At 38.5% G+C, this 72,089-nt stretch overlaps 2 protein-coding genes across 2 annotated transcripts in view; both read left to right on the forward strand.

The window, feature by feature from the left end:
* The first annotated feature begins 26,120 nt into the window (after nt 1-26,120).
* Nucleotides 26,121-53,695, forward strand: LOC140668756 (uncharacterized). The gene is made up of 3 exons (XM_072898057.1): nt 26,121-27,050; nt 49,040-49,182; nt 49,492-53,695. Exons 1-3 carry the CDS (start codon nt 26,525-26,527, stop codon nt 51,415-51,417), a joined length of 2,595 nt encoding a protein of 864 aa, XP_072754158.1. The 5' UTR covers nt 26,121-26,524; the 3' UTR covers nt 51,418-53,695.
* A 17,049-nt stretch (nt 53,696-70,744) lies between these two features.
* The window catches only part of LOC140668603 (uncharacterized), a 16,363-nt gene continuing 15,018 nt past the window's right edge, over nt 70,745-72,089 (forward strand). Inside the window, exon 1 of the mRNA XM_072897770.1 lies at nt 70,745-72,089. This exon is cut by the window's right edge and continues 148 nt beyond it. Coding sequence (XP_072753871.1) covers nt 71,301-72,089 — 789 coding nt within the window. The 5' untranslated portion in view covers nt 70,745-71,300.

The raw sequence follows: 72,089 nt of genomic DNA on the forward strand, positions 1-72,089 counted from the left end.
TATTAAATAAAAGAAAATTAAAAAAAATCGATCTGCTCGCTAATTCAATAAATTACATAGATTATAATTGTTGATAAGGAGCAACCGCGCTTAAAAATGCTCCATCGTCGTCCATCGCGTCGACTCCCTCCGAACGCGTGCTGCAGCCTCTGTAAATCCAAGCGGTGTCGTTTCCACATCCTGTTTCACTGTTTTTCACCAAATAATTTCAGCTTCATTCTTCATTTAGCTTGGCACAAACTGCCGCAAACAACCGGCCCTCCCCCGCACGAGAAACGAAGGCTCGCCCAAGTCGCCCGCGCCGCACAGCTGCATTTATATTAAAATACTAAGAAAAACTTCCACCCGTCCACCCCGACCCATCCCGTCGGGGCCCGTCCCACCGTTGGTAGAATCGTTAATTTTCTGCTTCCATTCGCTTCCCGTAAATCCCCGCTACCCCGCCGCAGAGAAAATAATACGCGGAGGAAACGTTGACCATTATTTTCAGAGTTCACAACGCGTTCATTAAAATTATGATTTGAATCTGTGACATAGTGCCTCGTAAGAGATGGGAGTCGTCGTTGAAGGGTCTGATTAAAAACGTTTGGACTGATACCTCCACGATCATTCGATAATTGCATTACAGTCATACGACACATCTTCGGATGTCAATTGCTATGATTAAATAACGTTACAAATATCGTAATTCTTACGATATGATTAATTTGACTTTGATAAATAAATATAATTTATATATCGATAGACTGCAAAAAAAAACTCAATTTTTTCTATTACTTTTCTTATGTAATAACTAGATAAATTATTATATAAGATGTTTCTTATGTTGAAAAATTTTATTTTGAAAAATAATAATCAAAAGATAAATTGTGCTAATCAAGCATAAAATTTGAATAAAAGATCAAGTTCTGTAAAACAATAGCAAAATTATTTAAAAATGTTTACTGTTCATCCGATAAGTTAAATGAATAGATTTCTACAAAAGAGATATAACGAAAGGTTTACTTTCGTGTGTTCACCTTCTCTCGTAAAAAGATTGCGATTGTTTCTGCGATCATCATGCGCGGTGAAACGGAGTTTTCGTGAGATCCAAGCGGATGGATCATTAAGGACGTGCCTTACACGTAAAAGTTTTCCTAGTGGACGAACGGATAAAAAAACATTCCATTTTTTGCCATGCCATTATATAAGAGCTTGTATTCTGTGCTTCCCATGTGTATAGATATATATATATATATATATATTTAATACGTATATTATATAATATACAAATGTAAAATATACGAATAATTCTACGGCGATATATATTTAAATAATATTTTATGCAATAAGAACGTTGCATCGCAATTCAACAAAAAGTACCTCGACTACACTATCTATTTCTATATTTTTTTTTCTTGTTATTATTATTAGCGTTCTATTAAAAGTTCAGTTATTAAAGTCAAACGTGTCCTATTACCCGGCTATTTCTGCGACGCTCCGTACAATCGGGGCGGTAAACCGACAACTCTGGAGGAGAGGGTAGCACGCTACATTATGTTCCATTATCTCACGTTCACTTTTTTACAGAAACGCGTTGGAATGCATAAAACTAGAACGCACAGAGTATCTCACAATCTGAAATTAAAACTTGTCTTTTACATGCAAGCCAACCATAATCTCTCGCCTCTCTACCTCTCTTCTTCTAGTCATTCTCGGATTCTTTTCACCCGATCTCGATGGACACTCGTGTTATTCTGATTGTGATTCGCCTACACATTGCCCGGAAACCTGCTTTATCTACTGTGATGAACCAACAGCAAAAGACGCGACAAAGAAATGACGAAGAAAACGCGTCTTTAACAAGACAACAAGACATGATAAATGATCTGCATGAAGAATATCTCGAGTCTGCAAATCTGATTCGGGAGGTTAGAGAAAAAAAAAACGGTTTCATCATACTTGTTTCTCGTCGAATATGCCGAACATTGACATAAGAAGATACGTGGACGAAGCATATCTGCCATCTTAGGCAAGAGGTGATTGAGATGAGAGGTAAAAGGAGACTACAGGCATATTGAATGAATTTGATTGGACTCGACATTGTTCGGTTTATGGTGTCGTTTGTGTAGTTTTTCACAATTTTTACTAATTGTAAGTAAATATAATTATTAAATATAAATATAAAATTAGATTAACATATTATATATAAAATGTAAATTTAAGTGATAGGCATAAGTTACATAAAATTGTTATCTCATATAAAGGTCAATAAAAAATGCACACAATATTGTCATATTAATTCTTTTTTATTATATGTATGCACACATACAATTATATGATAAAAGCATTTTCAACTAGATGTAATTTTAATTTCTATTAAATTATGTGTATTCATGTTATTAATTTGTAATATATTTTATATATATTTCAGCAAATTTTTATTTAACTATAAGTAAATTTATAAGTAACAGATATAGATAACAAAGTAGAGAGAGAGAGAGAGAGAGAGAGAGAGAGAGAGAGAGAGAGAGAGAGAGAGAGAGATAAAACAGTTTTATAAGAAATTTTTCATATTTATATATATATATATATATATATAATTCCTAATTTTTTATTTACATGTTTCCAAAAGCTGTCACAAATTAATCACAGCCTCTTTTATAAAATCGAATATAAAAAGAGCCAAAATTAACCGAAATACTCCTTCTTCTTTTTTCGCTCAGCTTCCCATTGTAAAAAACTCTATCCATATATTTCTATGTCAACAGCTTCATTCAGTGGACTCAAGTTGGGGAACATTATTACATTTTTCGCTAATACTCGACGTTGATTTGATTCTAAAAGTAAGAGTCAATCACATTCGATTGCTACCAAGCGGTTGAGTCCGCTGAATACGTCCAATGATCCCGAAAAAAATTTCGTCACGTACTAAACGTTTTTATTATCAGTCCGAACTGATTGTTGTAATACTTTGTTGAAAAATTGTTCGAAAAGAAGATTAATAAAGGAAAACAGATTAATTTATAATTTTTCACGAACATAAACAAATTTTTATTTAACTGCGCTATCGCGTCTTAAAAGCCGTCGAGCAAAACGTTAAACTACGCCAATTTGAGCAAGTACAACCGCTAGTAGTATGTAAGTAGTTAACGTAATTACAAGGTATGTGCACATGAGGCTGGCGGACGCGCAAGACTCGCGCGAGGGAAGAGTGATGATGCTACATGCCTGTTGCTCGCTTCTCCGAGAGAGATCTCTTCGAGGACGCACGGTTACTCTAGCTAGGGAAAGAACCTGGAACCACGGACACACGGGGAACCTGTAATGGGAGGAGCCGTGGATTCTTCAAACGGCAGATCGCGCAGCCTGTGCACTTGACTAATCGAACGTCAAACGCTAATAAGCAACCACCGATTGCCGGGGCAATTTCATTCGCCGAGGCGAAAGCAGCTTTGCCACGGTTGCCCTCCGCCTGTTCTCTACGCGCGCGTTTCTTCTTCCTCTCTCGTCTCTCTTTTCTCGCTTTTCTTGCAGAAGCAACATACGAGTTTCAGAGAGATCGGCCGCTTGAATTTCGCGGTGTTTAACGTTGAATCGCGATTTGCTTGTGATTGTTTTATAATGTAAATCGTCGAGAATATTATTGAAAAATTAAAAAGAAATAATGTAATCGCGTACGAAGAGGAAAGATAGATTAAGCGCGAAGCGCGAGATAATTAATTTATATGTTCTTGTAACGAGTACATGTATATTGAGTAAAGAAAGATCTACCATGTTAAACGTGACAACATTTAGAATGAAGGAAAAAAGTAAAAAGGAACATATTGACATTTGCGTACTCAATATCGGGTGTTAACAGATAGGACATTATATTCGAGTAATTATAAATAATAAATGAGAAGAAAATTTGCTTTGTTAACGGACATTACAATGTGGAACAAGTACCGTTCATGCGTAAAGGATACATTTGATTGATGTTCTGATCACCTATTTCATGTTATCTTTTATTCTTGCTTTTTCAAACAACGAACATTCGACACCAACAATCGATGCGTTTTAGATTTTTTATGCGTGTACTTGTGTATTCTGGCGCCATCGCATTTTTTATTTTATTACTTTTTATTAATCACGGTCCCAATCCAATCAAATATATATACATATATAATGCTATTATAATTAATTTATAATATAAAGATATTATAATAGCATTATATATATGCTATTAACTTGACTCTTCAGCTTTTTAAAATTGAAGACGAAAACTTATACGTGCATAAATAATAAAAATTCGATATCTGATTCGAAAATTTGATATAGACATATTATCAAATTATTTAAATTACACTACATATAATACGAAGTATAGAATCACACACATATGCTTAAACGATGTCTGAAATCTTGACATATCGGAATAATTGTGTATTATTAATACACAAACATGAATTTCATAGATTAAGCTTATTGTCAGTTATCTGAACGAAACAGGAAGACAAAACAGCCGTAGAAACCTATCATTCCTAGTGACATCGTAGAACAAACCATTATACTGTCCATTTTTTACCGAACTCATTGTGTCACCGTCGCCGCCGCCGCCGCCGCCGCCGCCGTCGCCGCCATGATTATTATTTATAATTGCGTAATAGGCACGAAAGGTACTGGCGGGAAGAGGGGAAGAGTCCCATCTCGCGGCGCGGAGGATTACAAAAGACCGAACCAGCTGAAGAGTCTCGCATTTGCAAGTAGATTATCATTCTGAGAAGTGCCGGGACTTCCTTCTGCTCCGAAAACAACTGGGCAACGTCTTTGTGCTTGACGTTTGACAAATAAGAAACAGGGTCCAGCCGTATCATTACCCATCCTTCGCGGTGGATTCGACTTCGCTTCGGAGCCCGGGCATCCTCAAAAACTCCTTCGGCGATCTAATAACGTCGAGGACGCACCGCCTCATTAGTCAAGTCCAAGCTCCTCACCCCGGGGCTCACCCTATTACAGGCGCTTGCATGTAACCGTTGCTACGTTACACAAGCCAACCTGGGATATCCTGCCTATGAAAACGCTTCCTTCTCCGTCTCGCTGAAACCGACACGAGAGTCTTCACCTTTCCTTTTTTTTGCGTGCCAATGATCGATCGTTGATACGGACGCTGACAAAATCAGGGTCAGATGTATCTCCCCAGAATTCTCAATAACACTGAGATACACGTGGTAACATATGCATCAAATGAATCATCAATGTATCGCAAAAAAAAAATAACGACAACTTAGCTTAAAATAGAGATACATGAAACAATGATTCATATCAGCGTGTAACTTTTTATATTATTTATTGTTAAAGAAATATTTAATTTGTAAGAAAATTTACACGTACATATTCATCAATTAAGAATTAAGAAACAAAGCAATTATATTCATGAATCGAAGTATATTTAATTTATTCATTGATGCTGATAATTAATTATATATATTAACATATTTTTTATATGCACAATTAATTACATACATCAGATAAATCATCAATGTATCATTAAAAATAACGGCAATTTAGCTTGAAATCAATATCAACGTGCAACTTTTTGTATTATTATAATAAATTCATTTGTGCAGATAATTAATTATAAACACAAGGAAGATATTTTATACATATATAATAAGTATGTATATATTTTTTTTATAATAAATATAATTAATTACACGTTTATAGATGGATAGATAAAATATGTCTAAGTACTTTGACTCTTAATTTTTGCCGGTGCGTACGCGTATGTACGTGTATGCGCGTCGTTCCAATTAATTGTCACATCGCTGCGAAGATACGGGATGTATGTTCACACGGAAGTCCGTCGACACGGCGCGTCAACCGCGATGGTAAAAATCAAATAAGTGGCAATCAACGCGTGTCAGTCCGGCGAACTGACTGCGTCCAGGATGGCCAAATACATACATGGCACGGATCATCTCCTCTTTCGCTCCGCTCTCAATCTAGAAACAGAAAGCGCCCCGGACGACCACGCTACGGAGAAGACCCCGCCGTAGGTGATGGATGGGTCTCGGCTCAAACAGTTTTGTCTATACATGCCCTCGCGCCGTTTCCCCAATTAAACAATTGCATTCACATCCATCCATCCATCCATCCGTCCTCTCTCCGTGAGATCGCGCGGGGTCCGCAACGACGGTCGCGTTTCTTCGTTCCCTTTCCCGCCCCTCTATCCCCCTTTCGCGTCCCTCGTTTCTCCCGCTGACCGTATATACATATTATATGTATATGTACGAAGCGTCGGCCGAAGCTCGTCACCGGAAGATTTCGCCTCGAAGCAATTTACGATCAAATTGCACGTCCACCACACGTAGCGGAGCTGGCGCGAGCGCGAGCTGCAAAACGGCGGATACGTGATGTCTGATCAGAAGTAATTGCGCTCGGCGCAATGGAAGGTATACCCGATGATTTGCATGCTCGCGACGCCAAGCTAAGGCAATTTTTCGCTCTTTCGAGCAGCGCGTTTCCCATCCGGTGAAACGGATTGTACATCCATGAGACTGGTAATCAACGATATCCTGCTTTGGATAATGGTTTCCGGACAAAGAAGAATTATACGTCATGTGTCGAGATGACTGAAAACTCTGAAAATTAATGATATTAAAAGGTTTAATTAAAATCTTCCTTGAGAATTATATCGACAGTCGAAAAAAAAAAAAAAAAAAAAAAAAAACAATTTGATATCGAGAATTTGTTCTTCTCTAGAGAAAAAAAAACTTTCCTTTAGTTTGCAGTACTACATGTTTGAATGTTTTTCAGCGAAATATCTAAAATACGTCGCGAAAGGAACCGGCTTGCTGAATGTAAAGCACACGCGTATAATCCGTATAATCATAATTCAACGTAGCGTTGCGGGTCGCCGGTTTTGCGACCAATGACTGTCGCTGGTTCGTCACGTCTCCCCGTCCATCTCTTGAAATCACGGCTCTCGCGGCCGGAATTTTATGTAAAATCCGATGCGCCTGTTAGTTTATGCGGGCAGCATACATTGGCGGTGGTCCCACGAACGTGCCCTACGTACCAAGCCCCACTCTTTCTCTCCCTTTTTCTTTTGTTTCTACCCTTCCTCCTCCACCTCCTCCTTCAACGACCCCAACGTCGATTCGAACCGTCCTCGATATTTCGGTGCGATCGCTCACGGCGATACCGAGATTTAACGACCCCGCCAAAAGGAGGAGAAAAAAAGACGAGCATAAAAGAGATCGGTGGAATCTTTTTCTCTCTCTCTTCTTTTTTTATTTTCCGCAACGGCGGGGAAAACGCACGTAATGGATGGTATTGAAATTAGAAATTTTTGATACGCCATTCATTTCTTTCTCTCTCTTTCTCTCTCTCTCTCTCGCTTACGACGCCCATGACGATTGATCACGAGGACGTCGCGTCGCGAGAGGAATCGCAATAATGTGTCTCATGGCCGGATCGGTGCCGACGAATTCAATTCAGGCTTCGTGTGTACCGCACGCGAAATGGAAGACACGGAAATGTCAAGGAGGAAGAAAGACGCATCTCGCACACAGACAGCAGAAGGGCACAGCAGCAGACTGTTACGCTGACGTTTGACAACGCCGGCGGCCTCGACCGACCGTTTCTCTCGCTGTCTGTCTCTTTTACGAAGCACCGTTGAAAAATGATTCTCCTCGTTCGCTGCCCCTAAAGCTAAAAGCACGAAAATATTTTTTCGCTCGCTGAAAAGATACGCCTTTCGGCTTGCAAACGTTAAACGTGCCACGAGTATTTTCTCTTCTCCGCGGACACCTTGATTTTACAGATGCTTTATAATATCACACAATCAATATCACAATATTATTTCAATTATTTTAAATACTTTATAATGTTATTTAATATTAATATATTTATATATAATAAAATTTATAAATAAATAAATAAATAAATAAAAATATATATATATATATGTATATATTTTTTTATTTATTTATAAATTTTATTATATATAAATATATTAATATTAAATAATATTATAAAGTATTTAAAATAATTGAAATTCTATTGTAATGTATATATATATATATATATATATATATTAATATGCAACAATATAAATATAATTTCTATGTATATTTTTTTGCAAAACAAGTAAAAATTTAACAGTTTTCGTAACCTTGTTAACAAAACAAATTTGCTATAACTTCTGTGAATATGCATACTCAATTCTTTCAACCGCAGCGTGACCACTGAGCACGTGGTACCCAGGTTTGGGACTGAAATTTGTTCCGCTAGCAAACGCACAGTAGCTTTCCGGACAGAATCCTAAATTCCTATCCACCGTACGAAATTAATGCATTTCCTGGACACGGCATGACTAAGAAGAAAAGGGATCTTATGTAAAGAACGTCGGGCGTGTGGAATTCACCGATTATATGCGACTTTAAACGAAATAAATAATTACAAAAATTATTATTACAACTACATGTATAGAATAACGTAATCGATTATACCTATAATAATTTGTTCAGGATGACATACATATCGTTTATCATATATAGCGAACACAATAAGCACCGATAATAAAAAAAAAAAAAGATAAATTGTCCGATAAATATTCTCCCTTTTAATTTAATGATTTTTAAAAAACAATACTTGAAAACAATAAATGCCTTGCCTTTTTAAATGGAGATGTGAGTTTGAGAAAGCGAGAGAGTAGCTATCATTAATATCTTTATCAATGAAAAATCCGTCATGAAAGAGAGAGAAAGATCTATCAGAAAAATTCGTTCGAAAGAAACGGACGCCGCTTGTGTTGAGAGACAAAGAAGTCGATTAGAGCACGCACGTCGTTGCGGAAGCAAGGTATGGAAAACTTTGGCGCGGTGGGTAAATGAGTCTCGCGGCTAACCCAGAGTATGGAGGAGGTCGGAGGTTGCAGGTTGCCGGGGGTTGTGTCAGTGCAAAGAGAGAGAAAGAGAGAGGGGGTGAAGGTGGGAAGAGATGGGGAAGAGCGAAGGGGCGAGGCGACCACGGGCCGTGGATACGTGAGCAAAGGGGGGTCCTAAAGGGCGAAAGGACCGTCCGACGCAGTATTTCTTGCCCGCTCTGCGCTCTGTATGCTCCCTGGTCAAACGCTGTGTCGCCTTTGGTATTTATCGGGCAAGTTCTCACCTCAAGCTCATTTGTCTTCTCGCTGCGGGGAGTTATCCAGAAGGGCTTCCCGGCCGAGAGGTGAGTCTGTGACGGTGCCCGGCTGAAATGGAGTGACGACGGCCGGAAGGGTGCAGGGTGGGAGGGCGAAGGGGTGGGAGGGAAGCGGAAAGAGATCGTTCCGAGGCTACCAAGGACTCGCTGATCACGCTCTCTCACAGTGGCCGATTCGAAATTCGCGTCGCTTTATAAAGAACTAGTTTTATAAACGACACGCAAAAGTTATTACATATATAGATATAAGTATATTTAAGGTTGCATTACGTTACATTTCCGTATCCAGTTTAGTACGCACAATACTTTGATTGCGTAACGTGCCCCATTTGGCAACAAATTCCTCGCTCGTTTCGCTCGTAATAATTTAGAATTAAGCGTTCGTATAACGAGAGGAATTATATAGAGGTACCAAGGACGCGGTAGGAGCGGGAGCGCGATTTTTCTACAGATTTGGTAATAGAGGGTGTATGTGTATATAACGCGTATATACGATGTTCGCGCGAAGAAAAAAAGATTGCGTAGCACGGCTCGGCGTTATTAATGACACGTTCTCCGGCCGCATAATATTCATTACCACAAATAGTTGATTATGTACGTTGGCTCATATTTTACGAGTGGCCGACAAAGGACGTTGCTACGCTGCGAGGCCATGACGAATTAATCTACTGATTAAAGCAATCCCCCTGACACCAACGGGCGCTACCACACATTTAATACGTCACCGAGAATCAAATTCCGGCCTCCCTTACGGCAATTCCGTCTTCTTTTTGTAACCATCTGCATCGCTCACTTTGAGATCCGAAGAAATTTCTCGTCGAAGATCTCTCGTGTTTATCGTAGCGCGATGTAAGCTAGCTACAACTCCGCGTTATTGAATTAGAGTTGTCATAAAGATGTTTTTAAATCGGATGCAATTAATCGGAGACATTTCGATGTTAATTTTCTTGTATGAAAATTTTACGATGAACATATTACTTGTGCGTGATGATGTAATATCTCGAGTTTTATATAAATTTACAGAAATATAAGAAAGAAATTAAATGATATATCAGACGTTTGAAGATAGAAATTGACACGGAAATCTTTATTATCTCGCAAAGAATGATAGATTTATCTTCAAATACCTCCGTTTCAAGGCATATAATATTCATGAACGGTATGTACTTGAAACGTATTTCTAACGATAGATAAAGAGAGAGAGAGAGAGAGAGAGAGAGAGAGAGAGAGAGAGAGAGAGGGAGAGAGAGAGAGAGAGAGAGAGAGAGAGGGAGAGACGTGTGTTATTAAGACACTGCATAGGATAACTAAATAGGATACACGTAACAGATTCTGTCAATGTTTATAGGCAGCGATATACCATCCATCACCATTTTTCAGTGTATCTGCGATCATCCATCACCAACACTCCGGAATCCTGGGGTGGGCCTGACGCGAGCTGCCCTTTCGGGCTAACAACTTGTTTCTGTTGACACTATCGAATGAGTTACCACTTTCGGATGGTTTTTGTTGACACTATCAAACGCTTTACAGTTTACGAACAATTATGCGTGATTTATCACCGCCGCGTATCACCAGCGCCAATTCAACGCTATCCTTCCGACATTCGCGCGAGACGTATTATGCGATTTTTACAGAGAATACGGTCGAATCAACGTGAATAACGAATCATATACATATAATGACCGAGACTCGAAAGCGTCAATTAAATCTCATTTCAGGATCAGAACTTTCTTTTACGTTGCAGTGTGATAGTATGGTAAACTATCACGCGCCCGTGCATGTAGATCTGAAGATTGGAGACTGTCGGAACAGACGAAATTTCCTTCTGGCGGTTACAAGTGCTGTCCCTATAACTTCGCCATGAGAAACGACGTACACGCGAAGGCGTACTTAGCATCACGAATTGATATCGAAGCCGGACGGGTAACGTGACCTGAAACATCAAAGGATCTCTATGCGCGAGGTACAAATGTATATACCAGGGTAAATTCTGTAAGCCGATTGGTCGACGTTGCCGATCGACATAGCGTGTCATGTGACACGCCTACGAGTCACGCGAATCGTCTTTTGTTCTCATGCTGAATTTCAAATCTCCGAGTTGCTTAACGCGAAAAAAAAAAACTGTCTAACATTCTTTTAAAATTGAATCAATCTATAGCAATCTGCGAAGAATTAATGACACTTGAGTTTATGGGAAGAGAAGGTGTCCCTTCTTACGCAGATAGGATATGGTGCGATGAATTTTGAATACATTAAATGTCGGAGGAAAAGCAAGTCGACCGCCTCGTAATGTCCTCGGAATATTATTCTTTTCGATATCGGTTCTATTATAATTATTCAGAAAATGTTAGATCACTATATTTTTCATTCTAATCACTCGAAAATATATGATTAGATCAATAATTTTCATTATAGAAAACACTTTTTATTTTATTAAGTATTTCAATTTTATAATCTGCCAACATTATTCGTAAGCTGTCCATCGCACTTAACCATTCAACCATATCGCTATCTCTCGATCGAAGACACTGTCTTACTTCTTGCCGACTTGGCTTACAAGTAGTATAATAAACGACAGCCGACTCGTTTTCGCGGTTGCCATGATAGGCCAATAACACCGAATATATACCTACGAAAACAACCCTACAATACGCACTTAATTACATAGCAACCAGGACAGCATATAAACACAGACGAATGCGAATTAGATGTGCAATAACATCCAATAAGAAAAAAGAAAAATATTAAAAATATTGTACATCAGCAAGCAGATAGGAGAATGGATAAATAGTGTTGAAAAGCCTTAATTTTAACCGAGTTAAATTAATGAGATTTTATTTGTATGCGTTTCTAAATATATATTTATACATTTTTATTTTACTATCGATATAACAAATTATTGCTTTTTATCATTATCTATGTTACATAATTTCAGTGTATGAAACTTGTATTATTCGATAAAAGATTGCAAAATATTGTCTCTCAAAAGTTGCATTTCTAACATTAACAACCATACGCGTATTTAAAGTCTCAACGAATTTTCAAAATTCTCGTACATTCAAAAAAATGATCTTGCAACTTGAACAAAAATTTTCTAGGTGTAAAAGATTAACTGAAACAGATAAATTATTAGCAAATACTGTGATACTGCATATATTTTGCACTTAATCAATTTAAATGACAGAGACAAAATTTATATCTGTACTATTAGTATAATTTAGACGGAAAATTTGTCTGTGATGCCTATCTTTAAGGCCTATTGTCAAGGACACAGTTATATTTGTGATTAATATTTGGCAATGGGATCTAAATTTTCTACAAGTATTGCTAGAATATATTGCTGCTATTAATTTTATACGTGACAAACAATATTCTAACAGATACAAAAAGTAGCGATAAATTTTAATTAAGAAATCTATCTACATTAAAAAATATTTTGTTGAGTGTAACGAAATGTTCATCAACATTTATAATTTTATAAAGTTTTAGTGAGAGACTCTCAAATTTTACGAAGGTGAAACAACTTAAGAGAACTGTTCCTTGTAATTATCGTCGTCGCATCTGCTTGTCTGCATTCGCATTTATCGCTGATCGCACGCATCCCTTCGCACCATCCCCGGTCATCATGTCTTGCGAGCGATCGTCTCCAGTAGATGTCTTTATCTCGTATACGCATAAAATCGTCCTAATAACTCTCGACATACGCTTACGCACTCATGGCAAACTGCTCTTCGTAATACGAAACTCGCATGCGATGCGCTTTTTACGAAAATTTACGGACATCTGCTGTCAAATTATATGTAATGCGTGAATAAAAACTCACAATCTAAATAATATCATCTTATGTTATATAGCTACGCCTGCGTTCACCTTTGATCGATTGCATAAGTATTATAACTACATGGCCTGATCTTTTACATGCGTAAGAATTCGATAGAAAATTAAATTGATAGATTTATTTTAAGTTTTTATTTAATTGTCCATCTCTTAGTTCAATAAAAATGGATGTATCTATATTTCATTTTCTGTACCTACCGTTATAATTGACGAACGGTTAATTTGATAATTGTGAAATATTTATACATCTGTATACTAGAGAATTGAGATTACCTCGATCTCTTCTTAAAAATTTGTCGGAGTACGATAGCGGTTTCCGTGACAACCCTTATCCGAGCGGTTAATAGAATAGCTCGTAGTCGCGGCTGCGTCTTCGAAAAGTTAAGCGGACCGCCTCGGGCTGTTCCGCCGTGGCTTTCCGTCCCCGTTTTGCGGCATTCGAATTGCAAATACCAGAATGTTTGCATGTTGTTGTCACCGCATCAGTACCCGGAGGGGAAAAGGTAGAATGCCGCGAGACGGCGACGCTTGGAGGTTGGCGACGCGAGGAGAAGAAGAAGGAGAAGGAGGAGGAGGAGGAGGAAGAACTCCTCAAGAGGAAATGGAGAGGAACCGACTCAAGTCTCAGATAAAGACGAATAAAAATAGGCGAGCAAGCGAAGAGATAGAGGGTGCAGGATGGAGACGGCGTTTCCTGCCTGGGGAACATTAGCGCCCTCAATACTCCCCCCGCCCTCGTTGCTCAGACCGTCCAACCACCCACGTTGGGAAAGGGGGCTACCGCACATTTCCCTGCCCAACTATTCACCTCTCTCGTCCGTATGACAGATATTGTGGGTAAAAATCAAGCAAACACTGAAAGCGCCCGTACAACACGCGTATGTGTGTGGGTTCCTTTCGATCAAGCGGTTTAACATATGTCCGATTCGCCGACCAGTATGTATCGGCCGTTTCGATATATATATATATATATATATATATATATATATATATATATATATTATATACTTATGATTCACCCTTGTTTTATTTAAAATAAGGGAAATAAAGATAAAAATCTTAAAAATAGAAAATGAAAGATATCGAATATTTCGCTAGCGTTCGGTATATCTAGAGAAAACTGAATATTATACGTGTCTCGAGATTCTCACCAACGATATCTCTTAGCGTTATGAGACTTCTCATCTCTTTGGCAATGTACTTTGTTCGCTTCGTATCGTGAGGCTTGATCTCGCGTCAGGCGAAAAGAATGTCGGGATAAAGATCTATTCGTCACAATGCAGATGCTCGCGGCGTAACACGAAACAGTATAAAAACTGCTGATAGACCTCGACCGAGAAAGAAGGAAGGTATAACGGAAATTTCATTTCACTTAAGTTTTCCCAGCTCAATTCAATGCGTTTAACCTTCAATTCAATATCCATAAACTACGAAGGATACTAAGCGTCACGTTCTCAAACATCACAGGCCGCTCGAGGACAAGAAAATCATCAAGCTGTAGGAGAGAAGCCAATAGAAAGAAGAGAGAGCGAGGGACTTGTAGACGTGATTTCGCGATCATCGTACACGATGATTGCGCACGAGGATGCTGGGAGGTAAATGTCGGATCCGACTGTCCCTATTATAGAAGCCATTTCGTTGGCTCCGGACATGGTGGATGGCGCATTACGATAATACAGCCTAATAATAGAGTGCCGAGAGAGAGGTAGAAGCCTGAGAAACTCCGATTGGCCGCCTCGGGCATCGTAATTGCGGCCGTCCGATGATTATTGGTGGCAGAGGGGGCTCGATCACGATCGAGAGTCCGGCGTCTCCGGATCGTCGACTGGCTTGAGACCTTCGGCCTACTCGATCGTGCTCGGCCTTCTCTCCCTCGTGTCTTCCTCTCCTTTCTATCTCTCTGTTTTTCTCTCTATCTCTCTCCGACAGCTTCGACTAAACACACCCATTATGCTGAAAATGCGACTTTGATGATTGGGTTGCGCGGCATCTGAAACGAACGTCGTTCTTCTTTAAATGCGGTTTCCTCAACATGTCGGGCGTCGGTCTATAGATTTTTTTTTTTTTTTTTTCATAATTTGACTCCTGATCGACGTTTACGACTATCGCGAGAGTAGCGAGCCAAGGAGTTTTAGTGCTGAAAAATCTTTTTGATTTTTATCGGATAGCTGTACACATATATGTGCAATTAGTCTCGTGCTTCAAGACAGACCATTAAAACTCATCAAAGTATTTTCCAACTTGTTGACTCGCGATAAAAGATTACTTTTTAATTATTAAAGATCTCCAATGTATAACCTCCGATATGACAAAGTAAAAAAAATAAGAATTCATCTCTGTTTTTTTTTTCTCGTATTACAAAGTTATAAATATAAAAATTTAATATAAGCTTTTTTTAATTTTTAAACCAGATCTCATGTCTTTAATTCGACTAGATTGTTGTGAATAAATTGCGAGACGCTAATGAGAAGAGCTCTGAGATGCATTCTAATGAATCTAAGCAGGTTTTTTGCATTATATGACTTACACGAAGGGTAAGTCACCACCGTACACGGTCGCTTTGCTTCCATTTGTCCGTGGGGCGACTTCTGGCATTTCTACTTTTATTGCGGGTCGCGCGAGCATATGTGTGTTACGGTGGCCTCAACATGTAATTAATTTCAATTATAAAAATATTATTGTCCTTTATAACGCTGGCAGGTGCTTTGTGGTCAAAGGTTAGTTTTTGTCGCTGGACTCCTACGGTAGAAATTTCTTTTGTATCTCTCCCGAAAACCATTGTGATTTCGTTAATTGTCTCGATATATCAAACTATTCGTACGCTTGTAACAATTATCGTTTTCTAATTTTCTAAAAAAAAAAAAAATGAGAAAACGCATACATACGTGCGTTCCGTGTGCGAGGTGTTTCCGGTTGAATGGTATAAATTACGACAATATTGAATGAAAATTATGGTTTCGTTGCCGGCCACGGTTACGAAAGGCTGGAAAGGGATACTTGTGCTCGGCGCGCCTATGCGCCGCGGATATTATTCAAAATTAGCGGGGCAGCGAAAGTCGGAAGTCCCAATTTCGCGGACGAAGACAGTAGTGGAGCCCTGCCAACGCTTTCTCATCGTCATTACTTCGTAAGCCCTCCGCGTGGCCGTAACCGCGGCGGCGCAAGCCCGCCCGCACAAAAGAGCGAGAAACTTAATTAGGGGATTCTTTTATGATCCGATTTAACCGATCACCGGTCTTGTAAAGCGCGGTAGCCTCGCGCGCTGAAACGTCTGACGTGAAATTTCGCACAATGTGTACGGGCAAGTGTATTATCGACTATTAGCAAACGGACAATGGTGTGCCAGGGTTTTTTTTTCCCCCGTTTAACGGAAAAGGCGTTGATCATATATTCCAACGAGTTATACGAATAGAGCGAATAGAGCGCATCGGAGAGAAACGTAATTTACAAATAGGGCTTCTTTCTTGACAAATTGCGGCGAAACCCGCGGTTACGTTGCCCGATGAGAATACGGTATCGTTTAACCTACAGACTGCGGGAGCCTTAAAACAACGAAAAAGAGCCGTCGAGCTATTGGGAGCTCGGGAGCTATTTAAATCTGTTGAATGGAAGAGCGGAGCAACCTTCTCTTTCAGCACGGGGATTCGGCAACAAAGGCGGAGGTTTTACTTTTAAATTTAGTACACGGGACCGAGAGCCTCTTCTCTCCCTCCCTCTTTCCCCTGTCTTCATCCCTGCCGTCCTTCGGTAAATAAAATAGGGATTTAGTTCCACCTTGAGTTTATTCCGAAGTCGTTCACGAGAGAGGAGACGACGGGATAAATCAGCCGCCGGAAGAGTCGCGTGTAATGATCCGCGTGCGATTAACGTAAACCGCGGTTAAAACCAAACCATAATTGGATAAGAAAAATCTGAGCTAACGCGATTCTCTTTCGTAACAGAGTAGCTTCTCACTCACGAGTAAACTATATTGTCTTGCGGATGTTATAGATGACGCTTGTGAATTTTTCAGGACACACTAATAGAAAACCTATCGCGCGACTCGAGGCAGCAACACGGCGTTTCGAACGTGGATTTCGGCGTGGAAAGGTAAGCACAACTTTCGGAAGTGTGCTGGATTGCTCGTGGCACAAATTACCTCTTTAACGGAGGGCTACCTACTTCTCTCCGAGGATCCGGTTCGGGGAGGAAAGATGGAGTGGTCCCAGGAGAAAGAGGGGAAAGGCAAGAGACCGCCGCGGTAAAGAAAGACCCACGTACGACGTGGTGTCGGACTCTGGCCAGGCGTCACGACGCCCCACTGTCTTCCGAAAGACAGTCTGCTACGAGGCGGTCCAAGTGACAAATAGATGTACGTCTTGACCGCACGATTTACTCCTTGCCAGAGGATAAAAGGTTTCTGACAAAATTCCTGCTGCGACAGCGTTACGATCCTATTGTTTCTTCATAAGCAATCGATCCTTCAAATGGTCAACGGGTTATTTTTAGTTGTACGCTTCTTTTGTAGTTCTTTGTTTCTGCATAATTCATAATTTGTTCAAATCTCTCGGTTTAAGATTTTAAGAAGGTTTGTAACTTTTTGTGTGGTCAAAAACATTTGTTTTATTTAAAGGATTATTTTCGGAAGCTATTTCTACATTTTAGTCGAAAATACAGACAACTTTAAGATTTTCTAAAGATGCGCTAGATAAAGGAGAAAATAAGACAAAAAAGTTATTGTTTTCACATTCTGTATCTGCATTGAATATTCTTTGATACGAAAAGTACAAAATATTTATTTTATTTCATTCATTTACCCTCTACATTTATATCACATAGTAAAGTATAATAAATGTATAAATGATGTACGTGAAATAATAACTGAAGCGTAATATAAAAATTATAACAAGAAAAAAATCGATAACACGTACGACAAGTCAGGACTCAAATTGTTTACGTGTGTTCAACAAAATCATAATTAATGATAAATAATTGAATTTTATGTGATACATCTCGTTACCCATATATTTATTCTAAAAATGTTTTTATCCTTATTCACATCTGTAAAATATAAATGTTTCTAATTTTCTAAATAAAGTCAAAATTCTTTTCAAAAAAAAGAAAAAAAAAACAGCAGTTTTCTTTGATCTCTCGATAAGTTTGATGCCCTTTTCTCCCTTTTAACATCAGCATGGGGGAACGGGCGTCTTCTTCCGGGACTTCCGCCGATATCTTTCCACCTACTGCCAGCCTCACTTCCTTATACCCACTCTCATTATCTGGAGGAAATTAAATATGTCATCTGATTCTTAAAGTTAATTGAAGTTTTGGTCCGCCGTGAATGCTTTTTGGTCCGCGACCAATTTCTAATTCATTAAGGTAATGTATTGAGCACGTGCCAAAAGTACTGTAAGCAAAAAAAAAAAATTTGAATACGATAGAATAACAATAATCTGGTTTACTCTATTCATACCTTCTATTAAAAATTAACATGTTTAACGTAATTTATTTATTGCGACATATTCAGTGATTTTAATTATAGATACTTAATATTACAATTATAAACGTAACGATAATATTACGTATATCAAGAAAAAATACAGCGTTCTTATTTTGATCAAAATTTGCCTTTTACCGCACAAAATGTCAGAAATTCGTTTTATATGTATATAAACCGGGATTATACGTCTAAAATCGCATCGTCAAATACGCAGTATTTGTTTGGTGATTTTATTTTTTTAGTTTTAAAAATAAATGGACATGCGAGCCAAACACAGATAACGATTTAGAAGAATGAAACAGATCGTCTATCGCACACGCACGTGATTCACGCTCCGTGCTCACGATGCTTGGTCACAAATATGCAAGTCACCGAGCTCCATAAGAGGGGAAAGAGATGTGATGAGACGCCTAAAGTTGGAACATTGCTCTAGAGGTGTTCGCGAATAATGTGATACACCTAACAGCAAATACGCAGAGCATGTTGTATGAATCTGCTCTGATCGATCAAAAAGAAACGTTATTTTTTTTTCGTAGCCGGCAAAAAAGTAAATTTTATTTCTTTATACCTATAATTCCCTTGAAGATAAAAAAGGAGATACTTCAAATTAAATTAAAATTAATTCTACACTTTGTGAGATCTTACAAAAATTATGACTCACCCGTAAAAATCGGAAATACCACTAATGAGCAGCTGTAATAAGATGTGAATATTTGAAAATATATCCTTTTCTAAATATTCTAAATATTAAATCAAATAATTCTCCTCCACAAATTATTTATTCATCTGACCATTTCATTATAATATTATAAGATAATGTCTGCAATTTTAGACATCATTTTATAGAAAATTTTTTAATCAGTTTTGGAAAAGATTTCAAAAGAAAAATCAATAACAAAAATTCTTATATAACAATATTCTCCTTCTATTATTTACAACATAATAAATATATTTGTATATTTTATACTAATGATTAATTATATTTTCTTGCATTCTATATTTTTTTCTAAAATTTTTATTGCTAATTTTGTAAATAGTCAAAAAATAAATTAAAATATACAACATTATCTTTATAATTCTTATCGTAAATAAATGTCATATAGTTCTCGTGCGAATTTTGTGAATTGATTTTTTTAAATTTTTATTATTATATAATATATTGCGAAAAGTAACATAGATAAATGTTAAATAGTCATAATTAATTATGCTCGATCATCGTCAGACATATAGTCCCATTCGGAAAACCCGCGTCGACCTAATCGCTGCCAATTTATTTAATCGAATAAAGAAGGGCTTGCACTGGAGATCCCAAATTCCTGGTGTGTGCGACATGGTATTCGCATTACGAAAGACCGGGGGTCTGGCTTTCTGACCACCCGAGTAGCAAGTATGTGCAGAGGTTACAGTTAAGGTGGCCTGTTAAGGGCGGAAGGGTTGGTAGAACTCATTCGAGAGGACGAGTGGAATATGAGAGACCGACAAGAGTGGGAGAACAAAAGCGTTGTACTCTTTGCCCAGTAGGCTACGGTCATCTTTTCAAATGTATGCGTGTTATAATTTCTGTGCACTGCTTTTGCTTACTTTACATATATATTGCATATACACACGACACTTTTATTAATACAGGCGTAATTTCCCTAATAGCGCACATGTTCAAAAGATGTTTTTAAGAAATCCATAGAATGTTAAAATATATTTTAATATCCTGTGGATCTCTTATGAACATCTTTTGAACATGTATGCTGATAGGGTTCTACTACGTCTGTTGTCCGAAAATTGCCGTATGAGAGAGAAAGAGAGAGAGAGAGAGAGAGAGAGAGAGAAAGAGAGAGAGAGAGAGAGAGAGATTAAAAACATGAATAATGTTTAATTAAAAAAAAAATAGTACGTTAGAGCAGTGATAGGTTTTACGTAATCAACCTCGATCCGTGTGATATTCTAGAGTAAACATGTATGGTCAGGTGGTTGTGCGAGAAAAGAGGAATACGGAAACGTGAAGAAGGTCTTTGGACATGCGGCATGTCGGTGCGGAGAAAGAGAAGGTTTACGAGAAATGCGGCCACCGCAACACACGCGGTGGCCGAGACCAAACCAAACCAAAGATTAATGTACTACACTTACTGGGGCAATTTGCGCCAAGTGTCGGCTGTAGAACTGGGTATACCACGAGTTCTGGAGGTAGATTTGTTCCATTCGCGCAGGGAACCCTCTCTCTCTCTCTCTCTCTCTCTCTCTCTCTCTCTCTCTCTGTCTCTCTTTTCCCATCCCTGAAAAATAACTCGAAAGGAAAGTTTCGAATCGGAACGGAAAAAAGTAGGGGAATAATAAAACTTCTTACAGACTCTTGTAAATTTCAACGTAATGAATGTAGGCGCGCGATTATTGACTTTCCCTGCGTTTATTAAATCGCTATTGAAAAATTTTTCGATTCAAATCGAAAAAGTCATCCGATATGATCCGCTAATTAAAAAGGAATGAATGATCGTTGTCGTGGAAGCATCCACAGTTTTGCCTGTGTAACACGCGCTGGGGCAGGATATAAGCAAATTAAATATGCATAATTAAAACGAAATAGCGACGGGAGAAACGTCGCTCGTGCGGTTCCGGCTGGCTCGAATCAGAGGGAAGAGGACTTAAGGCAAGGAACATTCTCGTAGCAACATCTGGTCGCTATGAAGTATAAAGAGGCATGCGATATCATCCGCAGTGAATGCTTAATTAAAACCTCAGACTCCTCAGCTACGGAGTTCCCCTTAGTCGCGCGCTAATCGCAAGAACCGCCGTTGCTGTTCAACACGAACCAGCTCACTTTTACGTATATGCTATATCCTTGCGGTGTGACAATCTCTTGTTGACAATCTTCGCTTTACGAATGATTTTCATCCCCGATGATCATTTGACAATCATATCTGCTTCCGTCGCGTGTCGTAATGTGTGAGACATTATCCATCATTGAACAATTATTAATTATTTAATTCACAAGTCACATTTCAGAGAAATTAAACATGTATTCAATGGATTTTTAAATTGTACACACTGTGTACTTTAAGCGAAAACCCGCTTTCTATCGAAGTTTTCTTTGTATAAAACTAAGCAAAATTTTTTTAACAATCTTCAAAGTAACGCGATAATCGATAGTCGAGTTTAAAAAGCAGTAGTGAAAGTAAGCGTTCTATATAGCATTTCCGGTGGCACACTAGCCATCCAACGGGACGGGAGAAAATTTCACTTGGAGCGTCTAACGAGTTCGCTTTTACTCCAGACGACGAAGAAGAAAAAGTTGGAAGAAGAGGGTCGAGTGGGGAGTGGAGTTTTAGGTACGAAAAGCGAGCCTCTCCGTTCCAGTGGAGCAAGGACCCAGCAAAGACCCGTTTCAGTGATCCGGTGAGATTGACAGGTCGAACCCTACTCGTGGACTTGTGTCGGCTGGCATGCTAAAATGGCGATGAAAGATGGTTTACTTTTAATGGCGGATGCGCTACTTTCGTTACGCATTTCTTTTGATAACTAATTAAAACGACTTGTCAAATGATGAACCACAACCTATGTCAATGTGTCAAGTAGCTACAAATGCTCTCTTACGTTAATGTATTTGATCAATTTTCCACGCTATATGATGTCAACACACATATAAGCAATTACGACGCTGCTGTAAACGATTAATATTCAAATTATTACAAAGGCGTAATCCGGCAGGTACACGTTTCCGTGCCACCCGATAGCGCGTATATATGTATATATATATCACGTCTCGTCGCGGGAGAGACAGCAACGTCAATATATATGCAAACGCCAATATAACGATCTATCGGTACGTAAATATACAAAGGGCGAGGACGAGCGTGGGAGAAAAAGCGATGGCACGAGAGAAAAGGGAAAAGGGAGCGGGCGAGAGAGACGCTCGCTCGCGCACGCGAAACAGGAGTGAGAGAGAAGGGAAATTCTGAGCTTAATATAAAACTTCATTTCGCAATCGGCAGCAGCCGGAGAAAACGCCGGAAGATCCGACACGCAGAAATTCCGCAGTCGTCACAAAAAAAGGGGAACTTTGAAACAGAGAGAGAGAGAGAGAGAGAGAGAGAGAGAGAGAGAGAGAGAGAGAGAGAGAGAGAGAGAGAGAGAGAGAGAGAGAGAGAGAGAAAGAAAGAGTCTTATTTTTCCGACATTAAGTTTTTCGCGATTAGGAGGAGCAACAGGGGAAATTGTTCCATATATAACTTTTTATTACTTACTTTTTTAGATAAAATTACAGTACAACGAAATAAAAAAATTATGACGACAACTTTCGCAAATACCACGAGGCATGAAGCGAATCGTTTTGAGATTAATAAAGCGAAACAGAAAATCCGAAAATTATCGTCGCGCAGTTTCCGGAGGAATCCGTTATCGGAAAAACTCCGTCTCTCTTTCTCTTTGCGCGGTGCAAAGAGAGTAAAATAAAGAATCCGCCGAAGAAAGATAGCGCAGAGTCGCTTTTATCGCGCGAAGCGCGAGCAACTGTGTCGATCTGAGGAGAACCCGCCCCCTTTCCCTTCCTTTCTCGAACTTTTCGTTCGTATATTTCGGGCCTTTCTCTTCCTATATATGTTTCCCGGGGGTTGAGACGCCCGGAGGAGGGAAGGGGTCGAGTTTTGCCGAACATCGGTGGCGCGAGCGAGGCGCGCGCGATGAAACTTTTAATAAATGGCAGAGTCGATATGAAGTATAGGACTTTGACATATCGTGTGTCTGTAATGTATAGTTAAATCTGGTGGCAGATGTGGAGGGTGTTCTCTCCGTTCTCTCATTCTCTCTCCGATATCTCTCCCGTTCGCTCGCCCTCTTTCGCTCCCACAGCCTCCTCTTCCAACCTCCCTCTTAACCATCGCCGTCCGCTTTGCGCTTTGGGATAGTCGACTCTCTCTCTCTCTCTCTCTCTCTCTCTCTCTCTCTCTCTCTCCACCCTACGGAAATTTCCTTCTAACCCACTGACGCGCAATTGAATATATCATTAATACGATCTCGGAGAGAAAAGTCTAAAATTAAAGATTAAATTACCTTTTAAGTATAAACAAGAGTCGAACAAATTTTACTTAGTCTTTCTCTTACATTTTGCATTTTCCAATAGATTTTATTAACAATTATTTGTTTCATACTTGCCATTCGAATATTTATTTTAAGTTTTAAACATTATTACAATTCATACTGACTGTCCCAAAATTTTCCGGCCAGACTACAGAAACAAGAAAGAAATTTATGTAAATATAGATGTATAAATATGTTTTATTAAAAGAAAGTAATAAAAGTATAAGATATTGAAGTAATGATAACAAATTTAATGTATTGCTCTTACAATCAGTAGGATACAATAATCTATTTATTCAAGCTGTATTTAATATTTAGTATTTAGTATTTGAAGTCAGCTAAAGTTATTGTTTTATGATGTTTCAACTGTTAGTGTGTTAAGAATATTAATAGTAACATTGATTAAAGTCTTTAAGTTTAAATTAATTAGGAAAATTCCAAACAATTACGCTACATATTAAGAGCAAGTATATTATTATTTATTTTTTATTTCGTGTTTTATTGTAACTTTGTAATACAAATTTATAAGCCTCTACTATACTTTATGTGTGTGTGTAAAACTTTTTTTATTTCTATTTTGACACATAATTTGACCGCAAAATCCTGAGATAGCCTGTACAAAATTAAGAAAACCATGTATAAATCTAAACGTTTATTGTATCTTTAATTCACTCTGTTGCAACGTGATACATAAACGTGCCATTTATTTAGTTTAACGATCTAACATGTTGTTGTAGGTATTCTCACGCTAAAGGGGATCGATTGGAGCGAGTAAACGGCTTTGCTTCATACGGACCGCTCGATGAGGGTAGTGTCACGAATTTTTTTCCTCGGAAGCGACAGTGAACTTTTCAATCAAACTGCCTGTCTAAATGAAAGCTCCTCCACAAAGCGAATCAGGGTAATCTGTCATCAAAACTGTTCCGCGACGAGCCGTCGCAATACCAGTCGGTGCCCCCAGCAACTTCGACCGTTGCAACAACGTTACGGCTGCATTCAAGATCCAATGAACCGATGCAATTCAAATTCTCTCTTGAGGGAGCGTTTTGTATAATATCATATTCACATGATTTAAATGTAAACGTATACAAAGAGACTAAATTGTGGATTGTCATGGGCTAAAATATGCATGAAACTTGTTCGCATATTGACAAATACGCTATTGCATTTTTCTAGATAAATAAATAATTAAATGTAAATGCAAAAAAAAATAGGATATAAGTACTATACCTGTGACAAGATCAAAATAGATGTCAAGAGCTGCGTTTGAGCTGGGACATTCCTGTCATTATTTCGCGGACGAGTTCACGATATCACACGCATCGAGCCGTTAATAAAAGCGAGAGACTGCCGTACCTTGATACGGACCGCTCATCCGGCGAAGGTGGAGGACCGCGTGGCCGAGCACGTGAGAAAGTTCCCCACCACTTGACGTCCGACCGAACGACGCGCTCGCGCGTACCGCCCACAGTTGCGCCGGGTAACCGTGGCCGCCCAAACGGGCCTCGTGCTCCGTTCGCACCGAGAGAGTCGCCCGCCTGCACTCTCACGGCACGGACCTGGTCGTCCGTACCCTCCTGGTTCGTGTGTGCCCTCCGAGCCCTCCAAGGCCACCGTCGTCACGACACAGCAGCCCGCCTACGTCGGCGGAGGGCTGTGCCTCACCGTGCGCGTTACCGCTCCGCTATTGGTCGCCCCGTTCCCGGCGAGCGGTGTCACGTGACCGGGGCCGCCGCCACATTAAAGGACGACTTCCACCTTCGATGCCCAAGTGGACTCCTAGCCACCCCCTCCCGGAACGGGGAAAGAGACAGCAGTAACAACAGAGACACCGGGAACGTCGGGAGAGGCGAAAAAGATCGTAGGGAATTTCGGTCGACTGGAGACACCGCCGTCTCTTTCTACGGGACGTCCTTCGGGTCGCCTCTCCTACCGTGCCTCGCGTCGACGAGTACCTCCACCACGGGGCAACTATCTCGGACCCCCCACCCTCCACCGCGGCCGCGCTATCTCTCGACGTCCTCTCTCTCTCCATCGTCACTTAGCGAGTGTACCGCGGTATCGGTGACTGCTTGCTACGGCGTACCCTAGCCCGCTTGCCTGGGTTTCGGCCGATCGGTACGGCGACGGTAGCCGCGCGATTCGGCACGGCGTTCTCCGTCGATCGGTCGGACTATCGATCAAACGTCGTCGCGACTACGTGTGACAGTGGTGATCTGGTGTCCTGGTTATTTCTTTCTCTATCGTCGAGACCGCGGATCTATGATCTGCCGTACGTCGATCGCGAGTATGCAGTGTCATGTCCGTGTCGTCGTCCGAGAATCCGCTTCTCGTTGTCTCTGGTACCGAGTTTAATGTCGCGCAAGACGAGTTGTATCAGATAGTTTAGAAATCAGCACGGATATATAATTTTAAAGAGATAATGTACAGTAGTGAGTACCATAGTGTGCAGTGAATATGCGGTAAACAATCATTATATATTTAGTTCACCAATCGAATCACGCTCGAGCTGTAACACAAGTAAGTAATAAGTGTTCCCCGATTATGAAAAAGAGCGATGCTGAAGGAGGAAACGCATAAAACAGAAAAGTGATCGGTTCTGTGTTAGAATAGAGAATAAGTAGAATTTTATATCGTATATACGCAATAATAATTATATACGAAAGAAAAGATAATAAAATATTATAAGAATCATGCTCTTTTTAGCGGTTTCGTCTAAATTGTAAACAAATTTCTGCAGTTACTATAACGACGCGACGTTTTAATGCACAGTACATATTCAGAGTTGAAAAATAGACGAAAATTAAACAGTGAAACATTTCTCGAGCGAGTTTCGGTGAATAGTGTGTTCTTCAAGATCCTAAGAGGTCATACTGAAAACGATTTATCTGTAATTAGTAATAATTAGTACTAAAATAGCGTTTGCCATCTTAAAAGATCGAAGCAAACTGCAGGTGCAAATTAGTGCGTTCTATGCGCAGTAAGCAACAAGCGTTGGTACACCTTGAAGAAGATTTGCGCCAATCGCAGTTGTCCAACTCCAGCAATTTGCAGCTCGGCAATCATCTTCAGAATTTGGTCCACGTAAGCAAAGAGCTCTCGACCGTGAAGACGAGGCCGACGACACCCGTCCTGGCGAACGACGGAGGGGGCGGCTTCTGGCTGGCCACAGTGGCCGCGGGGGCGAGTACCCCGGCCGGGCTGCCCCCGCACGGGACCCATCATCCAGCCATGGACCCGACATGCGGATCCACCGAAACCGGCTTTATCAACAGCCAGCCCTCCATGGCCGAATTCATGACGGCATTGCCGCAATTAGCCGGAGACAGCAGCCTACAACACTCACCGGGGACCGGTGGATCCATCAGTCCTGGCGCTCATCATCCCGCATACCATACCATGATGGATCCCCACGGTGTCGCTGACCCCTCGGGTGTCAATGTTCCTGAATATCCTTGGATGAAGGAGAAGAAAACCACTAGGAAAAGTAATCAGCAGGGTAAGTCCTCTCATCGAGGAGATATCATTTTATCTCGTCTCGAGCATTACTTAAGGAAATTAATATTTGAATATAAAAATAAAGAGAAATATCTTTAAAAATCTTAAAATGCTGAATGAAATAAAGCGTATATTAATTATTATTATTATTATATATATTATACACATTTATCAACAATATATGTAATACAAATTATGTCTCTTTTAATATTAATAATCAATAATTAAAAACATATTTCTCACTTTTTAAAAATTTTCATTACAATGAAAGATAAATAGAATATTAATTAATCGACGACTAAGCTGAAATGTTGATTAAAATTATATCGATATCTTTTGAAAAAGTAACCGCGACTTACGCATTACTTTTATCGAGATCCATGTTGAACACGATTAGAAATTTGTCACATATGTAAAGTGACAAACATGAAAGTCAATTAACGGTGGCTTTAGGATTCGGTGCGCCATTTACAATGTTAGGAGTCTATTGGCTTCTCGCCGCTACATTGTGGCTCACCACGGGGTGCCTACTATCCGACGGCTAATGACAGTTCCAAGCCACTCCTTTCCTACTACCGGTGGTGCACATCTGGAATGCATAATAGGCTAAAACCACACATTTCCAAGACATTTGCAAATATTAGAGAGCAAATTGTGACATATTGTCTTTTCGTCGAACAACGACGAACTCAAAGTTCCCGACTAAAATCCTGCTGGAAAACTGCATTTCATAATTCGTACAATTTATTTATATCGTATCTGTGAGTGCCCGTTATTTATAATATATTACATAATTTACAAAATTAATTTTTTCTTATATGAAGAAATGCATATTTCATAATATTATCGTACTCTTTACACGCGTAAAAATTCGCTGAGATTTTGCACAATATGATAAATTCTGCGAATTACCTTTGCTTGAGTCGGAGAGATATCTGCAAGCCATTCTCGTTTCTCCAATAATTTGTGTTGGCTATCGCGAGGCTATCAAAGGCCAATGAATTTATGGAGTGATTCATGGTACAAATTTATCGGTTCTTTTTTTCAATAGCCCTGCAATAGCCAACAAGTTGTCGGGAAACAAGTGCCCGCAAATATTTTTCCGGCTCAAATGTAACAAAGATAACTATCGTGAAATTTTCAATAATCAACTCGTATTTTTTTGTGCGTATAATAAACGCAACAAAATAATCGAAACGCATAGAAAATATATTTTTCACGCCCGTTAATTTTACACGTAAAAATTGCACGACTCTCCGTGCGTCATCAACTCTCGCATGTATATGATAGTACAGAATCTGAAGGGTCGGTTAACTTTATGGGCTACTAGAACCCGCCAAACGTCCGGTAATCCTACGTCTTGGTCCATTTATCTATCCCCGTTTCTCTTTCTTTCTCATGTTGATCTCGCGTCTACAACGGCGATTTAACGTCGCGCCAGCTCCAAAACGCGGTCGGACCGTCCGCAGGACACGTCGGAAGATTAAGTGTTTGGCACGGAGGTTAACCAGCCGCTGGCCAGGCGGTAACACGCGGAATCATCTGTAAATTGAGCCCTGGACTAGCGGGAGAGAGCGTCGGGACGGCCATAACTCACATGGGGTGCCGCCACCGACGCCTCGTACACGTCGGCTCTTTGCTTTCAACTACCGTGTTATCCCTTATCGTGGGCTGCCCCGGTCATCTCTTTGTGATTTGCGAGCCTATCGTACCTCTTTATAATTATATTCTTGGCGCGATGGGAGAGAAAAAAATTACATCTACTGAAACTTAAATCTGATTATTTATGTATGTATGTGTGTAGACAATTTAAATATTTGCGTTTCTTGTAAAATACTACTAAAATGCAATATTTGAAATGCTATTAAATGTAATATTGCAATATAATTATAAAAATTTTTTATTTCAGATTTATATATTGTTTAATTTTTAACATTTATATTTCATCTTGCTGAAATTGTTTTTTTTTTTTTTCTATTATTTCAAGCTGGCATTCGTAAATTTGAATGAATTATAACAGACTGGAATATTAAACTCATTATCCCGTTATTACGATTTTAACTGTCGAACCATACTAGGACGAATTTCAAGAAGGCGTTATCTCCTTCGCTGTGAGAACGCGTCCTACGAAACCTTAAGTAACATCTCGTCTTTCCGCGTATGTGTCACCATACTGCGCGTATTAAATTTCAATCTGTTACATCTACGTGCCCTCCAGCTGAGATGTTTTAGTTCGGGGACGCCGCGGATGGGACGATGAACGAGGACGAGGTCTGATTAGTTGAGTTATTTGCCAGGAGAAGAGGCGCGACACCGATGCTTCCATGCTTCGTCGGTAATTCTTGCTGGATACCTTTTCTACAAAAAAGCCACGAATCTACGAGTGTTTTTCCCGACGCCTTGTTCCAGGCGTCTCATCAGTCACGTCGCTGGGTGCCAAAGCGGAGGCGTCAGCCCAGCAGACTCCTCCAAGACGCCGATGTGTCAATTAATCCCTGCATCCCTCGGGATAGGACTAGGCTAGAAGCTGGATTATCATCATCTCCTCTCTCGTCGCTATCTTCCGTTATATCCTCCGTCTTACACCCTCCTGCGGGACGGCCATTTTCATGGCCGAACTGCTTCTTACTAAACTACTGTCTCGGGCTGCGTTTCCGCCATTAATTAATATAGCGGTGATACTTGATGCCGCGCTAATAGTTTAGCTTGACGCGCTTGCAAATTTGCCAAATAAAATTATCACGTACGTAACTTTATTTAGAATCTGTATCGACAAAGTTGAAAATAAAACGGTTATATAAAAGCGAAGAGAGAGCCTACGGCGAGACACAAATATCGGTGAGCGAAGCTGAAGGGGATGGCGTAAAGGCTCGATAACGAAAGAAGGGTGGAAGGAATTGACTATACTCGGCGATTCCATGATATAGGTGATTGAGCGAGCGGGACTTTACCCTCCGGGGAAGAGCGCAGTACGAAAAGAACGGAGCATCTAATTTAAAGATTCATTGGCGAGTAAATCCTCGCCGAATTAGAGATAACTCTCCTAGAAAATCCCAGCTACTATGATACTCCGTAGCCCGCTGTCGCCGCGGTTACTCGTGGAAAGAAGAAGAGTCTTAAGACGAGATATCCGTGAAAACGAATTCAATGTACGATAAGGTTCGCTGGAAAAAAAAAAAAAAAAAAAACCTTTCCGATATCCGCCGATATAAATGATTAATTTATAATGTGTCTCTCATATCAAATGGAAATATTGCGAAAAAATCTGATTATGAATTGCCACTGCCAAGTATTTATCATTAGCGATTACCGATATATTTATTTATATTGACATAAAAAGGCGCGTGATTACACAATAATTACCAAATCATTGCGTCTCATCAATCATTTGCTAAGAAAGTATCGTCTAAATTTGTCAATGAATTTGTCAAAGCTTAAAAGGAAACGTGTCTACAACTTATGCATTATCAAATACGTACACATGTATAACATATAATAATTTTCATTATTAAAGCAGTATTAGCGGCAGTTAATAGAGGCACGAAATGACTATAAATATCCGACACGGTGCTTGTCTGAACCTGGCAAAACGAATTATGGAGAGGAAGAGACGCGTAGTTCTCTTTCACAGAGTTCGTATACAGTTTTCCCAGCTCGTTGGCGCAAACATCTGGAGGAATAACGCCGCATAAAATATTCCAGATTATCCCTCAAAACTGACTAAAAGTACGACACTTTGTAGCTGCAGGGGGTTTCAAAGCGGCGAAACGCGAGTGGTTTGCCCGCGTTCGCCGAGAGATCAAATAATAAACACGCTATAACAAATTGATAATCGGAGATCCCATAATCGTACGCATGTTTGGTCCCGGAATCTGTAGCCCGACACTAAAAGAAGTTTCCACGCTCGTTGTTACGCCAAATGGACCGCTATAAAAGCGTGGGGTTCCTATGCTCTCTTTCTCTCCTTCTCGTTCTCTCTCCATCTTATGGCAAGACTGTACCAAAGTAGATCGTGAGCGCGATCTACTTTGGGGGCGAAAAGAGAAATTCTTATATATGCTGCCAACACATTCCTCCGACACATAACATGCCCGACAGAGATAAATAAAAATAATCTGTCCATTATTAACATTAATAAAATCGTAATAAATGTATACGCGTAAATATAGTATAATCATAAACATAATACGAACCAATCGGGGGATACTTGTATGACGCTCTATAAAGAAAATAAAACAGTCGCGATTTTTCAGCGGCGATAATAATTTTATGCAAATGTTCGAAGTTGATGCTCTTTAGAATGGCGACGATATCGTCAGATAGATATCTCTTGCCATACTTCTCGTATCTTCCCCTTTCTAGCGAGGAATAAAAGACGCGTTGTGGGGATTCCTATATCTGTTCTCCTACACTCGTAAAAGGAAAGTAGGTGTAAAAATTTGCAGAAAGAACGCGATAACATATGCCGATGGGTTAACCATAAACGATCGTAAAAAGAAACACTTACTTCTTATTTAAGCGTGATAGTAAGTCAACGATAATTTTAATTATACGTGTAGCTCGACGTACAACAGTGCGGAACATTATTCTAACTCGTATTTTTTTAAATCACTAATTGGAAGTGAAGTCTGCTTTCACTAAGTTTCTCTGGTTTGCGTGATATTTATATTTTTCCTAAACAATCCTCGCGCTTTTGCTAATCTTTATACTGACAATGAGTAGGTATATGTATATTTATTATGTGTATAAATGTATTTATTTGAGCAAAATATAGAAAAGTTTTTATTAAATATCTGAAAATAAAATAAAATATGTCTTAAAATTTTGTGTTTTACACAAGCATAGTAGATAAATTTACTTCGCATCCTCTAATAAATTGCCAGACTGTTTATAAATGGTTTAAATATTAGCAGGGTCCACGATTCCGAGATGCGAGTGAGAATCTGAGAGGCACTTGAGTGGTGGAATAGAGGGATGGTTAACAGATGATGAGAGCAATGATGGATGAAGATGTTGACAAGTCACGAACTCCACGTGACAATGGGAATCAAAAATTATCATCTATTTATCTATCCGCACTACGCTTCTTCTTTCGATTTTAATATAATTCTGGAAAGTCTGTATAATAATATATATATATATATATATATATATATATATATATATATATATATATATATATATATATACATGTAATATATGTTGTATAACATATTCGCGTGCGATTCGACGAGAAATAGTTTTTTAGTTTTAGCTTGATATCTCTTAGGCAGTACAAATAAACTGTATCGCAATCATGATAAATTATCTACAGCCCGTAACTTTCGCAAGCCATTAGATACTTCCTATCGCGAATTCGTAGATCTGGAGATAGGTGACCCGGGGCAGTTGCCATATTCTTTTTGTCACTACCATCCCGGAAGAGATCTCACCCCCCCTTGCGTTCGTGCTTTATATTAAAAATGAACTGTCGCTTCCACTGACGACATGGACGGGTATTTGACTGTACTACCGCTTTTATTTGATAAATCGCGCCGCGACCTCCTCTCTCGGTCATCTGAATTTCTAATGCATTATTTTTCCCGGTCGGAACCATCCGCCTGGCTACGTCGAGTCGCGAGGGTGAATCGCGACCGCGCCAGACAGGGATGGTGGGCGGTTGAAAGAGCGATTAAGGATAAAGCGGTGGAAAAGGGCGATCGGGGATAGCGACGCGATCTTGAGCGAAAATATCTTGAAGACGCCTGCTGTCTAGTAACCGCGACGATTACTATTAACATTTATCGAATATCACGTAATCGTCGAGAGAAAGCGACGGATTATTTCGACCATTCGCTTGGCACGCTTCACGTCTGATTGGAGTTTCGCCAACGTAAGGACCTTCTTTTGCTAGAAAAAGAGGGCTCAACAAGTTCGCGCAACGATTTTAACGTTTCATAACACGTAATGTACTGTCTTCAATGCTACCTGTCATATTTCTCGAAGATTTGCTGCGGTCCACTCGGATTTCACTGTACTTTCTAAACGATTAATCAACTTCTAAAACAAGAAAAAACAAATAAATATTATATTAATTTTATTTTATATCGGAATTGAGTATAATACGCGCGAATATGAACGTCTAATATGATTATTTTAATTTTATGCACACATACACCCGAGCCTATAAAGTAATTTAGAAAAGGCTCTGTGCTTCCTTCCTACCTGTTAACCCCCCCTCCCCCTCTTCTTCCTGGAGTGGATCAACCAAAACCTGTTGCCTGTAATGGGCCTCACAGAGCGATAAAAAGTTTTCAACTCTACAGGAGCAAAAGCTTACATTTCTTCTTCGCCGACAGTTTAGCTTCATAATGCAAAGTCGCGAGTCATTCGGTGATCAAAGTGCCGCTCTCTCTCTCTTTCTCTGTCTCTTACTGTTAGAGTGGGTACGCTTTCAAAAGCCATTCTGACGTTTCTTTGAGTGGCCATCGGACGTAACATCAGGACATTGACACAAGGAAACACCGTTTTGCGAGACACAAGAGACGGTAGGACCACAGCGGTGGTATGACACGTCTTTTCTATTCGTTTTAACGACGGAGAATTGCATCCTCTTTGGATGAGTAAACTCTTCTCTGAATCATCGGACCTTAATCTATAATTTAGCAATTTCAACAACAGAGCGCGTTAAGTTATCAACAATAGGTAGTGCTATTCATCTCGAGAGATATAAATCGTGTTTCGCAGAGAATCTCCAATTTTTTAATCGTCAAAAAAAAAAAAAAAAAAAAAAAAAACGCAACTGTTGTATCCCCGCGAACTACTTTGTGGATACTCGGCGCTTTCACACGCTTTTGTTAACATAAAGAATTGCATTAAATTTGATTGCGAATCATTTTAGACTCGGATTATTCGAAATTCTTTTTGTTAAAAATTTTGCGGGTAAATATCGCATTAACACAGATTTAAAATTAACTTTGCGGCAATCACGCGGACGTTTACAACCATCGTGGACTAAGTACTTTAGGGTACATTAGCCCCGAGAGCAATGGAGAGAGCTCACCCTACCCTATCGTCTTTTCTTTCGCGAAGACAACGCACAGTTACGCTAGGGTGGACGCTGTAGGTCTAACGGAAAGAGAGAACAGGAGAAAGAGAGTGAATAGAGAAGAAGGGCGAAGGGGAAATCGTCGGAAGGGAGTGGAGCTGTCTGGAGTAATTAGCTAGCCAGGCCAGGCCAATATCGCGCTGAAAGATTTTCAAATCCCCGTCGTCGAGTCGGATCCGGTCGCGACGGGAAAATCCAGCCCGTGCCACTCTGTTTATAAAATGTCAGGCCGCCAATAAAAAGTCATGCTACATCAAACATCGGCAGTAAAAGAGAGAGAAAGAAAGAAGAGAGAGAGAATACAGTAGAAAATTTATTATCAACTCGCAATTAGCAGCAAATATTTCCGGCTCTCTTATCATTTAGATGGCTGTACACGAGGGCGTCGTATAAAGAATAAAAACTCTTAGGGTGACCTTTTTATAACGCTTTTGAAAAAGATTTCTTTTTTCTTGAAGAGAGAGAGAGAGAGAGAGAGAGAGAGAGAGAGAGAGAGAGAGAGAGAGAGAGAGAGAGAGAGAGAGAGAGAGAGAGAGAGAGAGAGAGAGAGACATGAGATTACAATGTCTACTTTCTTTCATAGTTCTTGATCTCGATATAAAAATATGTATAAATCATAAATCGTTATTTCTTAAATTCTTTTTATGTACGTATGTTATCGCGTTTTTTATTATTACACGAAGAAAAGAAATCTTGCTGTTGTTGCATATTTGATATGAAGCTTTTTCCGTCACGATTAATTATTTAATATTACATAATATATGACATATATTGTGTCAGAAAATTTTTCTTCCTGTATATTTTTATTTTCTCATACTTAGTATTTTATATTAATTTAATTTTGTTTCATCATTGTTATTATTTTGTTTTGACTTTATCAAGTTTAGTATTAATTAGATGGATTAGAAATCTAACAAAATGCTCCAGCTTGCCTTTGTTTCTACATGTCAAATAATTCGAGACAGATTATTCGCACCAAGATGTATCGCAATCTGCATTTTTCTATTAATAAACGAGAACTGTACATATGTATTCGCAACGTGGAAAGGCCGAATAGAATGCTCAGACTTGGCAAGATAATGGAAAGAACAATTCCGGAGAATTGGATGTTAGTGCTCAGCTTCAATCGATTGTCAGGATGACAGTCCAAGCATGACTCGCGAATTCGTAGGAAACCTCCCGCGCGAAACTCTGTACAACGCTGGACGTGGCTGACCAGCCGGCCGACTGACGGACGGCTGACTGCCTTTCTGATTGATGATCGCTACTGGACTCTCCGCCGCCATGCATACCCTACCAACACATCCTCGCGCCGTCCTTCACGGGCGTCCACCATCCCCCGAGCGCAGCGCGAGTGCCAGCCTTCACCCTCTTCGTTCGCTTTGAACGCGTCGACTCATTCCCAGAATCGCGCCTCCACCATAATCTCTTTACACCGCTCGAATAACACCTTGTTCTCGAGCTGAGAATTCGCTCTGGAGAGTCGCGAATCTCAATAAATCGTAACACGATCGTGGCACACGAAGGAAAGCTATTTGACACAGCCAAAAAGCATCAGCTGGATTTTAAAAATATGCATATAAAATTATTAATTGTAATAAAAATTTAGCAGCTTCATTGTTAACTATATATAATTTGTTAAACTGTATATTTAGCAATAAATATGTAATTTGTTAAATATATAATTAATCCTCATCGACATTTTGTGCAACACAAATTAATCTGTATTTTATTATAATTTTATAATTGAAGAAAAAGTTAATGATGAGAGTGCACCGTCTGATTTACTGATTGCTCACACGAAAAGATATTTTAGGATAAAATTGATGATTGGATTTTGAACTGTAATAGTCTGTGGTGAGCTGTGAGACAGCAGATGATTCCAAAGTGATGAAAGTGACTAAACGAAATATTGTACTTTCGGTTCGCGCGTTTATCAGATTAGTTTAACTTTTCACATAAATTTATTTTCTAATAACTAATACTACCGATAAAATTAATTCTGATAGCGAGAGCAATCAATGTGAATCTAAAAAGAATTATAATTAAAAATATTGACATGAGATAAATAATGATAGAAGTATAATATCTGTATATCTTTGCCATACTGGCAAAATACGATTTATTATAAAAGCAATAAGGAAATCCAGGAGGGAAAATCGGAAATGTGTGGTCGATTATGCGACAAGCGGGCTCGTACTATTTAACTCTTAATCGAACAGAATTCGCGTATGGATGACCCGACACGACCGGCGGAGGAGCAGTTACAAGTGAATGGATCCATCCCCTCGTACTCCCGCAGCAGTCTCTCCCTCCCTCCCTTCTATCGTCGTGTAGCCCACTTCCTTTCATTGGGAGCAATATTTCTTTTCGCGAGTCCCCTCGTAGGGCCTTTATCTAACAAGGAGCAAATCATTTCCCTATTATTTGCTCGCTATCGCACTCTCGCTCTTCCAGACTTCCTCTTCTCGATTCGTTTTACTCGACCGAGTGTTCGGGCTCTTTATCCTTCCCTCCTCCTTTCCCCCGGTCCTGCTCTCTTCCACTTGTCGTTGCGTTTTCCGTCGCTATATCTCTTGGAGACCATCCAAACCCTATCCATTGTGGTGCTTCCGCTCTTCGCGCTACTTATTTTGAAGCTTCATTTCATATTTTCTCATCTATTTTCGTCTCTCTCGTTTAAACATTCATATTATTTTAGAGAATATTATAGAATTAATATTATGTCAAATTTTATTTTCATATTTGTATATTGAAGAGCAATATAGGATCTCTCGATATATCGTATTGAAATAAATGCATCTCGTTTTGTTGTATTTATGTGAAATATCTTTCATTTCAAGAAAATACTGAATAAAGTACGGTAGAGCAGAGTTGGAAATTCCATTGATCAATTCTGAGAGATAACTTTTCGTTCTCGGCGTTTCCCCCTCGACCAAAGTTTGATAAAGTTACCCAAACAGATTTAATACAATTTTTTTTTTACAAATCTTCAAATTATATTGCAAACAATATTGTTTTGTATGACATCTTTTCATGCAGTGTATGTGTGTGTATGTGTCTATACATTTTTCGATTTTTGAATTGAATTCGCCGATAAATTATAATTTTTCTTGGCAAGAAATTACTAAAATTTACTTGACAAATGTAATAGATTTACAACCGTAATTCAATCGTAATGAAGTTGCTCTGTAACGCCCTATAGAAAGTACACGAAGTCCGTAGGAGCGAATAGGTCTCTAAGGCTGGTGTTTGAGTCAGACTAAAGGGGTGGCCAGTGGTCGGTTTAAACAATTATCACGAGGGTTGACCGCGTGCACGAGTCGACACGGGTGGTAAATTATTACACACAGGGTTGCTTAGGACACACGTACTGGACTTTAGAACTCTAGAGTTCAGACTACATTAGCGCGCCATTATCACTAAAGAGTAATCTCTTCAAACACATCTCTCAAAAGTCGGAAGTATTTAAAATGTAAAAAAGAAATATAATATCTTTTAAACTTAATAATTTTACTCAATTCAATACGCAACATACAAGATATAAAAGATAACAATAATCTCGTCTAATTCGAACATACGATAAAATTCATGATTTTCTCTCGATTTTTCACGCTTAAATCACAATGCATTATTCTGCTAAATCCTTACGCGTGTCGAGATCGACTCCATCAACACAAATATTACATGCTGTTGTTACCTATGTTACCGAAGCCGCATTACGTAAGAATCGCACGGAAAGGAGCGCTCGTAAATCTGGTCGCGCTAGAGAAGACCTGTACCCCGTCCCCCCGTGATGAAGGGTAAGACACGGGGCGAGTGTCCTTTATAGCATTGTTAACAACTAATGTATGCGGCACGGATCCCTGAACCCTCCCGCGTTTAACATTCTTTAACATTATTATACACATGGCGCCCGTCTGAGTATTCTCCACGTATCCATTCCTAGTCCCTATCGCCCTCTCTCCCGGAGAAGAGAGAGAGAGAGAGGGAGTGAATGCTCCGGACCCTTCGGCCCTTCGGGGGCCGATTTTTGTCAGTTTTATTTAACTGCAACCACGGAATCCCTTTTCCACCCCTTTCCTGCTTTCTTTCTCCGTTCGCACCTTTTATATCTTCGAGACGAGACACGTTCTTTCTCTATCTCCTTCTCCTTAAGAGGCCGGGCACGTTTTAAGACTTACGATCAGCGCCGTAATTTCGACGAACAAGTGCCGCTTACTACTTTCTGATGCGACTTTAGGAGCGCGCAACACGAGAGAGACACTTGGAAATAATATATCCCATAAATAATCCAACAGACGTTATAAACTCTACATATAGTCAATAATAATTTTAAATAGAAGTTTATTTCGCGAACTGGAATTTGTGCTACATTTACAGTTTTCTAAAATATAGAAAATGAAAGAAAAAACCATATTAAAAATGCACAATTAAAAACCATAGTAAATGATTAGGAAGAATATCGCGCATATCGTTACCGATGCGTTCCCATTCTGATTGTGAGATAATAGTTACTTCTCTCTTGCGATTAATTAATCGTCACGTTCAGCGGAAATTGATAATTAAAACTGCTTTCGAAACGGTTCTTTTGGCGTTTCGCTGTAAGTCAATCACGTGATTTTGTAATTACCTGAAATGCTCCGCGTATACCGGTATAACGCGAACGTTCTTAAGAAATTCGTGTAATTAATAATCCGCTCGTCGTGGTAAAGCGAGGAAAAAAAAATCAGAAAAGGAAACCTCGCGGTGCCGCTAGGTCGAGACTAATTAAAGGTAACTCGTAATATTAGTTAATTTATTGCTGGCTGCGTATAAACGTCACTTCCTATTGGCCGCGCGAACAGCCTGATGCATGCTTAGAACCAAACTTCCCTTTCGGTAGATGTTTTCCTCGACTAATTCGAATAATCGGTAAGATTTCTGTTCATTCGTTACGTCAGGCGCAATAACTCATGGTAACGCGATTAATGAAGCGTATGCTCTCGGCTTTGTTTTGCTGCCGTACACGCGGCAAGTAAAAGCAGAATTTCGACTTACGCATTACGCATAATTTTTATTCGTGAAAAATACATATGTTATCTTTCATAGCACCGAGCTACTTTATATGCCGTGCATTATTGAAAACACTACTGTTTAATCTCTTCGCTCTTTGATTCTTTCACCGTCTAATACAATCACAATAAGACGCAATTATTGGACTTCTTACATTAAGAAAAGAAAATGTCGATGACTAAGTTTTCAATTAAAATTATTTTAAAAAAAACCTAATTCTACGAATAGTTCTGAAACTACGTTAATGCTTGTATTGCTCACTTATATATGGAAAGCGACAGTAATATATGACACTAGTTAATAGATGATGTGACCAAACACATTTATAAGTACAATACGGATAAACGCAGGAACTTGGAAAAGAAAACGGCGTGCACAAATTGCTCGCAGTTATCGACCATTCTCCTCTTTTCAGACGTGAGTCGAGCCAGCTGACAGACGCCTAATTACTGCGATATTGATCCGTCGAAACACATCGCGTACGATTCTTCGCTCTCTCGAATGCGAGCACGCACGAAATACGTCGCCAATCAACGTGACAACTGATGTTATAACGTTGTCTCGCGTAATATATTTGTATTGATGTAATATTATAGTTACATAAAAATCAATATATTGAATACGCGGAATTGGTTTTTTAGCAAGATATCAATCGTATTAGATTAAATTACGCGGAAATAAATACACGTAATATCTGTTAAATTCAAAGCATTTAGATATATTTATGTAAAAAAATTTAAATTCTAATAATAATAATTATTACAGCGAGTATTGATCCAAAGGGAAGTACATATTATCATTGACGTAGAAAACTATGGTTTCATGTTTCTGCATATACACGAAGAAAATTTTATATTAAAAATTACTATGGTATGTAGTAACTGTGGACCATTAGCAACATTCCAAGTTAAAATACTATGTAAAACTGTAAAAATTGACGTAACTGACGTAATTTTTACATAAATTACGTCAGTTTTTACAGTTTTGCATAGCATTTTAATTTGGAATGTTCCTAATAGTCCACAGTTACTACATACAATAGTAATTTTTAATATAAAATTTTTTCCGTATACTTTGCGTTCTTAGGTCTACAGCTATTAGATGCTCACACATGCTTAGGATATACGATTTCTATCGATGAGTTGTCGATTAAATATGTAACAAGCATTTTTTAACGTCCAATGATCGAATAAAGAAAAGTATGTATCTATATCAAATCGTAATAATATATATATATATATATATATATATACGTACAATAAATTAAGTAATTATTTATAAAGTGAATGTTAAACAAGACAAAGTGGGACATGAAAAACATAGCATCACGTGGAATTGCCGTTGTCACGTAACGAGGAAATTTTTTCAAAGTATTCGGCTAGAATATCAAGGAGATACGAGATTTACGAAGCCGGCGAAGAGGGAGAATCGGGGCGAGGGGGTTTTGGAAGATGAAAGAAGTAGAGGGACCAGCACTCTTGTTTTCTGTCGCGACGGTTTACGTGGACGTTGGGGTAAGCCGCGAAGGATTTAAAATTTGTAAAGATTAAAATAAACTTTTTATCCGGCTGCGCGACTTCTCGGTCCCCAGAGGAGGCGGAGGGGTTCGGAGACGAACGGCGGCAGACAAGAAGCTTGCTCCGGGACAAGAAGCTCCGGGAAGAGCTCGGAAAAAGGCGGCCGTAACGCGAATGGAGGATGTAATGAGAATCTCTCAACTCGAACCATAATTCAAAAAATTGTTGAAGGATTCCACGTTCCACGCGCGCGCAAATTGTCGTGAAATTAGTTTCGAATTCGCTTCTCGAGAAAAGAAAGACACAGAGAGAGAGAAAGAGAGAGAGAGAGAGAGAGAGAGAGAAAGACCGTTCGTTGAAGTGTCTTTAAATATTTACGAGGACAAAACTAAAATACTAACGTGTTAAATTATTATTAATGTGTATTTTATAATTCTTTGCGTTTGCAGATGCGCACACTCTCTGAATCTGTATATCCTCTCGTTAGCTTAACAGAGTAACGTGCACATGTATGTGTGTATAGTCCCGATTTATTTTTATCCTCAATTTGTGCCACGTGGTGAAGAACCGGAGGTAATTGATCCGGGAAAATCAGGAACCGTTATGTATTTTAATCATTGCCGGATTATTTTAATCACATTAGTGTTCGAACGTCGGGGTACATCGACATCACGTTACGAAAAGGTGCGCTCACAAAATCAATCTCACGTCTAATGGAAAGATGGCTTTTCAGCCTCTCCCCTTCCCCTGGAGACCACTCCCGTTTAGCCCTAAACTTTGAGCTCTCTTTTCGATGCGGTACTATAGATGTAAAGATTTTTAACATGATCACTTTTTCGCGACGCAAATCGCATCAGAAGTTGCGCTCAATTTATAATCAGGCTGTCGCATTCATCGCGTAGAAATATTCCGAGCAAACGTCTACCTTAATTTTTTAGGTATTGTTATTTATTCTTGGCACATTTAAAATATCTATAAAATTAGATGCACATACTTCACATATTAACGCTACAAATCATGCACTTAAATATTGAAATATTCAATCCGCAAGTTAAGATAATGAAGATATGCATCTTGGAAATCGATTTCCTTCGTTATATAACCCGTTATTTAAATTGCATGTGAGGCTAGTAATTATAGAGAAAAAAATCACACGTAGCGGTAAAACACTAAACACGAGCTGTGCAGCACAGTATATAGGAATATATGCGCCAATATAATTGCGGAATTAAACCTCAACCAATAGCGAACCGCGGAGTAAAATACCACTTGGCTTGGTTTTGTTAGACGACCGCACTTATATCTTATTGCGTGATTGTTGAGGTTTTGTATTACAGTCGAGCACATGCTAAACAGAGATTTGTTACAATTAAAAACGAGACGTTCTCTTTCTCTTTAATGTATCTACCTTACAATTATATATTCGCGAAAAAAAATATTTTAGAAAATTGTCGTAAATAGTATATTGGGGAGGGGGGGAGGGAAGGGGATCATGTCTGAATCGATGTCGGCTTCCAAGGCGACCGACGATGGCTGTCACGAAGTGTCGTGCGCCAGTTTCTTTATTATGAAATAATAACTATAGAAAGAGAGAGAGAGAGAGAGAGAGAGAGTGGCATCAGATAAAGATATCATTAATCAAAGATCGTATCCCTCCAATTACGATTCATGCTACTGCAACTTTTGCGAACATCAATTTTTGAACGCCAGGCCCTCGCACCTTTGTAACATAATCTTTTATCGCGAATCAACGAGCGGCGGAGGCGAAATCCGGCGGTCGTTCGTGCACGTCGATCGTGCACGAAGAAGTTCGAATATGTGCGCACCACCCGTCGCACCAGCTCGATGATTGCAGGTTGCATCGGCACGCCTTCTGACGTATATTCAGCCAGTCCAGAACCACGCATATACGTGCGTCTTGCCTTTCTTTCACCGCGGGAGAGATCCCTACGTCCAATTTTCTTGCACGAAGGGCCGCTCGCCGTCGCGCCCACCATAATCACAGGCTGGCGAACCTGTGCACGGCCGCAACATGGCCGCCGCGGTCGGTGCGGACACCGACGTTGCCGTGTCTTCGACGACGGTAACGGCGGCGGCGGCGGCGGCGGTGGCGGCGGCGGCGGCGGCGGCGGCAGCAGCACCAGCACCAGCACCAGCACCCAAGCCAGAGCGCACGGCGACGGCTCGCGGTGTTGCCAGCAACTTTTTTCGAACACGCAAATCTTCGTGCCGCTTTTATATCTTTTTCCTACCATCATCCCGTTCTTCCGTTCTTGTATTTCTATCCTTTTTTTTATTCTTCCTCTCCTTTCCTCCTCCCCTCCCCCTCCCCCTCCCCCTCCCCCGCCCTCCTGCGCCAGCAGCCTTTTCTTCTTGTCTGCTGTACAACGTCAGCTAGCTCGACTCCTCTCTTTTTCCGTCATTACAACAAGATGACTATATAAAAAGTTATGCTAATATCTCGAGTGCTATTATGCCAGACAAGAACTAAGTCGAACAGATACACAGTTATGAGTCAAAACAAATTATATCGTGATAAACAAATATAATTGTGTCGTTTATGCATAAAATTAATGCGAATTAATAATTACATAATGAGAAAAAGAACATTTATTTACTTAGATATTATACATTTTGAAAGAGAAAAATGTTCATAATCTATTAAGATTTTAGCCTGCAATGTCTATATAATTTTGCGCTCTAAATGTTTTATCCAAAGAAATTATCAGCATAATAGCAGCTCAATATTTCAATGTCATCATGCTGATGAATACGAATTTCGAATTCAAATATCAATGTGATAATATCAATGTCCTAAATCGTCGCGGTACAAGAATCAATTCCTTCGGACAATAGCCCTATCAACAAGCGAGATAACCACTTGAACGAAGCGATGGGGGTTCCAGCCGAACTGGAGCAAGGAAGGTACGAAATATTTTGCGGCCGTGTGGTCGGCCGCGGTTCTTGTTTTGCTCACTGTTAATTGATTATAGCTCGTATCCAGCGCAGAGGCCGCAACCCCCGACAGCCCACCAAAACCAAAGCTGCCGAGAGAGCCCTTCCTGCCAGCCATTCCACTTCGACTCCCTTCATTCTGGTTCCCGGTGCGTTTAGTTTTGTCCGTTGCCCCCTTCCTCCCCCTTACCTTACGCCCAGATCCGTACTACGTCTTGCTGTAAATCTGTAATGAGCCACAGTTTATGCCGATTCCACGTTTCCGAGTCTTCTCTCCCCTTCGTTTATCCCGTCACGAATTACCCGATGGCGTATTAAATACCTACTTTATTCTTACGCAATGAATAATTTTTCCGTCGTTTCAAACAAGCACAAACACATTATGATGTAAATTTTTATTAATACCGTTTTCAATATATTGATTTCTAAATTCACAAAACGGAAATTTTACTTTTTTAATTTATTTGTAAATATTGTATTTTTTTTAAGAGTATTTTTAAGAAAGTCATATATATATATATATATAAAATTTGTGATTATACAAATATTATTTATAAAAGAATTTTATATACATGTAATTGGAAAGAACTCGATGTATTTTATGATGTACTTGAAAATTAAATATATTTTGCAATTACAAAAAAAAAAAAAAAAAAAAAAAAAATTGCGAGGCGGTTCACAAGCATAAAGGCTTAATATCATTTTTAATAAAATATTAAGATTGTTGTGTTTTAAAGTAGTTTGTTTCCCAGAATCCCCCAGATTTGTAACGTGTTCGGCGCGCGGTGAAAACGCCCGAAGGAGTCCGAAGCGATCAAAAAGTTATCGATCACGGTAACCTTCCTCACTGACCCGCCGTCTACCTGTATCGGACACGTCAAAGCCCGGACATAGAACCGGCTGTCTTCTCGTTTGTTTCAAATTCTCGTCACTCATTTTTCATACGTTTACATCGCTGACGCCGCCGCCGCAGGTTTCTCTCGATACTAAAAGAACGAGAGAGAGAGAAAGAGAGAGAGAGAGAGAGAGAGAGAGAGAGAGAGAGAGAGAGAGAGAGAGAGAGAGAGAGAGAGAGAGAGAGAGAGAGAGAGAGAGAGAGAGAGAGAGAGCAAAGGATGGATAAAGAGGCGAGATGAAGAGAAAAGAGAGTAAGAAGTTGAAGACGGAACGAAGAGGAGTAATCGTTCTCTTCTCCGCCGGTTCTTTCCGCCCTTTGTTCTTCCTCTCGCAAGTTTTCTTCCTCGAGGCGCACACGCGGGGGGAGGGAAACAAAAGACAAATTACAGAGACGGCCGTCATGTGACCCTTCCCACCTGTCTATAAACGACCTGGTCCAGTCTAGAGAAAACGAGAGCTCACCGAAGACGGGAGGGAAATCCACGATACGGACGACGGCTCAGTGTCGCGTGTAAACTACTTCTGGACTTTGAGGATGCACTTTTTCCACGCATCTTCAACGACCATGTTTCTCTAAGACACGGTTTTTTTATTGCTCGTTTGATGATAATATCTACAGATTAACCGCAAGTGTGTGTATGTGTGGGGGGGGGGGGGGAGGCGGATAATACAAAAATTAAGAAAGCGAAGAGCATGAGAGTTTCACCAGCTGTTCGTAAACATTCCAACACAGCAAAGAGCGAAAGAATGGAAGGGACACAAGCGAATGGGTCGAAACTGAACAATGGCTTGCGTGCGGATCGTTTTCCTATTTTCTTTAATTATTTTCGTATAAGCAAAAGTTCTACGTAAAATATCTACGAAAGTCAGAGCGTCATGAATATAAGATATTACATACCAAATATAGTTTTATATTGTGCGTAGCTTTTTACGATAAAGAACATCGTTAGCTTTAGTGTTGTGTATTGATATCTTCAAATTAATGTCAAAGAGAAGCATTAAGCTATGTCTACAATTTTCCTACTTATATATTAATAATAAAAAATAAATAATCAAAAATATTCATAATAAATAATATTTAAAAATATTAATAATGAATAATAATAATCCATAATTTAATTGTTAGAATAAAATAAAGATAAATGTAGAAACAGATGTTACGCACGTGTGATATATGAGAAAATAAAGTGCTAAATGACAGATAGAAAATCTTAATAAAATGCTTATTTTAAATAAATCATTGTTTTTAATCAAGCTTCCATATTTTATCGCAGATTTTTTTATAATGACTGTCTCATTCACAATAGAGCGTTTCATATGTTGTGTGATTTAATTTTGTTTGATAACAAATTTGCATTGAGATAAATAAATGTCTTAAAGCAAAAACATTATATAATTGAAAGCTCACTTCCAAAGTTATATATCATCAAAAGAATGTAAAACTCGTACTTGTCTCCTACGAGAACCCGCGAAGCGACGGCTGTCAGGTTTGTCACGGACATCAGCATATGTTTCATCAAGAATTGACAAGCTATTATGTTATACCAAACCCGTTATTCTAATGTCTCTTTTACACGTGCTTCTTAATTATTTTGTCACTTTCTCATTGATTATAAAATGGATAATTTTAGCATAATAAAGTAAGTTGCTTACATTAATGAAAATAATGAAAACTAAGACTCTCACTATATATTATAAGAAATTGAATAATCTTTGAACTATTATTAATTATAATATTATTATTGCGTCCCGCAATTTTCTATTTTGCAATTTATTATATATCAATTAATTTTATACGCATACACGCATACACATATTGTAGTCTCAAGTAAAGAATTAACTTTCAGATAGAAAATTCGAAATATTAATTTTTAAACATGTTAAGACACATTAGAAACTCTGCATTTAACAATGTTGATATTAATAACTATTAAACAATTTATTTATTTAAAAAAACGCTATTTTAATTGTTATCTATGTTTTTTAAATGGAATTTATATAAAATTATATAAAAAATTTTTAATAATTCTTTTTATAAAATACCTTTATAGTAGCAATCTCGACCGGATGAACCTTGTAGACGAGGCTTTCTAACAACATGATATACGAAAATACAAATTCTATTTTCGTGCTCTATCGTTCTCACCTCGCACACACGATTCTGTCAAGTCGCGCTCTTCATTTTGACTATGCCTTGACAGTTCGTCATCCGCTACATCGTCTCGCAAGAATGAGAAGCTCGCTAACAACGCCGACACATTTTCGCGTCTGGTCGGAAAAAGTTGCCATTACGAAGTAGTAACGTCTGTCACTAATTTAGATTAACAAGAAACAGTGACATACTGTAACATTATGTTATTTACAAACGCGAGCGAGCAATATTTGATTATTGCCAACACGATAACCAGCATTTTATAAAATTTTCTTTAGAACATTTATATATAGATATATAAATTAAATATTTTTAAAATATTTTTAGAGAAAAATAAATTTTATAATATTTATAATTATATATATATATTTTTTATTATATATATATTTTATATTTATATATATATATATATATATATATATATATATATATATATATATATCGAATAGTTATTTGCCACCCTAATATTGCTCTGCATTCATCGTCGGATTGAATTAAACTCCTGGAACGATTGAACAGATACAGGGCGTGGAGTGGAGTTTGATCGACAGTTTCGTCCAACCAATCGCAAGACCGAAATGCTGATGAGGCCCACGTCAATCATGCGATACTTTCATCTCGCCACCGTCGCCCTCGCCCTGCGGAAACTCCACGTGCAGGATTTGCTAGGTTCAAAGCTTACTACATCTTCAGTCTACACCCTTCTCCCTCGTCCCTGTGAGTATCCTCTCTCTCCTTTACTCTCTTTCTCTCTCTCTCTCTCTCTCTCTCTCTCTCTCTCTCTCTCTCTCTCTTTCTCCCAGTCTTCCTTCTCATTCTAACCATCTCTATCACGGCATCCTCTTCAACCTTTTTCAGTCACTACATCCTCCTCTCTTTACCTATCGTCTTCTTTACGTCTCTTTCCCTCTGTTTCGTTCAATCATTCTCTTTCTCTTTCTCCTTTAACCCCTGACGACTCATCCTACTGTCGAACCACCCCTCAGGCACCCCACATCCGCTCGCACGCTATGGGGTAGTTTAGCATCTCGGCCCTACGAAACGAACCACTTCCCTCCTCCCCTTTTGCTGTCTCCCTTCGCCCAAACTACGTCACGGCGTATCGGTTTTTTTTCTTCTCTCGCGATACGGCGACGCGTAAAAAAGTGTAACACCCTTGTGATCCATGATAAAAAAAAGAAGAAAAAACTCGAAGTCCAGGTGGCCAGTGACCAATGGAATAAAATATTGGCGTGAAATAACTTTTTCTTTGAATGTCCTTCTCTTATGTTCTTAGATGATAGAATTTTGTTAGAACAGTTCAAACTATTTAGAGATAGATGAGGAGTATACGAAGTTTTTCTCAAGATCCACGATAAAGTATACATTGTTCCTAGAGAATTTGTCAAGACACGTCTTGTAAACAACGCAAGCCAGCGGAGAGCCATCAAGTTTGATTGAAATATTACTCCTTCGGGGCGTGCGGCGAATTCTCCTAATTACGATAGGCGGCTATTAATAATTGTTTACGGCAGTTGGGTAGAAATTACTCTTACGTCACATGCCTCGACAAAATACCGTGAGATACTTGGTCGCTACTTTCTAGATCAGCTCTGCCCTCCAATATACATATAACTCGCGGTTTCTTCCTTGTATCATCTTCCTCTCTTTCTCTCTCTCTCTCTCTCTCTCTCTCTCTCTCTCTCTCTCTCTCTCTCTTCACCGCTTGCGTTTTCGCATCTTCCCGATCCCGCGTGGTATTTCTCTTGTTATCGCGGAACAAGTTTCTTGCCCGATAACAATTAGGAGGTGTTTCGTATCGACATGGAATAGCGCTGGTGGGAAACTTGCCTAAAAGTTTCTAAGGAGTCTAGTAACTCGCTGGAACAAGAATAGGCCTTTTCGTCCCGCGGGAATCTGCGCTTATGCATTGTTAAGGATGTCATGTCGCAACCATCCTGCCTCCCTTTCTTCCTCTCTCTTTCTCTCTCGATAGTGCGCTTAGGTTGCTTAAATGATCATTAATTAGAATACCATTTACTTGGTGTAAGAGACAAAAAGAGAGCATCGTTGCGGTAAAGGCGACACGAATATCGAGACGCAAAAGCTTTATGCTACAAAATATAATACATTAAAATAAATTGTTTATACTTATTTATAATGTGCTTGTTCGTAAACATGTTTACGGTATTTGTAAAATATTTAAACAATTTCGTGCGTGAAGTACGAAAATACATCGGTTACTGAATTGATTCTGAACTTGAGAAAATGCGTTATACATATTATTTTAAATTTACAATTAGTATAATTACGTTGATTGAGGGAGAGTGGATTTTTTTATTTTGCAGAGAATGGCTTACCAAGAAGATTGCGAACAGCCTATACGAATACTCAACTTCTCGAGCTGGAAAAAGAGTTTCATTTCAACAAGTATCTTTGTCGACCGCGAAGGATAGAGATCGCAGCATCATTGGATCTTACAGAGAGACAAGTAAGAGATAAAATCAAGTAATACTATAAAAAAGAAATTATAATATATCTTCTTTTGCATTTAAAATATACATTTTACTTAAAATAATTTTCATGTAGTTTTTAACTTTTAAAAGATTATAAAATGGTATTTTTATCTATTATACAATTATTTATAATTTTAATTATACATTTTTTATATGTAAAAAATTAATTAAATAAATGTATGCAATAATTATAACGTAATGTAATAAAATAATTATAACCTTTTCAATTATATATTTTTATATGTAAATAATTAATTAAATAAATATTATTATCATTGTGACAGGTGAAGGTTTGGTTTCAAAATCGGCGAATGAAACACAAGCGGCAAACACTCAGTAAAGAAGATGGCGACGAGAAAGACGGTTCAACGTCGGACGGCATGGAGAAACCTAAGGGTGACAAAATGTTATCCGACGATGAGAAGAAAAGCTGTCATAACTGTGATATTTCGGGCGTAAGCGATGTCGGTAGCACTCTCACCGGCGACGTTACCGATCTAGGTTCTTCCGGCCGAAGAAGCAGCAACAACAACAATACACCTGGCGCGACTAATAACAATAACAATAATAACAGTAATACCGGCTTCAATACGAATAGCAATGGTGCCAGTAGCGTCGGTAGCACCAACAGCGTGTCTAGCTCGTTTGAGAAGATGATAGTGGACGACGATTCGAGGTCGCAGGACGGGAGCGAAGTGACATCACCGAGCGTGACGAAAAAATTGTCGGGCGAGGTAAGAGTGAAGGTCGAGAACGATCACAAGAGTCCGAACACCGCGAAGCAGCAGCAGCAGCAGCATCAGCAAATATCGGTGAGCAAGAAATCGCCATCGGCCAGCGGGAAGGACATGTGCTCGGTCAACAGCAACGGCGTATTATTGGCCATGCCGGATTCGACGGTCAGCACGCCAGTTCTACCCGGTCAGAATTCCACGAGAAGTTTGACGCCCTCCTCGACACCCGGCACCCCCGTCTCCGTCCAGCTTCAACAGGGCAGCCCCCTCGGTATCCAGCAGACGACTCACGCGGCCTACATGCAGAGACCGCGTAGCTCACCGTCCTCCACGACCGCGTTGCCGACACCGATATTGCATGCCAACGCAAATCCAGGCACGATGTCGCCTCACGGCGGCCGAGGCATCTCGGGCAATCAGCAGGCGCACTTTCAACAGCAAGGTGTCTATCAGTCGACGCCGGCTGTCGATTATCGGAACGGCGTGCCTGCCAACAGACAAAACATACCTACGGCGACGCAACAGACACAATCGCAGAATAGTTATTGCTCCCGGGACGCGTATCAGCAACCAAGGATCTCCTATCCGGGTGAAGTGAACTCTCTGTACGTCAGACAGAACCAGTCGGTGGGCTCGAGGATGGCGCATCACGCTCGATCGACGACGGGGGTGACATCGAGGTCGATGTACAGCGCCAATATGCAGCAGTTTCACCAGCAGCAGCTGCAATATGGCAGCACCGGCGAGTACAATGGATATCCGCAGGCCGGACCGCCCTATCACGCTTATCACCGAGGTATGCAGAACACCGCTAACGCTTACGGCACCGGTCAAGGATATTCCGCGACGCAGAACGAGCAGGGCACAAACGACGGTTACATGACGCCCGGAAATTATTCGGGTTATTCCACCGGCGGCAATTATCATGGAGGAACCGGCGAAAATCTAGCGACGCACGGTCACGCCGTCGTGCCCGGTCAGCACGGTTATTTCAACGACATTCAGCAACAGCAGCAACACCCGCAACAGCATACTGCCGAGGGTTACGTCACGCATCAACCGCCGATGCATCCTAGTTCCGGTGACTATCGACCAAGCGGCAGCAAGTGTCATCCAGGCGCGTATTACGAGCAGACCGGTCAGTTGCACGTTCATCAGGGAGGGGAGGCGTCCAACATCCCCAACAGCTATGTCTCGTCTCCCGATCCGTTCCCGGCACCCGGTATGACGACCACTGCTACGGCGATCGCGGCCGCCACCGCGGCGGTTATTACCCCGTCCGGGAGCACTGGCCAGACCGACAGTAACAACGAATCTTATGGCAATTACGGCAATTTTTATGGCGATCCGGTACACTCGGCGGCGACGGCCGCACCGCCGCCACCGTCCGCCGACAACAGTAACAGCTCGTCCGACTTTAACTTCCTGAGCAATCTGGCGAATGATTTCGCGCCCGAGTATTATCAGCTCAGCTGAGTCCACGAGACCGAGAGCTCTTGCCAGCTGGACTGGGGCGACGAGCAATGCCTGCTCAACGCTTTGTACTGAAGCCACTTAATCGTCGTGATAAGAGCCGCACGTAAGAATTCACGTGATTTGTACATACATACGTTAGTACTCGTGATTTATTAGGACTACATGTAAATGAATATTGTGTGTAAAAAAATGCAACGGGCAGATTAAAGATACCGTCGACAGCGTGTGCGCTGTCTATACGTCAGTCACGTTTGATCTCGGTTGTTGAATAATTTCCTAATTTCAAGTAATTCCTTTCGCGAATTTGCGTCGGAATTATTTTCAAGACTAACCGCGCGCTAACCAAGATACGTGAGGACTGATTTAGAGTAATTGTAAATATAAAATAAAATTTAAAATGTGCGTGGGATTTAAACTGAAGTTCGACAACTGCAAGCATATCTCAAGTCAATCCGGATTACCAGAGAAATTATCGATTGCTCTTGCAACGATAGTCTGGATTATAAATTCGTCATCTCGGTCCATATTATACATATTACATCCAAGTAAAATATCGATTTTAATATTTCTCACCCGTCGAGCAGGATGTCAATCTATCAATTTACATTCCAAACATTGAAGCATGTTTCGGCAAATATAAAACAGTGACAACGAGTGCAATGGTTGTGTTAATTTTAAATTAGAGCGAGGACAAAACACCGAGTTCTTTCTCTTATCCGAAAATTTGTTAAACTGTGAATTTTTCAAGGTGAATTTACCGTTTCGATTCGTGAAACACTCGTAATTGCAGGAGACGAAAAGTGTGACCTGTAAGTGATATTAGACTGATATACAGCTGTGGTTTACAAATGTGCACGAGGAAATGTTGTAAATATGTTCAAAAGTTCGCTATCGTGGAGTGGAATTTCGATTTCTAACGCGATTTCGTCGGCGATTCTCGTGAACGAAAACACGAGGTGTAAGTGCAATCTCTTCTTGTGACGCGAGCGGTATCTACATTAGCGTATCTCGTTAGGATGTTTGAAAACTAGAACGTGCAAATTATCGAAACAATGTTTCTTTCGTTTTCGATATAATTTCATTGGCACACTCGGCATTCAAGCATTCAAGCCATGTTTAAAAATCCTGAAGTATTCTCTAAATTACGTATCTGCAAGTATTTAATTTTCATGTGATAATCAATAACGCGATAAACGAGATATTTATATATTTACTTTCAAACGACAAAGCGAGACGAGTAGATACATGAGCAATAATTAACAAAATGACACAATGTGTACACGCATATGTATATATATATATATATATATATATCATATGAAAGCTAGATTAATGGAACACAAACGAATAAGAAAATCGCATTTATACAGTCACAATTACTATACTGAGTATACAACTTCTGAAAAGTGAAATAGGTACAATTTGTTAGTTTTAATTAAATACAGGAAATAGATGTCTATCCTTTCTCTCTTTTCTTCTCTCTCTCTCTCTCTCTCTCTCTCTCTCTCTCTCTCTCTTTCTCTCTCTCTTATAAAAATTGTCCTCCTTGAATACATGGAGAATAGTTGAAATCGGTTACTTGGTCACTGTTGCGAGAAAAGACGAATGCACTTGTAAAAACTTTACCTGCGCTATTTGTTTTGTGAAAAAATGAAACGAATCTGTAAAATTAATCGATATATTATTCCACATGGATAATGTTATTTAATGACATTGGAACACACTGTTGAACAATATATCGAATGATAATCTACATCTCCCTATGATGAGGAGTGTGTGTAAGATCTAATACCTATTAAATATAATATATATTATATATATATATATATATATACATCGGTTGCATTATCTCATTTTTTCACAAACCGCGTTTTTTTTGTAATGTCTACTCTAGCGCGCTACTTTAAGCGAACCAAATAAATTATTGTCTCTCACGGTAGATAATGTAAAAGTAAAAACGTAGATAGGAACGTAACTTTAATTTTCACCTCGCGACAACATATTTAATATACGCAAATCTTTTTGTATAAAACATTATAGGCGCCGTCGTTGTTCATATAAAGATTCTCCTGTACATAATGCGCGTACGATAACCGTATATCGTTTATTCATTTTGACTATATATAATTGTGTTGCAAGTGAGCCCTCGACACGGTAAACAAAGTTATCATCACACGTGTACATTCATTCACGGATACATTTGACAAATACAGGTCATAGCAAAAAGTAATGAGTGTCTTTACTTTTTTTTCCTTTTTTTTTGGCAGTTATCTTTTTACTCTGTTACAGGTTCTCGTTCGCTTTCAATGTTTCAGCGGTTAAGAGCGCTAAAGCGAAGGACCATACGGAATCGGTAAACATCGTACGCAAGTCAACGAGTGATATGGAAAATCGCAACTTTAACGAAGGAGTGACCATGAAGCAGAAGCGGAACGCGTAAATTTTGATCGTAGATGGTTCCCCGTGTCGGCGATGAAAGTGACGATGATGGATGACCTGAAATATCGGAGCAATCGAACTGAAATATTATTCTTAGCAGTGTATCCTTACACCGTGTCAACTTTATATTCTATTCAGAGATTACGCGCCATTTGTTATGTCAGAGAAATCCTTGCATACGTAGAGATTGATTTATCATGGTTGTATAAAATTAGAGAGATCTCAGTAAAGTTCCTCTTGCTCTTTGTTCCTGCATATAACTTGTGTACATATCGTCGGGAAATATTTTTCAATAATAAAATTTATTTATAATTATTAATTCAAAGATTAATGAAATAAAGTTCAAAATTACTAAATAAGTATCACACGATAATTGTGATAGATCGTAGATTGGCGAACATTTCAACATTTTGTACAAAATCACAACTTTGACGAAAGAAACTCAAATCGAGAGCCCCGAGTGCGTCGGTAGGACGGACGGCTGTGTGTCAGTGAAGAGACTGACAATGATGGATGACTACGCGTGATGCGTGTGAGTCAAGCCCATACGACGCCATAGCTTCGAGCTCATATGTGACCTCCGGTTCGAGTCGGCCGAACTGTTGCTATCGTTGCATCTGTGCAGAACACCCTCCCGAAACACGATCCCCGATCAACGATCCTCCCCACATTGGCTAATTTCTCCAAGCTATTAACTTTTTCTCCGACAAAGACCAAAGGTCCCTTACGGGCGGGAGAAAGAGAAAGAAGAAAAAAAAGAGCAAAAGAGAAAAGAAAAGAAAAACGTCGAAGAACTAGAAAATTGCGCTTTAACCTGCACTCTTATATCATGCAATCGCTTTTCGTGCCACGCTTTCGTTTCTTTTTTTTTTTTTTTTCTTTTCTTTCAGGTACATGTGACGAGATATTTCGCGATGTTCGCGCAGTCTACTCGCCTGATCGCACGATCTAGCAAACGTCGAATGAATGAAGTCTCAATGAAGTAACGTCCAAACGTTTTACAACGTATCTTTATCGTCAATCATACAGTGCTCTATCGTGGTCATACCGGAGGGTGGACTCCGGAGTCTGGGTCAAGGGTTACTAGTCCCGAGTCGTACCGACGCTTGCCCTTTCCGCCCAACCGTCGCGACCATAAATCTTACGATCGTCAAGGGACAACTCATTCACGCCACTTTGCTTTCCATCCGATATCTACGGAGCAGAAAACGCATGAATCTCTACGATTTTCACCGTGATCCGCAACACGCGTTACCATACAATTTACTCGTATCTTCCTTTTCGTTTAATTCTTGTAGAATCGTTAATTTTCACAACATTGTGTCTCGTGGATATTTCACGTCGTAGAGAGATAATCCGCGGCTATGAAAGAGATTAATTAACTTGTCGCACACGCGTACAAAGATTTCTGGAATTACCATGATTGTTTCATTTAATCGATTTCGCGGCAGTATTTTTTGAAACAAAGAACCCCGCGTCCGAATCGAAAGGAGGTAGAAGGCAAGCAAGATACGAGTAGCTGGCAACGGTTCTTTCTTCTTTTTCTTCTGGGACGCGCGCAAGAGAGAAATGTCGTTAACGCTTAAATGTTAATAAATGTAGATAGAGAATGGGAGAGGGAGGGAGGGAGGGAGGGAGGGAGGGAGGGAGAGAGAGGAGGTCTGCCTGTATATCAGGCAGGTAGAGGCTCACCTGAGCGCCCGGTGACTAAGTGAAGAAGGTAAGAAAGTGCTGCTACGCTGGCGGCTGCTTTTGAGACTCGGTTTGTCATGGTTCGCATGATAGATGAAGGAAGCGGGAGCTTCGGCTCTCCACTGTATATATGGCGTTGAGTTTTAACTACACGAGAGAAGAGCAAGAGAGAGAGAGAGAGAGAGAGAGAGAGAGAGAGAGAGAGAGAGAGAGAGAGAGAAAGAGAGACACCTTGCGATCATCTCGTCCGTTAACTCGCGTTCGCCTACTGCAAATAGAATCTTACATGTCTCGTGCTCCCGTTGCCGACAAATGACGAAACTGTGAAACTTATTTCCGGCCGGATTATACTTCCGCCTCTAAGATCTTTCACGCGAATGTTATCAGGAATCGACGATCGGCTTCCAATTTTAGCTTTCCTACTGCTGAGACTGAAAAATCAGAATGTGCTAGTCCAGCGTCGAAAATGTATTCTCGCGAGTGTTGAGAAAAGTCGTCACGTCTGAAACATTATTCATTTGTTGGCAATAACTTTACGATACGACGGGAATATGCGAAGGTCTCTTACCACATTACAATCGTAGGTAGGTATGTACCGTATCTTGAAGAATAATGAGGCCTGTAGCGGAGGAAATTAATAAACGTAAGTAGTAAACGTTAGTAAAAGTTGCTGAATAAGTCCCACGTAAAACTCCTTGTACACATTAACGCGACCTTATAACTGTATTCTGAATATTTTTTGTTATTATATCATCAAGTAACTATGTATAATTCTGCATTTTTAATAGAAACATAAGGCACAGATTTAATGTTAACGAAATATCTTTTCAATTAAACGATTTTTAATAATAAATAAATTTCTCCTCAACCAATTCGTTACATCAAAATAATTATTCATCATATATTCAATAAATAAAGTTACACTTTTCGCTTCGTTAAATCGAGATGAAAAGTTTGTACAATTTAATAGTTGAAAAATAAAAATGTAAATTTATTATACTCTTATCTTACGGCAAAAGTAATTTTAGATTCAAATTATTCGGTCGAATTCTAGAAAATTGAACACAGCAATCGATATCGTCGACTAGAACATTTTGAGAAAAGCACTATGAACATATGTTATCATCGGGATGATGAGTTGACTTTCGTCACGCCACACACAATATTCGAATTGTTATTATATAATAGTCACATTACACACCTAAATATGACGCGTTGCAATCAATTAATTACATCTGATATAATATTAATCCAGCTCCTAACGTAATACCTGAATTTTAATAACAAGTCTAGCTCGATTAATGAAGCAATATATCTCGAAAGATCTGGTGACAAGGATATTTTAATAATTAGATTAATTGTAATCGGCCAGCTTACTAGTCCTTTCGGCCGATAGACTTATGTCGGGATGAGACGACAAATCAGTCGCAGAAGCAAATGCCGCGTACGCGCGTAACGGAGCAGAACGGCCCTATAAAATGACTAATGATGTAAGGTGGGTGTAAAGTGAAGCGGCTATTGATTCGTAGACGCATAAATGACACGTCTATCGGCTACCGAGGCCACCAGTCATGCTGAGGTTTCAACTCTTAGCACGGTGAACCCCCAAATCTCCTCACTCAACGATCCGGTAGCTATAGAGACGATGATAAACGGTCCATAGTAGCTCTGGAAACTGTGCGGTTTACAATTACCTAGTAATATCTTTTCGCTTTTAAAACCGCACGCGGAGAGAAGCCGATGATTAGTAATCCGTTAATTTTTAATCAACAGCACATCGCGCAACGATTTGCGAAACACTTGTCGCGCAAGTATCATCAGGCAAGTTAAAAGACAGGTCAAACGAACGAGCTATTAGAATATATCCGCGACGTTTCTATGAATTATTAATAAGCAAAATATAAATAGCAGTTTACGTCAGGCTGTCACGTCGCGTCATGATCATTAGTTTTATCATCAATAAATGCGAGATAATTAAATAAAATTTAATTTCGCAATATACGCCATGATGAAGAAAAAAAAAGAAAAGAGATAAAAGACGAAGCGTAATGATAGGAAAGGTGTTTACTTCTGGTTTGACGTGGAATCCAATCAACGTCTCCATTGCGACTTGACCTTACGAGAATTGGGTCGAGGATCCACTCGAAAGATTAATGCTTAGTCTGATTAGTCTCAGGATCTCCGAGACCTGCGCCTTCTATCATTAGTCGATTCGTGATCTTTGCCCGTAAAACAATTACAAAATCAAGTCGATTCTCCATCTCTTTTCTTTCATTTATTATATGCAAATTTATTATTATTTATTAATTATTTTTGTGTGAAATGTGGTTTAATCAAACAGAAGACCTGATATTTATCCAAAGATTAATAAATAAAAAGATACCAAAGAAAAAATATGCATTTAAATAATATATAAACAAATATTTTTATGAAAAAACAGAACATATACATATAGTTTGTGGATCCGACTTTTAATTAAAATTACGTTAATAATAAAATGATCATATACAATTTACAATACTTCTGATAAAATTATGTATATTTATATATTAATTTTTTAATGAATATTGAATGAGAAAAATAATTTGGAAAAGTGCAAAGAACTATAGCTATATGTTGGGATGAAATCGCTTTGTTACATGTTGCTTCCGCCGTTTATCAGTTACAATGCGCAGGGTTTGTTTATGTATGTTAACATGGCGTCGGCTTGTATCCCTCCTATCCATAGGTTTGATTTATAGGCGGAGCATCTGACAGTAGACACCACCCTCGAACTGACTGCGGAAATACAACAGCTGTTTCATGCGGTGTCACGAGAAACTCAGCCAGGTTTATGACATCTATACGATATGATGGAAACAAATTTTCATCCCCGTAATATCGCACGTTGGACGATTCGAATATATTCTTGCGATAGAAATAAATATCGATTCTCTACATTATCATTTATAGATAACCCCTCTTCTCGTACGATAAGTATATATACTATGTACCTATCACAGATAAAAACGAAACCTGTTTTATACCATTGCTGATTAAAGACCGCGGTTTCTCCAACATCCGGTTAATTTTAAATTCATTATTAATTTAAACTATCTTCGTCTCTTTCTCAAAACTTATTTGAAAAATATAGTTTAAATCAAGCTTATTAAAATTAAATGACGTTGGAGAACCCGGTGCTAAATAAAATAAATATATGTCATATACATCTTAAATATACATATAATATAAAAATAATTCTTTTATAAATATTATTTACTAACTAATATTGAATATTAAAGATTATTGTTATTGGTAAATATTTTCAAACATTTATCGTAAAAGAATACAGCTTCTACGTCATCTACCAGTATCATATACCATTCGATGCTTTCTTAATATTCTATCATACATTGATAATTTTAGGTTTATTTAACTACTGTAAATAATTCAATATTAATATCGACGATAAATAAATTACATTTTCTATTTAACAACAAACAGTAAAATATAATATAACTATCAGTTGAGGATAAATATTATTATCCTAATCAGAAACTTACAATAAGTTAAACCAATTATTCATATTAATTATCTGAACATATTATTTCTGAATTTTTTATAACAAATTTATTATTATTTTTATAATAAAGTTATATTGTTTATATTATTTTTAATATTTTATTTACATTTTTCTTACTTTAGGAATCTTGTGCCAATATTTGATAACAGTATATATTATATTCTTCTCAATTTATCTGGATAATCAACGTACTGTATGCGTTTGTAAATATTGTATAAGTAAACTTTTGTATTATAAATAATAGTACTTCTATGTAAATGCATTTCTTTGAGATGTAGAATTTAATTAAAGAAAAAATAATTATTTGTGTAAACGAATACGTAATGAATTTATTATATTAATTAAATACAACAATTACATATGCATATATTTCTTGTCAAAGGGCATATATGTCTAAACTAGAATTTATAATTTTATATATATATGTACAATTATATATTTTGTGTAAAATATATTCCAGACAAACACACCAAGATAATTTATACCTTTTCAATAATTTTAATAAAATTTCTTACACCCTTATTTAATACACAATGTTAGATGGTTTGAGTGAAATAGGATTTCTTAATAGAAACTTCACTTGGGATTGGCAGCATCTGCGAGAAAGTGGCAGCGGATACGACCTTAGTCGGGCTAGTCGGGAGGGGAATCAGCGATCCGGTGTTGACGCCTGAAATGCTGTCCGATCGATCTTCGTCAGACTTGATTTCGTAGCAGTACAATCATCCAACAAATAGAACTGTACGTTGCCCTATGCGGAACCACGTTCCCCGAAAAAGTTCACAACTGCCGTCTGTCGTCAACGGACCTCGCCAAACTTACGCCTAAAGCCTAAAGCCTTCATCTATTCAGCCCGCGATTTGGCTTCATTGCTTGTCTTCGGGTCGCGGCAGTTTGTAACACAAAGAATTTCTATTCGATGTGTGAGACCGGTATATACCAGTGCGATACAGCCAAATAAAATTCGATAATCTTGCGGTCTTAGCCACGCCGATTAAGATGTCTCATTGAAGGCAGCCTACCCTACACAACAACGTACGAGATACGCATTTTATCACGTAACGATCAGCGGACACGCATAAGCAACATGATTGATTCTCCTGAGTGTTGCCGTATTTACTGACGACGACGTCGTCGTTTTAATTAAAACGTTACTACCCTTAGCAGTAACTGCCGGAAACTGGGCTAATGTGTCAGCTACGAGTGACGTTTCGTATTGTTTCGTGATTATACGCCCCTCGTTTAACGTTAACAAATTGATGATCACCTGAAATTTTTAACTATCATTTCTGTGCGTGTCATCATTTTTTTAATAATTTTTGTTATCTCGGAAACCTATATAAATTTCTCACAACTTGAATTTAATTTAATATTTTTATTCGTTATAGATGAATTTTTTTAATATACATATATAATTGACAGTTCTTTCTCTTTTTTTATTTATATTATTGATAAAATTTTTTTTTGTATTGACTCTTTTAGCACTTGATAAATTTTTATTTCATCTCTCTCATTTATTTATTTAAATAAATATAGAATATTATATAAATATTTCTTTTCGAGTAGATGAAATACCAACAATGTTATACAATATTATCGATCAACGGATATCTTACTCTCCGATGAACGCAAAGAATAAAAGATTCGATGAAAAGGAGTGAATATCGCCTGAGCTAACGGATATACGAATACGCGAATTGGTAAAAGCGAATAGAGGCAGTGGCAACGAGAAGAATGTCATAGCTAGTTGTTTCTGGGCGAAGAGGGAGGCTGACACTTCCGTGATGGATGGTCGTCCCCCGTTAAAGCTGCAGTTGCCGTTGCCGCTACCGCCGTCGCCGTCGGTGCGATCGTTGCAGCTATTGCTCGCTGCTGGAAATGCGGCTACGATTTCAAGAAATCCATCCGGAAATTATATTCCGTCGGTTATTCCTTAGCGTAGTCAGATAATGGCGCAGGTTAATTTCAACCGTAAACAAATTAATATTACTGTTAGTTAAATGCTCAATTATAATAGGATTATTTTAATAATTATGAAATATATTCCAAGATTTATGTTAAATAAAAAAATTGTTGTTAGCAGCTTCATTTAAAATATTCGGATATTTACAGATTATACTATATGACATAGTCTTTGCGCATCTTTTAGCGAGATTGTAGATCATACATAAATTTTCTTATTTATATTTCAACCTTTATATTATTTTGTTTAGTATGACTTGTCTGAAATAATCACGGTGCCTCTAAGCGCTCTTAATAATGTTATCAGTATGAAAAAGTATGATTGCCGGAGAAAACTTGAGAAAGTAATTCCGAAACGAACGAACGAACGAAAAAGGGAGACAAGCTCAAACAAGTGGAAAGTACGCATCGAGAGTACCGCTACGCGTGAGCTTTAGACACACGAAGCCGGAGCACTCTGTGCTCTGTACGCCGGTGGGAGCGTGCTAATGGCTACTGACATGCAGTTTTGATGGATCGAGCACCACTCTTCCTCCTTTCCCATCCCACAACGGTGGAATATGCGACTCTTGCGATACTTTCACGTCTAAAAGAGAAACAAACGCGAAAATCGTGAAACGAAGAAATACGAAATTATAGAAGGTCACGATCATCGAAAGAAGAACAGCGGATGATGTAATAATAAAATCTCGCGTGAAGATTATTATCTTGAAAAAATTGATAATTAATTCTCAGATTATTAGATAGTTAAAAATTTATTAGAATATTGCTTTAAAAATGTTTAATGCTTGATGAAGATCAAGTAAGCGATCGAGATAAGTCTGCAGTAAATGTTGCATTCTCTTGCTTAGTTAATACATTATGAAAGCGAAATATTTTCTCTGAAATTTAATATGATGAACTCGACTAAAGATATATTTCTGTAAACACACTCGTAACGATTTTCTAAATAAATAAATTGAGCACTGTGAGATATAAATGTATAAAATTATGAAAAAAATAATAAACACATTAATTTATATAGATATCATAATTAAGACGGCAAGATACTTTTTCTGAAATTTATTAATAGTGATGAACCCGACTACAGATACATTTCTGTAAATACACTCATAACGATTTTCTAAATAAATAAATCGAACATCAAGATACAAATGTATAAAATTACAATAAAAAAACATTGAGCTAACACTTTCAAAGATATAGAACAAGCAAAATTCGATGAGGTATTGGTCTGAAAAAATCGCGTAGCACGATCCCAACTATAGCAAACAACTATAGCATCCATTCGCGTTGTCCACGTTGACGTATCTGTCCCTAAGGATGCAGCTTTGATTCCTAAAGGACTAGACATCTCTGTAGGCTAGACTCGAAATTCTCATTGACGATCTATGTTCACCTTCGCCAACTTGACGCGAAACATCCGCTCGAGGGTCGAGTCAACTTGTTGGAAGATATATTGGAATATTCTTTTATGGAAGCTCTAGTCAGAATTATGTGTGAGATTCTATGTTAATCAATTATTAATTACGTACGACATTCTGAAAAACATTCAGGATTAATTGTGTCAATTATTATCTCCATTATCTGAGAATGAATGGACGAAGGACAAAATAAAATTTGTTCTATCAATGACAAGAATTACGAAAATGATCTGTACGTATCTATTTCGTGCACGAATTTATAAGCGCGAATTTCTAGACATATTTCGATGACTTATAGTTTCACGAAGGTTACCTCCGGCTTCGAGGAACGACGAGTCGGATGCATGTTTTCAGAAGATTAAATGCGTGACTAGGAATATGAATCCTCGGGGACATGAGGAGAGATCTCACAAAGTGTAGGATCGTGTAGGTACCTTCCATCGAATCTCCCTCGGGACTTTCCGCGTACCTGGGCCGACGCAACGCGCCCGAAGGATTCGTCAGGACCACGTGCTCAAAAATACAAATACGCCTATAGGAATACAGCACGGCCGCGCATAATTAGAATTTTTAACGGTCTCGAAATACTTTGCCATTGAAAAACATACCACTACTCTTGCGTGTAAACTAACAAAATTTTGTTGATATTAAAGAACCATGTAACTATACAGATCTCTTGGATAAGAAACTACAAACTACTATATGCAAAAAACTTTAAAGTACCTTGGTTTCGCTACAACGGGACGTATCGCGATTACGTCAGTTACTCTCAATGATCAGGAACTGACAGCTCTTCAAATTCGGATCACTATCTACGAGAAAAAGATGCGCGTTCGTTTCCTTCGTGTGTCTCTGGAAAGAATTAATTAACAACGTTGATAAGGATCTTGAAATGGGACCGAAGCCAAATTGTTGAATAACACGACGGGTTGAAGTGACTATACCTTCTCGATTCGTTGATTCTACAATTTTCGTTACACTAGTCTTGGTATTGTTCATGAACAATTCGATTTCTGACCTACCGTATTATTATTGCACTCTAAAAACGTAAAAAGTAAACAAGTATTATCACTGCAGATAATCACATCCGCGTAGACTACGAGATATTTACCGTTCAGAATGTTATCGAGCAATGCACTCGCTACTTATAAATGACGAAATAAATGTCGTTTTTGACATTGACAGAAATCAGATCGAGTCTTGTTTTATCGAATATCATGCATTGTCTCGAATGACTGCGTTCGAAGAAAAGTTGCACTTGCTACGGCAAGATGAACAAACAGATATGAATATATATATATATAAACTTCGAACTTTCCTTCATTAATTTTATATAAAAGTTATATACATATATATTCCTATAGTCTTCTAATGTGATTGTTATATGTCATTGTTAATTATTTAGTAAAAGACACGTATAGATGCGATGGCTAATCTTTGTTGCAGTAAGTCTAAATGGCTTAAGTGCAGGTATCTGTTCTTATCTCGTGGTCCAGTTGCGGCCAAAAACGAATTCCGTATCGGCCGTTCCCGGACTGACAGCGTCGCTAGTTAGGAGAAAGGGATCCGAGGCAGAGGAGACGAAGGGGGCTGAATGACACGGTCACCGAAAATGACAGGTACACGATCTCACGGAGTGAGACTATGTGGATGAGAACCTGATATCGCGACCGCATCTGATACAAACGAAACCTCGAACGGTCAGTCCCGTCGTCTCCGTCGTTCTTTCCGCGATCCTCGTGTCTGCCTGCCAATATACCTACCTGTCAACACACGCTGCATTCAATTAATTCGGGACCAACGCCACGAACGGGCGTAATGACGCGGAAATCAAGTCTATCCTTCTTGCCACTTCCTCCTTTCGTATTCGTTTCTCTCTTTCGGCGAATCGACACTTTTTCTTCTATGTTTCTTTATTTTCTTCCGCTATTTTTAACTAATGCATTAGCTTTGATATCTATGATTGTCAATCATTTGAAGTATAAATGAACAAAGTGCTATTTCATTCAGTTATCAATAGTAAGACTTTCAAAAAATTAATGTTAGGGAGAGTCCATTTTTATAAACAACCGATAAATATAAACGTTTAATATGTTAAATATTTAATGAGAAACAAGAGTGATCTTTAAAAAATTGTAATTTTTCGCAAAATATTTTTTTAGTGTAACTTTATGAGAGTATATTGATTATTATAATTCGATAATATTGTTTGTAAATCGTTTGCTAGATCGTTAGAATAATGTCATCAAAAAATGAAACAAAGGTAGAAAATCAGAATTGCTCGATAATTGAAACATGTGAAAATCTTATTTCAAAGAAACATTTGATATTTATTCAGATGAAAGGATTGCTTGAAATCGATATTTACGTTTCAAATTCAATGAGATGTAATCTTTCATTCTAGACAAAACATATGAGGAATGAGGAAAAATTCATAAAGGTTTTTCAAATTGTGATAATCTTATCTTCGATAAATAATTCAAGTCGCACCCGACGCTATCAACGGTGAGAATTAAGAAAGCTTAACCCATACATATACGTTGCTGACCAGTTTAAAATTAAAAACATTTCTCATTAAAAAATACACAATACATTTACTATCATGTGACGTAGATATTTTTTCAAAATACGTTTATAATTCCTGTTTTAACAGAAATATAAAAAAGTGACAGTAAACATGTCTCATTGTTGTTTTATATTATGTAATCATTTATTATTATTGTGTTTAATATTTTAATTCTATAATATTTTAATTTGATATACTTTTATATTTTAATTTCTAAATTCTATAAGATTTTTAACAAAAAGAGTAATTATACAACATTTACCAAAAATTATAAATATAATTATTAACATTAGAAATCAACTATCTATGAAAAATCCATTTATTTTGACTGGATATATTTTCAGGTAGAAGATATCAAGTTGACACGTTAGGTATATGTATACCCGAAGCCTATTTACGAACAAAACAGAAATACACGATCGTACCAGCCACCCCTTGGTTCGACGCGTCCATTCATTAGCACTTCATATCCCGTAGCGACGTGCTGGTAACGAGCCTGTCATAATTACCGTGCTAACTTTATTACCGCGGATGCACGTTCTCCTTCATGCGGCTATGATATTCGTGCGTCCATAGGGCAGATCCAAGTCGTACCTTCTCATTGTAAAAGGGCACGAAATGTAATCCCTCAAACATCAGTCTTACACGACATACATACAACGATTTCACAGCGTTATAAATATAATAGAAAATATAACACAAAGATATATAAAAATATATATACAACTTAACATTCTCTTATAGATATTTTAAACTGATACGTTGATGTTAGTAAATTTATTAATCCATTAACGCTACTTTACAAACTATCAAAATATTTGTATTTAAAAAATGATAGAGCAATAATAAGTTATTACTTATATCATCGTTATAATTTTGAAAAAAAATATATATATATATATGTATATATGCTTATTTAATTTTGCTAATATTTCTTCGAGTTAAACAAGATCTAAAAGAAGCTTATCAGCTTTGATAATAAGCTCAATTCAGCAATTGCACGTGTAATATCACGTAGACGCAAAAGTTACATACTCATCAGGATCGCTCGTGTGAATAATGCTACCGCGTGCACGCGCCCTTCTAACACCAACGCCTAATTACATTTATTCAATATTTACCACGATACGATCAACACGTAGAATAGACTAACTGTGAGTCAGGTTGAATGAAATGGCATATCGAGCACTGCAGAGTCATTCTGCGTCTGCTGATAGCTTCTCGACAGGGCTGCCTTGTCTCAAAATTTTCCATATTCATGTAATTCTACGAATTAAAAAATGCAAGTTAAATATATTTCAGATCAAATTAGCAACACATAAAATATTTCCTCTTCTTTAACTACTCACAAATAATTATTAATATTAAAATTCTCTAATCAAAAGTATCAAAAGTATATTTAAAAAGTGTAAAACTTTCATAATTATTACTTATATATTTAGTTCTCCCTACAATAATTTTCATATTGAGATTATTATTGTTAATTACTGCGATAATTACATTTTCCCATTATGCTATTTTTTTATCAGTAATATTTTTAATATTATTTGTAAATGTATTCGATTACGTTCACATTCATGCCCGACTCGGCAAGACTGCGCACAGTTAGAGTAGCAATCGAGTAACTCTCATACGGAATGATTGATGACTCTATTGTGCAGAGTTTCCCATGTCCCTGGTACGATTTCGTGCGAGCGGCATACAAAAAGCCAGGCGCCATTTCGAAAATGAGCAGAATTATGGAAAATTCTGGCCGGAAGATCGATTGGATAGCAGATTCCGGAGAAAAGTTGTGCACATACCATGGTCGATATAATTCGATATTGCAAAACTGGATCGTTACATTAAAACGTTCTTGACTCTCGTATATATTAATACACATTGATATTTACTCCTATAATATACTTACTAATGTCACATATTAACAACGTGAGAAAATAAAATATTTTTAAAGATTTACATATTAACAACGTGAGAAAATAAAATATTTTTAAAGAAAGACACAAATTTCTCGCGATATTTTTGTTTTGTCAATATACAATTAAGAATTTAATGTAATTTGTTTATAAAATCAAGGTTTTGTCCCTAAGTTTTGTACTGAAAAGCAATCTGTTCGTAAGTGACAGTTTATATTAAATAGAATAATTTTAATAAAAGAAGAAACATGTAAAATATTTCTTTCTTTCAAAGAAAGTATTGAAAACTTTGATCCCCATTCTCTCTCTCTCTCTCTCTCTCTCTCTCTCTTGTCTCCTTCCTTTTTTATTTTACGCGGTTTCAAAATTTACGTTTTCCTCGCAGGAAACTGATGCTGTTTCAATAGAGTACGACATCATTTTATAAAGACGAATCTTTCTGGAAATCCCACGCGATTCTCTCAATAGACAGCTGTCTGTTCGTCGAAGACTCCCGCTGGATTGTTGTGACTTGTTCTTTGATGGACAGGACGGCCAATATCCGAAAATGCTGTTTAAGACGAAACTTCTAGGTAAGCTAAACTACTGTTGACACTTCAAATATAATCTTAAGCAGTTGACAGAAGTCAAGTTTATACTACGTTTTTCGAAAAATAAATACTTCTCAATGAGTTGACACAAACTGTGACTTTTCTGTTTTCTTTGTTTCCGTTAAATACCATTGTTTCTAAATGACCTCCCTAATCTCTTTTAATCTCTTTCACACACACTTTATTGTACGACGACGCATTATCCGGTATAATATTCAGTGTTTCTTGATGTAATTATTTTACCATTTTGATTGTTATCACTGCTTGACAAATTTGAATAATACACATTAATATCTAACAATAACTGTCAATGGCTAAAATGCAAGAATTAATCATAAATAAATAACAAGAGAATGGAACAGTTTTAATACACACAATAAAAACGATGCTTTGGAAGGCGATGGATTATTGTAGCTTGTGCAGATAAAAGCTAGCACTGTAACAGAACGACTGGAGCTCAGCATGACAATGCAGGTGCCTCATCCTACGTCAAATCTCAGCGTGACGCCACACAGAAAGATGGGTACTGGACCGATTGACAAGAGTAGACCATAATTGTTTAGCAGGATTAACCGCAAACAAAGTTTACGTGTCGATCCGGACAAAAAGGCAGCGATATTTATCTAGCATTAGATCAGGCTAATAAACTCAAATTTAGTCGTTTAATCCCTACAAATTTTATTAAATTTCCTCCAAGGTTACCTGACAAATAATGCTTCATCGATGAAAAGTTATGATTTGTCTCGTCAAATCGTGGATTTTCTCACCAATAATAGAGAAACTAATTGTATGCTCAATTATGCTGTGCAAAGTAAATTTTCTGGCAGATAAAGATTCGTTATTTTTTATAATCAACCGTGGCAAAATTGTATAATTAAGAAAAGAATTATTAGAAGGTATTAAAAGAAGATTTCTAAATTATTCCAGTGTGCTTTAGCTTCTCAAAATTTGTAATTATTATTTCAATTATTAATCAATGATACTAAATATTAAAAGATTGCAAGATGTGCAATCAAGATATGAAATCCTTGTATTCTCTCGAATTTTATTCAAAGTACAAAACGATATTAAAGTTAATGATACCGGAATATGTCATGTTTATTTACTTTTTGATGTAATCTCTTGAGAGAGATGGTAAGAAGTGTGATGGTACATTGGCAATATTCGCGCAAGTACGAATTACATTCCGATAAAGATAAGATGTGTAACTGCGCGTTCGGGTGAAAAAGATTAGCCGACAGCGGGAATCAGAACTATGAAACGTCACTGTGGCTCGATCAAGATGAAGATTCCCCGGGCTGATGCACGAAACAGGACGGATGTCGCGGGTGGCCGCAGGTGGCGCCCGATATAAGCTCTTCTGACTGAACTGCTGATACGGGACCATGCTTCTAAAACTCTCATGGTGGAATGTGTCATCCTGTCACTGCGCTCTCGCATGGGGTAGGAGATATCCCATGGGCCGTCACGCGTCCTGCGGACGAGCGAGTTCTTGTCACTTTTTCAGATCTTCTTATTGCCAAAAAATGTTCACAACCCGTCCATTAAACAATAATTGGGGAAAGCTACTGCTCCGATCATCAATATAATCTTCATATTCACACATTATTGATGTAGCATTTTTGATAAAATATAAATCTTATCATATTATTTAATTTATTGCATTGTATATCAATAATAGATTTTATATAGTTTATTTAAAGTCTGTGATTCGTTTTAGCAAAAAAAAAAAACAATCTTTAAAAAACTGGTTACATATTTATATTAGACTATATTAAATTGTTTATTAAATAGTAAAAAATATTTAAAATATTAGTGAAAAATGAAAAAAAAATAATATATAATCAGTCTCATATATGAACCTTTATAAGTAAAACTAACCAACTAAACTTTTAATAAATTTCTTAAGTTTAGTACCAGAATATTAATCATGTGCTTGATACACTAAAATAAAAAAGATTAAAAACAATTGTATTGATCAATCTAAACTACTGACAATAAGAAGCACACATATGAAGCTGATAATGCATTATATTCTTTCGTTTTTTACTAATATTTCAAAAACTTTTTTATTTTCTTTAATAAATAATTTAATGTAGTCTGACGTAATATTTATATTAAATAAAAATAACATATTAATACATAAATAAAAAAGACTTTAAGTAGATAAAACTCTTAATGAATTTTAAGGAACTTTTAACTTTTTTCAGAGACGCGTCGAATGTGACCTAGTCCTTCGTTATACCTTTAGAAGTAGTGTATTGTCATGTCAGGGTCTCGACGACGTGAAGATGATGAATATCCCAACAGTCTGAAGAGTCACAAATTGTTTCGTGCGTCGCACGTCTATGTGACCGAAATATCTTTCTTATTTATTAGCGTGACACAGCTACCAAATTAAATTATCCATCTCTACTTTTTTCCTGGACAATGCAAAGCTGCACGGAAACTATTTACAGAAGAAGATGTACTTCATCTTTTTTGTGTGCATGATAGAAAAACATATTTGTTTGTTTATTAAAAAGAAGCATATTGCTGAAAAATAATTAATAAAATTGGATCATTAATCCAATTATCAACATTATGAAGAAAAACGAGCTATATATACAGTAGAGCAACTATATAATTAAACCATCAACTGTCAAGTTATAATAAAAAAGCAGGATGTTGTCGTATCTTGGTACCTCGAGACACGCAAGTACATAGAAGGACCCGTCAAGAGCGTGGAAGGAAAAAAGGCAGAAGGCACAAAACAACCTAGGATAGAAGGGCGGAGGTTGCCTGCCTCCGGATAGCATAGAAGGTGGGTACCGAGATATAATACCCAGCTCCTACCCCCCCGACGATAAGTGTCAACTGCAGCGTGCCAGATAAAAAGAAGGAACGAAAAATAAAATTCACACTGGTGATCCATCATGAGGTAGTGGACTCGGGGCGCGCAGACTCGCCCAGGATTGGTTGGAGCCGCCCAATCGTCATCACGTGATCACCTCTATGTGCCGCCCATCGATAATGGAGACTCCCCCCGAAACTAACCTTACACAGTCCGATGCCACCACTCTACTTCTGGGTGGTACGTCCGAGGGAGAGAGAGAAAGAGAAAGAGAGAGAAAGAAGGAAAACTTGAACACGCCAGACTACTGCGGGTCAGTCTCACCTGTGTGCAGCTTTCCGCTACGCTAGTCTACCTACCAGTCCACTTCAACGACCCATGTCGGACGGATCGACTGCATGAATGACCGCACGGATTAATTTTTGCGGCGACATTACGGGCGACGTTTACGAGTTAACGTTTCGTAGTGCTTACGGATTGACACTTTTAAGTACTCATTGAGAACTATCGAAGGGATATACCAAATACGAAATTTTACATCTTGGATATTTGTTAAAATTTTACAAAGTTACAAAGCCGATACATGCTCTTCTACATCGTTTTAATACATAGTGACAACTGTTTTCGTGTATAGACTAACCTTGTGTTTATCTTGTGAATTTGTTTAAACAAATGTAAATTTTACTGTTTTATAGTATTTATACAAGAGGATCATAGAGTATATACATATATATATATACATATATATATATACCATGTTAAAATAATCAATTAGAAAAATAGTGTACAACTCTTATCATGAGTAACATGTCTTCTTCGTTTCCTATTCTCCTTGAGTAGTACGCATAACAATTACCAAAACAGTGGGTGGTCAATTGATTTGTCTCTCCGTTACGAGGATGATGATGATGGACATGGGCATGTACGGGAACTACGGCAAGTCTGACTCATATCCTAACTACGTGTTCTCGGGTCAAGGAAATCATCATCATCACCATCATCACCATCATCAGTCGTCATCCGTCGGCGGTCACGTGTCGGTACCTCCTTCTCCAGAGGTAGCTCCAACTCATTACTATCCCCAGACTGCAGTGGCGCCATATTCTTCATCATCCTCCGAGAGTTTCCTAACCGCTGATTCAGGCGCGTCGTCTAGTACGCCGCCTCAAGGCTTCTACTCTCCGACGGGTGCAGTTCTCCACGAAAATGGTTCCACCACAGCAATAATCTCTTCGGAGAACGGTTTGAGTTATACCAATCTGGATTACGCGACATCCTCCTATCCGAATCAACAGCAGCACACGGTAACATCGGTGGATCCACATCAAAGTTACCATGTCCAACAGCCTGCTTACCGGGAAGATCATCACCATCATCACCATCATCCGCCTGCTGGTAGCAGCCTTCATCAGACCACGGTACTTCAAACTAGTCATCCAAGAACGGAACATGATCAGCAACTTCATCATCAGTCTTCTAGTCATCACCACCATCACCATCACCACCACCACGAGCCTGAATACCAAATAGCGGTTGGCGGCACTTCGAACTACCTCCATCAATTGCCGTCCTCGGACGAGTCCTTACACTACCAGACACAGATTCAACAGAGCGAGTTCTCCACGCATCCGCCGGGACACTACAAGGAAGAAAATTCGGACGCAACATCCTATCACGTTTTGCAGCAA

The sequence above is a fragment of the Anoplolepis gracilipes genome, chromosome 8 (assembly GCF_047496725.1).
Source record: "Anoplolepis gracilipes chromosome 8, ASM4749672v1, whole genome shotgun sequence".
Lineage (NCBI taxonomy): Eukaryota > Metazoa > Arthropoda > Insecta > Hymenoptera > Formicidae > Anoplolepis > Anoplolepis gracilipes.

Excerpts from the sequence above, each read along its gene's own strand:
- LOC140668756 (XM_072898057.1), top strand. The coding sequence starts at position 26,525 with ATGCGCAGTAAGCAACAAGCGTTGGTACACCTTGAAGAAGATTTGCGC. Across the intron at positions 27,051-49,039 it reads TAGGAAAAGTAATCAGCAGG|AGAATGGCTTACCAAGAAGA; the intron begins GTAAGTCCTCTC and ends TTTATTTTGCAG. Across the intron at positions 49,183-49,491 it reads TGGATCTTACAGAGAGACAA|GTGAAGGTTTGGTTTCAAAA; the intron begins GTAAGAGATAAA and ends TCATTGTGACAG.